General features: G+C 37.0%; 1 protein-coding gene and 1 long non-coding RNA gene across 4 annotated transcripts; both read right to left on the bottom strand.

Moving 5' to 3' along the window:
- Nucleotides 1-14,322: 14,322 nt before the first annotated feature.
- On the bottom strand, nt 14,323-18,195 carry LOC131275444 (uncharacterized). The gene is made up of 2 exons (XR_009182876.2): nt 15,209-18,195; nt 14,323-14,500 (listed from the first exon to the last, which is right to left on the bottom strand). It is a non-coding gene; the product is annotated as an uncharacterized lncRNA (long non-coding RNA).
- Nucleotides 18,196-21,160: 2,965 nt separating this feature from the next.
- On the bottom strand, nt 21,161-47,146 carry LOC105744599 (putative zinc finger protein 705G). 3 transcript variants are annotated; one of them, XM_071211119.1, is made up of 8 exons: nt 46,946-47,129; nt 45,127-45,199; nt 42,372-42,546; nt 35,901-35,986; nt 33,743-33,829; nt 32,905-32,994; nt 32,302-32,393; nt 21,161-29,815 (listed from the first exon to the last, which is right to left on the bottom strand). In XM_071211119.1, exons 5-8 carry the CDS (start codon nt 33,774-33,776, stop codon nt 29,783-29,785), a joined length of 249 nt encoding a protein of 82 aa, XP_071067220.1. In that variant the 5' UTR covers nt 33,777-33,829; nt 35,901-35,986; nt 42,372-42,546; nt 45,127-45,199; nt 46,946-47,129; the 3' UTR covers nt 21,161-29,782. The 3 variants fall into 3 exon arrangements, 2 of the variants coding, with proteins under 2 accessions (XP_071067220.1, XP_071067221.1); XR_009182875.2 differs by lacking the exon at nt 32,302-32,393 and having other exon boundaries at nt 21,161-21,339; XM_071211120.1 differs by lacking the exon at nt 45,127-45,199 and having other exon boundaries at nt 46,946-47,146.
- Between the last annotated feature and the right edge of the window lie 24,943 nt (nt 47,147-72,089).

Here is a 72,089-nt window from a genome sequence, read left to right as displayed (position 1 = left end):
TCCTCTAGGTTCTTGGCTATTTTGCATAAATGAGTTTAGGAACACACCAGTTTAGTTAGGCCAGTAAAAAGAATTTATTGGGGAATGGGGAAAAGAACAAAGCTTGCTAATAAGTGGGAGAGAAAGATGGAAATATAAACCAATATTTGGTTCAGGCTTATCTAGGCAAAGATGCTTATGCTGTTTTAATTACAGTGAATTTCTAATAAGTTTTTTAAAGATTTATTTATTTATCCCCCTTTATGTCTGCTTTCTGTGTCCATTCACTCTGTGTTCTACTGTGCCTGCTTGTCTTCACTATAAGTAGTGCCAAGAACTGATCCTGGGACATTCTGGAGAAGGTCTTGTGTCAACTCAGCTTCCTGGTCTGCTGCATCTCTTATTGTGTCTCCTCTGTGTCTCTTTTTATTGCATCATCTTGCTTGCCAGCTCTCCACTCTGGCAACTTGTTGCATGGGCCAGCTCTCTGCATGGGCCAGCATTCCACATGGGTCAGCTCTCCATGTGAGCTAGCTTGCCTTCACCAGGAGCCACCAGGAATCAAACCCTGTACCTCCCATGTGTTAGACAGGAGCTGAATTTCTTGAGCCACATCCACTTCCCTCTAATAAGTTTTAAGATTGGGAAATGTGACTCCTCCAACTGCATTGATCTATTTCAAGATGGCCTTGCCTATTTGGAAACCCTTATCCTTCCATATAAATTTTTGATTGGCTCTTCCATTTTTTAAAAGAAGGTTGTTGGTGTTGATTGGGAATATGTTATTCTATAAATTGCTCTGGGCAGGATTAACAAAAATATTTTGTCTTCCAATGTATAAACACAGAAAGTCCTTCCATTTATTTAGGTCTTTGATTTCTTTTAGCAATGTTTAACATTTTTCTGTATACAAATCCTTTAATCTTTGGTTAGATTTATTCCTAGGTATTTCCTCAGTGAATAAAAGTCAGTCTGTTCATGATGAGAGGGATTTTTCATGTGTTTTCTGAGAAGATTTTTCTTAGACAGGGAGCACAAAACATTTCATTTTCTGGACTGTCCCTATGGGATTAATTCTTTACTTTCTCATTGAATACTTTAGCAAGACTTACACAAGTTTCCAATCAAAGCATTCTGCAGTATCTTTTACTGATTCAGGCTTGTTTTTATGTAAAATTCTTACTGATTCAAAGAGAGTTGGAAAGCGTATGCAATTGTGACTCAAATATACAAATCACTGGGATCTTTCAGTAAGGTATGTTGGGGACGTACTGATGCCAGGTGAGCCACATTGGAGCCCAAGGAGAAAGGGAACATGGGTGCCCCTGATTACATGTTTTTTTTTAAAAAGATAGGTTTTATTTATTTATTCCCCCCCTTGCTATTTTGCACTCATTCTCTGCTTGTGTTCATTTTTTAAAGGAGGCACCAGGAGCTGAACCAGGGACCTCTCAGGTGAGAATGAGGTGCTCAATTGCTTGAACCACTTCTGTTCCCTGCTTGTGTCTTTCATTGTGTTTCCTTGTTGCATTATCTTTTTGCAACATCATCTTGTTCTGTTGACATCTTGTTGATTGTCATCTTGTTGCATTGTCAGCTCACCATGCCAGCCCATCAGTTCAGTTTGCCGTCTTGCTTGCTTGTCTTCTTTAGGAAGCACTGGGAACCAAACCCAGGACCTCCCATGTGGTAGGTGGGCACCCAAGGGCTTGAGTCACATCTGGTTCCCTAGATGGCCTTATTAAGTTTTAATGTGCAAAAATTCCTGGAACATTAAAGTAGTGAAAACTATTTAAAATTGAGAAGTATATGGAATTTTAAGAAAACAATATTTTAAGTGTAAAATTTTATATAATATATTTTAATGTTTATTTCTTGAATTTAGTAAAAATGAATCTTTTAAAAATATTTTCATATTTACTATGAGGCTCATTTCATTTTCAAATGGCATGATTCCAATGTATAACAATTTCTTATGAACCAGTAATGGTGTTAAATAAATTTTTTTTTTTACTTCTAACACATATGTATTAATAAGTTTTTGTTAGTGTTACTTTCCTAAATTGTGTTTTCCTGCCTCCTCTTTAATGTATTTCATAAAGGGTTTGTAGTTTTCAAGTTATAAATCTTCCACCTCTTTAGTTGAATTTCTTCCTATTTTTTTTGATGCTGTTGTAAAATAAATAGCTTTTAAAATTTCCTTTTTATATTATTTGTTGCTATTGCACAGAAATATGATTTTTGTGCAACTTTACTGATAATGTTTATTAGCTCTGAAAGTATTTTTGTGAATGCTACAGGATTTTTAATATATAAATCATGTCATCTTCAAGTAGCAGTACTTTTATTTCTTCCTTCCTCATTTGGATGTCTATTCTATTTTCCTAGATTAATTCCTCTGTCTGGTTTATCCAGGACAATGATGAAAAGCAGTGATGAAATGTGTCATCTTTGGTTTGTTTCTAATCCTATTAGGAAAGCTTTCAGTCTTTCCCAACTAAAATGCTAAATATGTATTCCTACTTTGGTTTGCTTTTTATTTGTTTTTAATCATGAATGGTTATTTGATTTTGTCAAAAAGGTTTTATGTGGCAAGCAATGTGAGCCAATTTTTTTCTTTATTGAATTAATGGTATGTTATTTTGTATTTTTAATAAAACTTTAAAAATTATTTTATTAGAGAAGTTTTAATTTACAGACAAATCACACATAAGTTACAGAATTCCCATTAACAGATTTTCCTATTGACACTGCATTAATGTGGCAATTTCATTTAATTTGATGAAATCCTCTTATGAGAATTATATGGTTAACTGTAGTCTATAGTTTGTTAGGATTCACTGTTTCTGTTGTATAATTCTATGATTCTTCTAGTAGCATATATATAACCTAAAATGTTAATTTTAACCACTCCAATATAAATTCATTTTTGTTATTTACATTCACAATATTGTCACTAGCATCAACCACCCAAATTTTTCCAGCACCCCAAATAGAAACTGTATACCAATTTAAAATTAGCCCTATTCCCTATACTCACCCTGACCCAGGTATCCTAGATTCTCGTTTCTCACAATAAAATTTATTTTTCAGAGCCATTTTAGTTCTATGGAAAAAGCATTTAGAAAGTATAATTACTTCTGATATCCTCCCTCTAAACTCTCTGCCCACAGTTATCTTTTTATCAACATCTTGCATTAATGTGATAGACTTTTACCATTGATGAATCAATATTGATGCATTTTTATCAGTGAAAGCCCATAGGTTATACTAGCAATTACTCTTTGTGTTGTATTGTTCTATGGGTTTTGAAAAATTTGTAAGGTTTTGTGTCCATTACAGTAACTTACAGAATAGTTTCACTCACTTAAAAATGCCAGTGCTCCACCAATTCACCCTTTCTTCCCTCCCCGTGAAACCCTGGCAACCTTGAATTTTCTATTGATGCTGTAGTATTGTCTTTTCCAGAATATCATAGATGATATGTAGGCTTTTCTAACTTTTTTCACATATTCATATGAATTTAAGATTTCTCTATGCTTTTTCATGACTTGATAGCTAATATTTTTTGGTCAATGCAAAACACTCCATTCTATCGATGTATCACACACTGTTTATCCATGCATCTATTGAAGGGTGTATTGATTACTTCCAATTTTTGGCAATTTTGAATATGTTGTTATAAACAATTTGTGCAGGTTTTTGTGTGGATATACCTTTTCAACTAATTTGTGTAAATAAGCCATATTCATGCTGGATTTTGTGACAAGACTATATTTAGCTTTTTAAAAAACTAGCAATCTCTCTTTCAAAATTATTGTACTATTTAGCTTTCCCACAAGCAATGAATGATTTTGTCCTCAGCGACTTAACCAGCATTTGAAGTTGTCAGCTTTTAGGGTTCCAATCCTTCAAACAGCTGTGTAGTGGTATCTCAGTTTTAAAATTTTGTATTTCCCTAATGACATGGTGTTGCAAATCCTTTCATATGCTTCTATGTATTCTGTATATCTTGTTTTAATATTTATTTTATTTGTTTATTTATTTATTTATTTATTTCTCACTCCACCCTAGTTGTCTGTTCTCTGTGTCTATTTACTGCATGTTCTTCATCCACTGCTATTGTTGTCAGCGGCATGGGAATCTGTGTTCCTTTTTGTTGCGTCATCTTGTTCTGTGAGCTCTCCCTGTGTGCAGCACCATTCTTGGGCAGGCTGCACTTTCTTTCACACTGGGCAGCTCTCCTTACACAGTGCACTCCTTGCACATGTGGCTTCTCTATGCGGGGACACTCCTGTGTGTGGCAGGGCACTCCTTGCGTGTATCAGCACTGTGTGTGGGTCAGCTCCACACAGGTAAAAGAGGCCTGGGGTTTAAATGGCGGACCTCCCATGTGGTAGATGGACGTCCTAGCCACTGGGTGAAGTACGCTTCCCTGTATATCTTTTTTGCGAGGTGTCTGTGCAGACTTTTTCTCCATTTTTTATTGGATTGTTTGTTTTCTTATTGTTGACTTTTAAATATTCCTTGTATATATATTTTTTTTTAGCAAACTTTACCCTCATAGGTATTTTTTTTTATTGACTTTGTAATAATATTACATTAAAAATATATATGTGAGGTCCCATTCAACCCCACCCCCCCACCCCCCCTCTGCCCCCCAACAACACTCGTTCCCATCATCATGACACATCCATTGGATTTGGTAAGTACATCTTTGGGCACCTCTGTACCTCATAGACAATGGTCCTCCTTGTATATTTTGGATATTTTTTTTTATCAGATATGTGGTTTGCTTATATTTTCTCCCAGTCTTTAGTTTATCTTCTCATTTTCTTAATAGTGACTTTTGCAGAATACAGTTTTTAAAAATTTTAATGAAATCCAATATATCATATTTTCTTTCAATATATAATGCTTTTGATATTGTGCATAAAGTCATTGCTTAGCGCAATGCCACCTAGGTTTTCACCAATATTTAATATTATAAAATTGTATATTTAAAATTTTTATTTTAGATGTATGCTGCATTTTAAGTTTGTTTTAAAGAAATGTATATAGTGTTTGTCTATATTCTTTCTGCATTTGGTTTTCCAATTTTTCTAGCAAAATATGTGGCAAAGACTGTCCTCATATCTTGGTATTGCCTTTGCTCCTTTATCATAGATTAGTTGACTCTTAACTATATACATATGGACATACTTCTTTTCTTTTTATTTTTTCCAATTATCTTCTTCTCCATTTTTTCACCATTAGCACAGTTTTAATCACAATAGCTTTATAATAGGTTTTTTTTTTTTTTTTGGAAAGCCATGTATTTTTTTTAAGTCACTCATAACTTTATTTATTTATTTTTTTGTCTTTTTTAAATATTACATTAAAAAATATGAGGTCCCCATATACCCCCCCACCCCCCTACACACACTCCTCCTCCAATAACAACAATCTCCTCCATCATCAATAGACATTCATTGCATTTGGTGAATACATCACTGAACACCGCTGCACCTCATGGTCAATGGTCCACATCATAACCCACACTCTCCCACAATCCACCCAGTGGACCATGGGAGGACATTCAATGTCTGGTAACTGTCCCTGCGGCACCACCCAGGAAAACTCAAGTCCCAAGAACACTGCCACATCTCATCTCTTCCTCCCACTCCCTACACCCAGGAGCCACAGTGGCCACTTTCACCACACCAATGCCACATTATTTTTTGAATGTGAATCACAATAGTTCATGAATAGAATATCAGTAAGTCCATTCTAATCCATACTCTATTCCTCCATCCTGTGAACCTTGGGATGCTTGTGTCCACTCCACATCCATATCAAGAGGGGGCTTAGATTCCACATGCTGGATGCAATTCTCCTTTCAGTTGTAGGCACTCTTGGCTCCCTGGTGTGGTGGTTGACATTCTTCACCTCCATGTTAGCTGAGTGGGTAAGTCCAATAAACCAGAGTGTAGTAGCTGAAGTCTGTTAAAGGTCAGGGCCAGAGATTCACATGGTCAGTCCAGAGATTCAGGTCCCCTAGGTATACATTAAACCACAGCACCAACTACAGTTCTGGTAAAAGTAACAGGAGAGACTTGTGAACAAAGATCACATCTGAGTCCAGCTCCATCACACAGAAACATAAACTCCAAAGTAGGGCTTACTGACATGGCACTGAACTCCATCTGCCATAACCATAGAACCTGTGGGTCTCTGTAGCCCTCAGAAAACCAATACCTGTGGTTGTATCTACTTTATCTGTCTCTGGGACTCTGCTCAGTTGTGCAAAAGGGCAACCCCTCTGATAACCTCCTGGCTCTTCTTGGAGACTCATAGCCATATAAACTCATTTGTCCTTTCCATTTCCCCCTTTTCTTCAGGTCAAAAAGCATTTTTATCTCCTGGTATTATATGTAGATTGAGATATTTTGCTGGTCCGAGTTGACCTTTAATTCAAGGTCATTTTCTAGTTTCATCATCAGCTGGTACTTGGTAGTAATCCCTTGGTGCCAGGGAGGCTCATACCCAGGAGTCATGTCCCATGCTGGGGGGAAGGCAACACACTTACATGCTGAGTTTGGTTTCAAGTCTGGCCACATATAAGCAACACAGAAGCTCTCAGGAGGTAAAGCTTAGGCAACTTGCAGCTCTAGGCCTTGTTCTTATTTCAGGTGCATAGGCTCACAAGCATAGTCATTAGTATCAAGGGCTCATGGTTGGACCTTCCTTCTTCTTTGGTCTTTGTCATTGCACTTGGGGGATTGTTGCTGTTCCTTTAGGGACTGTGATAGAGCTCCCCTTGCTAGGAACTCAGCACTCCCTCAGTAGTTGTTTTTAATTGTAGCCATTATGAAAATATCCAACCATTTTTATGTACCCTGGATATATGTCCTGTAGAATTCTATGCCAACCATGTGTCCCCTGTCAATAATATCCCACACCAGTATCCCTACACTGCCATTTTTGAACCTCTCTGATCCAAAACTTCTTCAAAAATGAAGCCCAATATATTGCCAGGTTCCATTAATAGTAAAATGGAATATAGTGACGAGTTTAAAGGTTAGATAGAGAATACATATTAATTTAGAAAAATTAAGGTAAAGATAAATTGGGGTATCAAATAATTAAAAAATACAAAAGCTTTGTTTTTGATATTTTGCCTTCCATCACTGGAAAAAGTGTTGCCCTGTATGCAAATTGGCAAGGCACCTACTTCCATATTTTCCTCAGTGTCTACGTCCTTTTTTTTTTTTCTAATTATTAAGCTTATCTACACAAAAGTTTTAGATCACAGTAATTCATATATACAATATACAGTACTCTCACATATCCAATATAAAACCCTTTTCCCTTCCATAGCAATAATCTTTTTACATATTCATACTGTATTTACTGAAACTGATGTACAGATATTGAAACAATAGCTTTCAAACAAGGTAACATTTGTGTTTACATTGTTTTATGTTTTAGACTATACAGTTTTCTAAATTTTTAGTTATCTTATGTTTTACATTATAATTTACATTTTAGCCTATCAGCCCCTGTAAATTTTTGGTGTAATTTTACATGTCTTATATCCATCCTTGCATACTCTTGTGGAACACTTCTATTGCCCACACAGTTACATTGGTTCCATCTACTCAATACCTCTTTCCCCCTCCCCTTAGAGCCCACAGTGACAGTCAATCTTCATTGCTTGAAGGGCCATGTTCAGAGATACTTGCAACGGTGTTGAGGGCTTGACATGCTCAACTGCCCTAATGTCCTGGGAGTCACCATTTCTCTTGAGAGATACAATTCACTCTATTTGAAAACAGCAGTCCTCCCCAGATGTGGGTATACCTTCACTCTCATTATATGGGTCTCTATCCAATGTTATAACCCACTATGGCAAAATGAGCACTCACACATTCCCTAGGAGCCTGTTCTGCATTGAATTATCCCTTTAAGCATCTTAAATAGATATCCTTCCTTATTATATTTTTGAAAAGGAGTTCTCAGCATTATACTCTCAACCAAATACCTGACAATCTCCTATGTTCATATGTTGCCCCACCCTCCCCAAATTTCTTGGGCAATATTACCCATCCTCCCATCCCTAGCCCCCCTCAAACCCACAAAGCCCCACACAAAGGTAACCCTATGCCCCCATGTTATCACTTCCTTGTACAAATACTTACCTCCTGCTTATCATAGATTTCACTCATGTAGGTGTCAGCTTACATCCTACCTCTAACCCCCAATTTCCTTTAAGCCTATCATCCAGTCTCTACCTCTCTGAGGCAGCCTGGGTTACTTATTTCATATCATCATGGTCATGCAGTATTTGTCCTTCAATGCCTGGGTTGCTTCACTCAACATAAGGTTCTCAAGATTAATCCATGTTATCATGTGTTTTGGTAATGTGCTCATTCTTAAAGCTGAGCAGTATTCCATTGTATGTATATACCACATTTTATTTATCCACTCATCTGTTGATGGGCATTTGGGTTGATTCCAACTTTTGGCAATAGTGAACAATGCTGCTATGAACATTGTTCATATCGGTTTGTTCCTTGTTTTCAGTTCTACTGGGTACATAACAGCAGTGGAATTGCTAGGGAATATGGCAAATCTATGGCTAGTTTTTTGAGAAACCACCAAACTGTTCTCCAGAATGGCTAGATCCTTCTGCATTCCCACCAGCAGTGGATGAGTGTTCCCATTCCTCCACATTCTCTACAGCATTGTAGTCTTCTGTTTTTTTCATAGGTGCCAATTTCATGGAAGTAAGATGGTATCTGATTGTAGTTTTGATTTGCATTTCCTTGATAGCTAGAAATTTCAAGCATTTTTTCATGTGCTTTTTAGGCATTTGTATTTCTTCTTTGGAGAAGTGTCTGTTTAAATCTTTTCCCCATTTTTTAAAAGGATTGTTTGTCTTTTTATTTTCAAGATATAGGAGTTCTTTATATATGCAGGTTATAAGTCTCCTATCAGATATATGGTTACCAAATATTTTCTCCCATTGTGTAGGCTCTCTTTTCACTTTCTTGACAAATTCCTTTGAGGTGCAGAAGCCTTTATCTATATGTTCTTTTGCTTCTAGTGCTTTTGGTGTGAAGTTCATAAAGACATTTCCTATTACAAGGTCCTGTAGATGCTTCCCTACACTGCTTTCCAAAATCTTTATGGTCTTCCCTCTTATATTTAGGTCTTTCATCCATCTTGAGTTGATTTTTGTATAAGGTGTGAGATAGTAATCCTCTTTCATTCTTTTACGTATGGATATCCAGTTCTCCAGGTATGATTTTTTGAATAGGCCATTCTCTCCCACTTGAGAGGGTTTCGTGAATTTATCAAATATTATATGACTATATATATGAGGATCTATATCAGAACTCTCAATTTGGTTCCATTGGTCTGTGTGTCACTCCTTGTGCCAACACCATGCTGTTTTCACTACCATAACTTTGTAGTATGTATTGAAGTCAGGTAGTGTGATTCCTTCAATTTCGTTTTTCTTTTTCAATATGTCTTTGGGTATTCGAGGCCTCTTTCCTTTCCAAATAAATTTCATAGCTAGTTTTTTTAGTTCCTTAAAGAATGCTGTATTGATTTTTATTGGTATTGCAATGAATGTGTAGATCAGTTTTGGTAGGATAGACATCTTAATAAAATTTAGTCTTCCTAGCCATGAACAGGGAATATACTTCCATTTATTTAGGTCTTCTTTGATTTCCTTGAACAGTCTTGTATTGTTCTCGGTGTATAAGTTTTTGACATCTTTAAATTTATTCCTATGTATTTGGTTGTTTTTTTTTTTTTTTACTATTATAAATGGTATTTGTTTCTTGATTTCCTCCTGAGCTTGCTCATTGTTGGTGTACAGAAATGTTACCGATTTTTCGCATTGATCTTATAACCTGCAACTTTACTAAACTTATTTGAGTTTTGGAAGCTTTGTTGTAGACCTCTCAGTGTTTTCTATGTATTGGATCATGTATTAGCAAATAATGAAATTTTGACCAATTCCTTTTCAATTTGAATGCCTTTTATATCTAATTCTTGCCTCAGTGCTCGAGCATGTACTTCTAAGACAATGTTAAATAGAAGAGGTGATAGTGGGCAACCTTGTCTTGTTCCTGATCTGAGAGGGAAGGATTTTAAGATTTCACCATTGTAAACAATGTTGGCTGTGGGTTTTTCATATATACTCTTTATTATGTTCAGAAAATTTCCTTGTATTCAGATCTTTTGCAGTGTTTTGATGAAGAAAATGTGTTGTATTTTGTCAAATGCTTTTTCTGTGTCTATAGATAGAATCATGTGATTTTTTTTCTTCAATCTGTTTATATGGTGTATTACATTGATTGATTTTTCTTATGTTGAACCATCCTTGCATACCCGGAATAAATCCCACTTACTCATGGTGTAAAATTCATTTAATGTGTTGTTGAATATGGTTAGGAAGTATTTTGTTGAGGATTTTTGCATCTAGGTTCATTAGAGAAATTGGTCTGTTATTTTCCTTTCTTGTCATGTCTTTGTTTGGCTTTGGTACTAGGGTAATGTTGGCATGATGGAATGAGTTAGGTAATGTTTCTTCTGTTTCGATTTTTTGGAAGAGTTTCAGCAGGATTGGTGTTAGTTCTTTCTGGAATGTTTTGTGTAATTCACCTGTGAAGCCATCTGGCCCTGGGCGCTTTTTGTTGGGAGGTTTTTAATGACTGATTCTATCCCTTTACTTGTGATTGGTTTGTTGAGATCATCAATTTCTTCTTTTGTCAATATAGCCTGCTTATGTGTTTGTAGGAATTTTTCAATTTCCTCTGAATTGTCATTTTTGTTGGAATATAGTTTTTCAAGGTATTCTTTTATGATAGACTTTATTCTGTGGGATCAGTGGTGATATCTCCTTTCTCATTTCTTATTTTATGTATTTGCATCTTCTCTGTTTTTTTCGTTAGTCTAGTTAAGGGTTTGTCAATTTTATTGATCTTCTCAAAGAATCAGCTCTTGGTTTTGTTTATCTTTTCAAGTGATTTCTTATTTTCTATTTCATTTAGTTCTGCTCTTATCTTTATATTCCTTTCTTTCTTCTTCCTGTGGTGTTACTTTCTTGTTTTTTTTTTTTTTTTGCTAATTCCTCCAATGTGCAGTTAGTTTTTCATTTTTTGCTCTTTCTTCTTTTTTGATGTATGAATTTATGGCTATACATTTCCCTCTCAGTACTGCTTTTGCTGCATCCCATAAGTTTTGGTATGTTGTGTTATCATTTTCATTCGTTTCAAGGTAGTTATTAATTTCTTTTGAGATTTCCTCTTTGACCCACTGGTTTTCTAAGAGTGTGCTGTTTAATTTGCATATCTTGGTGTGAAATCTGGCCCTCTGACCCTTGCAGATTTCCAGTTTCACTCCACTGTGATCAGACATATTATTTTGTATGATTTCAATCTTTCTGAATTCATTGAGCCTTTCTTTGTGGCCTAGAATATGGTCTATCGGGAGAATGATCCATGTGCACTTGAGAAAAATGTATATCCTGCTGTATTCATGTGTGATGATCTGTATATGTCTATTAGATCCAACTCCTCTAATATACTGTTCAAACTTTTTCTTTATTGATTCTCTTTTGAGATGGTCTGTCCAAAAGTGATAGTGGTATATTAAAGTCTCCCACAATAATTGTAGAGGAATCTATTCTTTCACTTAGTTTTTCCAGTGTTTGCCTCACGTATTTGGAGGCACCCTTGTTAGGAACATAAATATTTATGATTGTTGGTTCTTCTTGAAAGATTACCCCTTTCACTACTGTGTAATATCCTGCTTTGTCTCTCACAATTGTTTTGCATTTTACGTCTACTTTGTCTGATATTAACACAGCTACTGCTGCCTTTTTTTGGTTATGGTTTGCTTGTAAGATTGTTTTCCAGCCATTCCCATTCAACCTCTATGAATCCCTGGGTCTAAGATGTGTTTCTTGTAGACAGCCTATAGATTGGTCATATTACCTTATCCAATCTTCCACTCTGAATCTTTTGACAGATGAGTTTAATCCATTGACATTCAGTGTTATTACTTTCCAGGAATTATTTATGTTAGCCATATTTTGTTTGGACTTTTGTTTGTCATATTTTGCTTGTTTCTTTCCTTCTCTTTTTGTCTTTTTTGTTGCTCTCTCCTCCATCTCTGCCTCTCCTGTTTATTTCTTTCTTCGTGCAGAACTCCCTTTATTGTTTCTTGGAGGGAAGGGTTCTTGTTGGCATACTCCTTAATTTCTGTTTATCTGTGAATATTTTGAAATCTCCGTCATTTCTGAATGCTAGCTTAGCTGGATAGAGTATTCTTGGCTGGCAATTTTTTCTTTTAGTACCTTCACTATATCATACCACTGCCTTCTGGCCTCCATGGTTTCAGATAAGAAATCAGCACTTAATCTTATGGAGCCTCCCTTGTATGTGATGGTTCTCATTTCTCTTGCTGCTTTTAGAATTTTCCCTTTGTCTTGAGCATTGGATAATTTGACAAGAATATTTCTTGGGGTGGACCTATTGGGATTGATGGTGTTAGTGGTGTGCTGTGCTTCCTGGACATGTACATCCATCTCTCTCAGTAGATTTGGGAAGTTTTCAGCCATTATTTCCTTCTGTCCCCTTTCCCTTCTCTTCTCCTTCTGGGATGCCTAAATATGTATGTTTGTGCATTTTGCATTGTCATTGAGGTCCTTAAGTCCCAGCTGCATTTTTTCTATCTTTTTATTGATCAGTTCTACTATCTGTTTGATTTCAGATGTACTGCCTTCCACGTCACTAATTTTCTCCTCTGCCGCTTCTAATTTGCTTCTATTTCCTGAGAGTGTAGTTTTGATTTCTTGAACTGTGTTGTTCATCACCATCATATCTGTTACCTTTTTGCATTTGTCTGCAATTTCCTCTCAAGTGTTTTCTTCATATAGTTAATCTATTCCTTTACTTTATTAAGTTGGTCTCTAATATATGTTTTGAGATCTTTAATTACTTGTCCAATGTTCTGCTCCTCTTTCTGGTTTTTACTTTGTTCACTGGATTCAGCCATGTTTTCCTGATTATTGGTTTGGTTTATAGTTTTTTCTTGCTGTCTGGTCATCATTTTATCTTGATGGGTTTAATCAGTTCCTTAGCTTCTTTGCCTAGTCTTGGGGATTAATTAGCTGTTGTTCATTTGTAAGTGTTATGTCTTCTTTTTGTCACTTTGTTCTTACTCTATTTTCTTTTTGCTCACTAAGTTCACTTTCACAGAAAATATTAGGGCCAGGGAAAGCAAAATAAGAAGGAAAAGAAATTGTATAAAGTAGTATTGGTAATAAATGTTAACAGAACACCAATGTGAGGTCTAGAAAAATGGATATTTGACTCATGTAAGTTGTTTAGAGTTATTGCAGTAAGTAGAGTACTGATAATGAGATAGTCAACTGAATATGGGGAGGAATACAGTATGAATTAAAAGGCCATTGTTTTCATGAGAGAGGGAAAGAGAAAAGAAAGACAATAATATCAAGAGTGAATAAGAGACAGAAAACAGAACAAAGGTATTAGAAATAAAAAGACAGGGGCCAAAGAAAGGGAGGTAGAATGTAAGAGAAACAGCAGATGATGGAGGATAGAAAGATGTAGGGGAAAGGGGTAGAGTAGGTGGCCAAAATCAATACACACAGAAAAGAGGAAATGGAGGATGAGAAAACACAGCAAGTGTGAAGTGGTCCCTGCAAGACCTATTATACAAAGAACATAAAATTAATAAAAGAAAGAGAGAAAAGAAAAAATAGAGAAGAGAAAAGGGGGGCAAAGAAAAAGGAGGGGAAAAAAGCAAGAAAAAGAAGAAGAGAAAAAAACTAAGTAAATGATAAAGGACTTTGGGGGATACAATGGGAGACAACACCAGGAGACAATGCAATATTAGCAACCATGCCAAAAAAAAAACCAAACAAACAAAAAACCAACGTTTCAAGCTAGGAATCCTCTTTGCACTTAAATAATATACTTAGGGATATGACCTTCCCCCTTTCACCTTTCCTCACTTCTCTCTCTCCCAGGGCAGCAGGAAATCTGACTGACAGGTCCTGTAGGAGATTCAAGTAGGTCCTTGTTGATCTAACTCAACATAGAAAACTATGACTCTTTATTTCCAGCGTGAGAGCACCTACACCTCACCAGAAACCCCAAATTTGTTACTGGAAGCTTGGATAGCACCTCCTATAGTCCCTCCCCCTTAGGTGTGCTAGGAGAGGTCTGATTTGCCTGAGCCAGCAGGGGTGAGTCCAGGGACCTGTGGGAAGAAGTGGGGTGGGGCAGGAGTAGAGAGAAGAATGGAGGCAAGACAAGGTTCTGATCAAGCCTCATTTATTGGGGGTAAAACGCGGGGATATATAGAGGGAAGGGAACGTGTACATAGGTGATAGGCTGGTCTTGTGGATGGCAGATGTCCAAGGAGGGGATTGGCCGACAGTTCACACCGGGTCTGTGGAGTTTCATGCCTTGCACATATGTATTGCTGTGGTCATCTGAGTAGTGGCGGGAGGGGGAGAACAAAGAAGCAGGGAGGAGAAGAATAAGGAAATGACAGGGCAGATTTGTGAACTCTGCCATGTAGTTGGAGGCTGTAAACGGACCTCACAGTGCGTGGCTCCCCAAAGGTCCCCCTTCTCTGTTTAATATGTTATGAACTGAAGAAAAGAACAGCTGGCAATGGCTCATGTTAGGGCAGGGCTTATGCCCAATGGTGACGTGTGGCTGCAAGGTGCTCCTGTACTGAGGGGCCTGTCTTAGGTCGGGGCTGCACCCGTTAAGTGACCTAGTCTTACCCGTCATTGGGAAGCATGGCAGCGAAAGGCCACATCCCTGTCTTAGGTTGACTGCTGGGTCAGCCCAGTTGCCTGTCATTGGCTAACCAGTCCAGCGCCTTAGCAACAGATGGCTTGCAATTACAGCAAGCTATAATGGGGAGCCCTCATAGACCGTGTATGACAAGCATGATGAACTGAGATTAGTGGGTGAGGTCACACCCGCCCTGGTCTTGTTTGGCCAGGGCACCCGCTGCTCGTATGAGCCACTAAACTCCTCACAGAAGCTGTATTCCTTGCTGAAGCTGTTCAGCGATATTAAACAGAGAAGGGTTAGCTGTGATGTTGTGACTGTGGACAGAGAGGACAGGCAAGAAATCGCCGTTAGGGTACAGGTTGGCTATGAGGCAACAAAAGAGATTTGCATACTTAAAGGTTGGTTGTTTGTTCTTCAGTCGGGACAGGCTGGTATTGATGAATAGCAGCAAGATACATCACGTGGGCCAAGATTTGCTTCATCCTTTCTTGGAGAAATTTAAGGAGGCAAGGTGCAAATGCACAGATTAATAGGAGAGCAATTAGGGGGCTGAGGAGGGGACCTAGCCAGGTCACGAGAGGGGAAGTGAGCCAGGTAGATAAGGAGGAGGTAGATTGGGAGGGCAGTATCCCTTCCCGCAATTCTCGTAGAATCTTACCCATTTTGCTCAACAATACCAGATTCATTTATATAGTAGCAGCATTCCTCTTTCAGGCAGGTTCCCCCTTTTTAGTTCTAAGTTTAAGGGCCTACGGTTTTGTAAGGCTACTTGAGTGAGGGATGTTAGTTGCTGCTGCAGAGTCAAGAGACTGCGCACTGGATTCTAGGCTAATTTGTCATTGTTTAAAGTATTGCAAGTGATGAGGCCATGACCAAGAGCACCACGTGCTGTGGCAGCTGCAGCGACTGAACCTGGCTAATTTTTTACCAATATAGGGAGGAAGGCGCCTCTTTTTGACACAGATGGGGATAGTAAAATTTTTAGTTTGCCTTCTCCATAGTATGTTAGTTGCAGGGTAATGGCTACTAGGATGCAAGGCCTCATTTTTATAGAATAGAGCATTTTTGGGTTATAGTTAATTTTCCAACCACAAACATATAAGGATCTCTTACACATGCCTGAAGATGATGAATTTGATTTAAATGCAGATATTGACCATTCTTACTATTATTCCCAATCCATTCTATAGTAGGAGCTATTCCTAGAAAAACTTTTTGCAAATTCTTATGTTTATGTATAGATGTAATATTACACCATGGAGAAGGGATCCATTTCCCTTTCTGTTTCCAAACATAATTTTTAGTAAAAATTATTTCTTGTTGCTCTTTACTATTTAGACTATGCCAAATAAATCTGTCATTATATTCAATGGGACTCCCCATAGGGGCACTTTCCCACACTATTCCATAGGAATCATTAAAAAATGACAGATCCTCTTCCTATATGGCACTCTTGCCATCCTTCTTTATCCCTACTGTCTTTTTGCGGACAATCATAAGTAGGATTTTTGGTCATGAATAAATTGGAAGAGGGAAATAAAGTCACAATAAACATTATTACTATTTTTGAAGATAATTATGGCCCAATTTTAAACCTACATACAGGAAGGATGGTTACTAATGCATAAGGGTTGATAATCAAATGGTAATATGAGATTATCGATTCTTTGTCTTTCTTCATAGAGTTTAACTGGCAATCAATCATCAATTGGTCCAGGGAATATATGGGTTTTATTCAGATATATATGAAAGAATGAATCTTTCCAGGTTAACACTCTAAGTAATGGGGGATTAGGTATATAGGCCTAATAAGTGTAATTACTGGCAGCTTCCTTATTACTTATGATCACCATCATCAGAAGTTGTAGAAGACTCCATCTCTTCATTCTGGAGTTTAATCTTTTTCGCAGATAACTAAATTTGTTCTCCATTTTCTGAAATGATAAGAGCATAGCCTCACCCTCTTACTTTAATCTTGCCTTTTTCCATTCATTGCTTAAAATATCTTTCTAGAATATTGGTTGATTTTCATTCTTTGCATCCACTGTAGATGTTTGACATTTTTCAAAGTGACATTCCACAGGTGTTAATAAATTATAAACATTAAGAAAATGTAAAGTAAATAAAGCTTTTGCTAATTAATCTTTTGGTGTTATAATACCATCATCTCCCCCTTTTTGTTTTAAAAGCATAGTTTTTAGGGTATGATGGCTGCATTCAACTATGGCTTGACCTGTAGGATTATAAGGAATGCTGGTAACATGTTCAATACCATATTTTAAACAGAAAGATTCAAAGGATTTACTAATGTAAGAAGGTCCATTATCAGTTTTAATTTTCAGAGGGCATCTCCTTACAGCAAAAGCAGACCAGAGGTGTGAGTGAACATGATGAAACCATTCCCCACCTTGAGCAGTAGCCCACAAAAAATGAGAATAAGTGTCAATACAAACATGAACATATTGTAATTTATCAAAGGATGGTATGTGAGTAACGTCCATCTGTCATAACTGATTAGGAGCCAGGCCTCTGGGATTAGTCCTAGCCTGAAAAGGCACTGTAGTTAAGGGTCCACTGGTGGGACAGGTACAAATAATTTCTTGAGCTTGATGTTTTGTTAATTGAGAAAATTTATGTCTAAGTCCCTTAGTATTAATATGAGTTAATGTATGATATTTAATGGCATCCTGCAAACATCCTACTAATAAATCAGCCCTTGCATTATTTGCTGTCATAGGACCAGGCAAAGAGGTATGAGAGCGTATATGAGTAATGTAAATAGGATGCTGTTTTAACCTAATAAGATGTTGCAAGTCAGCGAAAAGTTGAGATAACTCATCAGTAGCAAAGATATGAGCTGTTTCAATATTCTTGACAGTAAGACATACATATTCAGAGTCAGAGACAATGTTCAAGGGCTCTCAAAACATTTGTAAAATCTTAATGATGGCTGAAATCTCTGTGCATTGAGCAGATGAATAAGGAGTTGGCTAAACCTGTTCTTTTTGAGAAGTAATGTATGCTGCTTTTTTATCACTATTACTATCAGTAAATACTGTACAAGATGATTGGGCTATGCACATAGCCTTGAAAAGCACTGCAAAAGTTTATTGTTGGGTTTTTTACAGATAGAGGAATACAGCTGGCTTGATTTGTCTAAGAAGACACTAAAGAAAGTCTTAGCAAGCTTTAAAACAAAGTGATAGCAATACAGCTGGACTTTAACTTTTTGCAACAAACTAGCAGTGTTTGGGATTGCTGCATACTAGTGTTGTTACCTTAATCTATGATAAGAGGTTGTTTCTGTGACACATACTCTTCTATAATAATTAAAATAATAAATAACCACATTGTACTTCTCTTTAATATTATGCTGAAATATTGATAACTTTATACACTTTTAAGCATTTAGAGAAACCTTTTACTCATAAGACTTTAATTAATAGAGGGCTTAAGGGAAAAAAACTTGTTAATTTTATAACACTGTAAAACACCTTTATTTAACTTATATTAAATGAACTCAATTATTTTATTTAATTTTCCCTTTAAGGTAAAAGAAAAAATCTCTTATAATTAGTTTGGAATAAAAAGCCACTGTTCAGGATTAGGTTTTGAGAAAGCAGTTTTGAACATTATGTTCCTTTAAAAGAGATAAAAGTTTCCTTCTTGGAACACCAAGGAAACAATAAGCACAAGAAGCACAAGAAGCTATTTTGATAAGACAGACTTTCTTTGTATACTGATTATTGAGGATAAGAACTTTTACCAAAACAAATTAATGATGAGAGGCCTTGAGAAAGAATAAAAATTTTTAACTTTGCATCAGCATACTACTTAATACTAAGGCCTTTAAAATTTTATAGACAGACCCATTAAATTTTATTTAACTTTAACTGTAAAATTCCTTTTCCACCAACCTTCTGCACCCTCAGTACTCACCCAGGCCTTGTCCCACATTCTACTGTTTCCAACAATCAATCATTTTATCTCAGGACAAAATCATCCTCTGTTTCCGTAACAATAAAAACACATTCCATATAGTCCACATACAAAGTTATCAAGCAAAACTTTTATAACATAATACCGTGAACACTAAACAAGCTTGTTAAAATAATGAACTTTTCTTTAAATACTTAGTAGCATGCAATATCAGAAACAGTTTTCTAGAAGCAAGTTGTGAAGGGAGGCTGGCTGCTGTCAATCTTTCCTGTTATAAAATTACCTTTTATTATTGTTATTATTATTAATTCAGGTTTGTTTAACAATGACCTTTTGGAATTAGCCACTTAAACACTTTAATGTAAACAATGCTTCATAAGACGTTTTATAATTATTTATAACCATATAGACTATAATTATATCATTTTAAGACAAATTTTATCTTTACAGAACACATTCCCTTACTTAAAGTTATCACAATACCTCTACAACTTGCCACATGCAAATTGAGTTTCAAGAGTTTATGAAAAATTAGCCATCCTACTTTAGGACAAAATATGCCTTTTTGCAAAACTTATTAAATATCAGTTAGCATTGTCACAAACTTTTAACCAAATATTCATTTAAGTTTTACATTCTTCATATTATCCTGTGAAGAAAAATAAGTTATTCATTTTAATCTAGGCAAGAACAACCTTTTATAAAAAGACTTATAGTAATTTTGTTAATCAAGAGTTATGATTTTTATCATTGTAGAGATTTTATTAACATTTAAACTTAAGTATTAATATAAGCGCTTATTTAATTTTTGGCCATTTGAATAGAGCTCTTTTATAAATTTATATGAATTTATATTACTATCCGGACGTATCAAAGTATACACTGACATTGAACGAGCAGACAAACACAGAACAAATCACAACACAGTAACAGAAACATACAGTTTACAATTAACTCATAATTCTTACTTTCTTGGAATAGCTGCTTTTAAGTTCTCCATTATATGACATTTTAAATATTTACAATTAACTCATAATTCTTACTTTCTTGGTATAGCTGCTTTTAAGTTCTCCATTATATGACATTTTAAATATAACTTCTTAAGATTTCTTCCGGAATTCATGTTGCCTGTAATGTGCAAGCTTGTGCTTGGAAACATTGTTATTAGTGTAGTTATGGTTAAACATTGTTCAAAGTGGGGGGGGGGGGGCAGCTAGCCTGAACTTTTGGAAGGGTTTATTGCTCCTCACCTTTTAAAGCACTTGGAGGAATGACTGTTATTCCGTTAGTAATGTTGTGGGTACCTACACTTTTGGCTTTATTATAATAGAGAGCTTTCTAGGTATAAAATGTTCAGGGGTTAAAATAGGAAGGGCTAGATTTTTCTAATCAGTAGGTGTATTGTGAGCAGGAGAAATGCTGTTTAATAACACATGAGCACAGGGGCTATTAAGACTATATTTTTGAACGGCTTTAGGAAGGTGAGCTTTATGATGCCAAGGAGCCTAAAAGGGAAGAGAATCTCATTGTGGTAATTTACTGGAAAGAAGTGAAGAGGAGTGAATGGGTGGTGTAGAAGGCACGGCAGTGAAAGAGTTAATAAGCGGAGCTGAAAAGGGAGGTGTAGTAGGCGTGGCAGTAAGAGAGTTAGGCTCCGGCGGTTTTAGCCAGTGTCTAGCAGGGGATAATGAGTTATTTGATTGTCTAAAGGAGCCGGAGTTTGGGAAGCAGGGGGAGTACTTTTTGAGGGTGTAGTCTTAGGTTTTGGACATAAGTTTGAGCTATATTCTTCGTTGTCAGAAGGGGAACTTTCGGAGCGGCTAGAAGGTCTTGCAGCCTGAGGAAAAGGGGGTGAGGGCTGAGGGCAGAGGGCTTCATTATCTTGTATAGGAGGGGAAAGAGAAAGCGGCAGAATAAGAACCTTCTTGGGGGAACCAGGGACAAATTTCTTCAAGGAAAGCAAAAAATTTAGAAAGTTCTTTAACATGAACCTTTACTCCTCTCGTCTTAAGCACGGCCTGTAGGCCAGATAGGAAAAGGGAACTATTACTAGAGGAGCCCTGCCCCATTGTAGCCGATCACTTACTGAGACGTCTTCTAGGGAATAGGCAGTCCCCTGAAGGTCTCCTCCGCCCAAGCTGAAAGCTCAGGTCTTCTGCCCAGGCCGACGGCCGAGGTCTTCCGCCCAAGCTGAAGGCTCAGGTCTTCCGCCCAAGAATTCTCAGGTCTTCCTTATTTACAAAAACCACCTGCACAGGTTTTCCTGTGTATCGGCTTGCTTCTTCCCCCAGGTCCCGCCTACAATGGTGGGTGCCACTTGCCCAAGCCAGCGGGGGTGAATCCAGGGACCTGTGGGAAGAAGCGGGGTGGGGCAGGAGTCGAGAGAAGAATGGAGGCAAGACAGGTTCTGATCAAGCCTCGTTTATTGGGGGTAAAACACGGGATATACAGAGAGGGAAGGGAACGTGTACATAGGTGATAGGCTGGTCTTGTGGGTGGCAGACGTCCAAGGAGGGGATTGGCCGACAGTTCACACCGGATCTGCGGAGTTTCGTGCCTTGCGCATGTGTATTGCTGTGGTCATCTGAGTTGTGGTGGGAGGGGGAGAACAAAGAAGCAGGGAGGAGAATAATAAGGAAATGACAGGGCAGATTTGTGAACTCTGCCATGTAGTTGGAGGCTGTAAACAGACCTCACAGCGGGTGGCTCCCCACACTGATTGATTTTCTGACTCCACTTTCTCCCAGACCAAGTTTCCTATCCCAGGATGTTTAGGTAAATTGGGCTTTCTCTGCAGGTTCGCCTCTCCTTTCTTCCTAGACTCTCCCCAGGACAGCTGGTACATTCCTCCAAGTTCAAGGAGAGAGAGAGAAAAAAAAAAAAAACCCACAAGTGCCCAGGGCTAGGGTAATCAATGACCTCAGATGGATCTCAGGACACAGTGGATTCAGGGGTGGGAAGTCTGTGATATTGCAGACTCAAGGTATGTGAGTCTCTGGAGCATGGGCCACCAGGGTTTAGGGGACACAGACCCGGGAACCATGAATCCGGTTACCAGGGGGCCTGGGAGCACCACAGCACAACACAGCCTTCAGGGATCCCCACAGCTGGGCGCCAGCCCTTTGGGGAGGGGTCCCACCCAATACCTCTGACCTCTGTGTCAGAAACCCAAAATTCCACCTCTCAAAAGAATCTATTCTGTCACTGTCTCACCAAATCAACATCCAGACACCTCCTGCCCTGCAAGCCCCCAAAAGAGCCTGCTCAGTGTTTGGGAGTGCTGCAGCACAACTTAGATTTCAGGGACCACTGTGGACCAGCTGCCAACCCTAGGGGGAGGGGTTCCACCTACAACTTCTGACATCTGTGTCAGAAACTGAAAGTTACACCTCTTGCAAGAATCTCTTCTGTCACTGTCTCACCAAAGCAACATTCAGACCCTTCCTGCCCTGCAAGCCCCCGAAACAACCCTCTCAGTTTTGGGGAACACCCCATGCAACAAAGATTTCAGGGACCACTGCAGACTGGCTGCCAGCCCTAGGGAGAGGGGCTCCATCCAGAACCTCTGACCTCTGTGTCAGAAACCCAAAATTCCACCTCTTGCAAGAATCTGCTCCATCATTGTCTCACCAAATTGACTTCCTGATACCTCCCACCCTGCAAGTCCCCAAAACAGCCTGCTCAGGGCCTGGGAACTCCCCAGCACAGTAAAGCCTTCAGAAATTGCCACTGCAAGGCCACCAGCCCCAGGGGGAAGGGCCCCACTCACAACATTGACCTCTGTGAAAGAGACCCAAAATTCTACGTCTTGCAAGAATCTCCTCTGTCAATGTCCCACTAAATCGACGTCCAGACACCTCCTGCACTGCAAGCACCCTTAACAACCCAGTCCAGCAGGACTACAAACCTACTCAGCTGCTTCTTTGCAGGAGAGATTATCAGGTGCACTCACTCAGATGCCATCTTGCCCCATGTCTGACAAATCATTTTAACTACGATACATGCTTTACAAGAAAACTTAAAGGAAGTGCTGCAGACTGAAAAAAACTTACTCCATTGGGAAGCAATGAAGAGCACAAGAAATGATAAATATGTGGGTTAATATAAAAGCTTCTATAGGTATACATTTTCTTATTTCTTGTTTTAATTTATGAGAAGGAAAATTGTATAAATCAATAATTATTACATGGAGCAGTTGTAACATAAAAAATATATATCATAACAACCTAAAGAAAAGGGAAAAGAAATAGAGGTACATTGGAGAAAAGTGTCTGTATTTCTGAATTAATCTGAAGTAGAATGTATAAAATAAGCTGTATTGCAATCTTTCAATAAGAATCTGAAAGGAATAACTAAAGGAAATGTTAAAAGTAAACAAATCAATTTAAAGGGTACACTAAATAATAACTTATACAAAACAGAAGAACAAACAAGAAAGAAGACATAGAAAATAAAGACTAATATTGATTTATAATTCCAGAAATGCCAACAACCCATTGAATGTGAATTGCCTAAACAGCCCAATGTTAGAGATCATCAAACTGGATGAATTTACAAGCTCTAACTATGTACTATCTACAAGAGACCCATCTTAGATTAAAGACACAAATAGAGTGAAAATAAAATGATGGGAAAGGACATATCATTCAAGCAGAAACCAATAGAGAACTGGAGTAATTATATTAGTATCAGACAAAATAGACTACAAGAAACATTACTAGAGACAATGATGGCTATTTCATAACAAAAGAATGAATACATGAAGAAAATATAACTTTAAATATATGCATACTTAATATCTATGTCCCAAAATACCTAAAATAAAACCCTGACACCTACCTCAGAGATAGTAGAAGAAGGATGGGGCAAGGTTACTGTCTCATGATCTTCCCCAATTCAGTTCCTCATACTTTATACTGCCAAGTTCATAACATTCAGCCTGATTTTTTAAAGCACGTTTTCTAATTTGGCTTATGTAGACCATTTTCTCCCTCTGAATGTCCAACCTATACTAGTTTTAGTATATACAGTTGATGTACAATGAATGTTTTTGCACTAAAAAAGTAAATGAATGAATGGATGGTATCCCACACAGAGATGGAGAAGCAAGGGAGCACAGCATATGCTAGGACCTGTTATAAGTTGTTCCAAATGCCTTCAGTAGCATTTTCTAAACTGAACTCCTAAGGATGTTAATAGGTTTTCAATGAAAAACTGGAGTTCAGTACTCAAAACTTATATTCTATTCTTTTCCTGGCTATTCTTAATGCCCATTACTGTGTTTAAAATAATTTCCCCACTTTCACAAATTAAAATTATTTGTTCAGAATTTTATTAATAACTTGTGAATTTCTACTCAGAACCTTTTTAGAATATCCTGACCTCTAGTGTAGCATAACTCTGATGAGATGGTAGGGATGAGCCTGGAGAGATGAGATTTTTGGTATGAAATGTTGAGGAATTTGGACTTTACTGTGGAGACTACATAAACCAGTGAAAGATTTTTAATAGGGTTGTTTTATTTTTAATAGCATCAATATAGAGGATGAATTGGAGAACGTTCCATCAAGAGGCAGAGGAACTGGCAGAAATCTTGTGATAGAGAGCCAGGATACAAGTAATGAGCACTTGGGATAGTCTATAGCAGGAAAAACAGGGAAGAGGAGGGAAATTAAGAAAATGTATTTAGGGAGTAGAGTTGACACATCATCCCTAAGTGCATTAATGAATTAGAGAGCAGGATATGCCAAGGAAATCTTCTATCTTCTGGCTTAGAGCATTGGTGGTGACTGCACCCTGACAGGGAAGAGGGGGAAGAACATTGTATGATGAGCTTTAGTTTGAGGTGTCTATGAGAGTTCAACTGGAAATTCAGATGTTGGGCTGAGTAGACAGTTCTCACTAGATGTGAAGAGTTGGGTTCACTTGTATTTTGATTCAGTTGAATCCATACTTTGGAAGTGGTCACTCCAAATTGTATTAGAGTGAGGGGTATATGGGCAGGAGTTTGAAACTTTGGGCATCAACAGGAAAGGGATAAATGGTGAAAGACTACACTGAGAAGGAAGAAACCAAAGGGTAGGAAGGAAGTTGAAAAGGATGATATGGGTAGGCCAAGGTGGGTGTAGGGAAAAATATAATCAAACCTATAAATAATGATGAGAGAAATCAGGAAGACATGATCAAGAAGATAAAGAGGAATGTGTCCATTACAATTGAGAACATCAATGTAAATAGTCCTTAGAAGAGCAGTTTCAGTGGAGTAGTTGGCTGAAGTGTGACAAGATCACAGCTAGTTGAATTGGAAATGAGGAAGTAGTGTCAAGTAATGACAGACTCATCTAAGAACCTTAGCTCTGAGAGATTGAAGGAGCAGTACTTATAGTGGTGAAGGCCTTCAGCAAAGCAGATATTTCAGTTTTGGATGAGACATAAAGAGAGGGGAGAGCATGCTTATGTGCCAAGGGAAAGCCAGAGAGAGGGAGGGGAGATATCTGAAGGGATTGAGCAAGGTTGTTGGGGCAAGATGACAAGCAACATAGTCAAGGCCAACTGAAATAGGCCTATTAATATTTGCGTATTCAAGTACATTGTTCATCTATTGGCATATTTTGGATAGATTCACTAAGTTAGGCAGAAACATCTTCTTACCCATTTGACTATTCCTTACCTTAGTAGGTTAGAACAAATAAGGGTTAACTTGGGATGTGGACTTGGCCCAGTGGTTAGGGCATCTGTCTACCATATGGGAGGTATGCAGTTCAAACCCCAGGCCTCCTTGACCCATGTGGAGCTGGCCCATGTGCAATGCTGATGCACACAAGGAGTGCCCTGCCACACAGGGGTGTCCCATGAGTAGGGGAGCCCCACATGCAGGGAGTGTGCCCTGTAAGGAGAGCTGCCCAGTGTGAAAGTAAAGTTCAGCCTGCCCAGGACTGGCACCACAAACACGGAGAGCTGACACAAGATGATGCAACAAAAAGAAACACAGATTCCCATGCTGCTGACAACAACAGAAGCAGACAAAGAAGACACAGCAAATAGACACAGAGAACAGACAATCGGAGTGGGGAGGGGGAAGGGGAGAGAAATAAATAAGTAAAATCTTAAAAAAAAGAAGGGTTAACTTGCCCAGAAACATCCCATGTTCCTCCTGTTGCTTCTACCCTGCTCCCACCACTCTCCATACAGATTCCAATGTCACATGTGATCTGCTTTCTTTTCAGCTCTCCAATTGCATTCCCAACCAATTTTCCCCACTCTCTCTTCTGTTCCTTGAACTGGGGAACTTCTTTCCCCAAATAAAGCATTTGCCTTTCCTGTGACTGCTGCCATGAAACTCTTGCCTTAGCACTTTGATTGGCTGCCTCCTTCAAATTCATAACTAAGCCTGAAGCTCACTTCATATCCTCACATGAAAGGATATCTCAGTAACCACCTATACTTTATTAGTGACCATAGTAGTCTTTCTTTTTTTCTTTAGTGTGATTATGTTTTAACTTTATATTTAGAGATATTTAGATTCATATTTACAGAAAAATTACAAAAACAATTTAGGGAAATCCCATACAACATCCTGGCACCCACGCATGGTTACCACTACTGACACTGCAGGTTAGTGTGGTCCATTTGTTAAAACTGATCAACCATTATTGAAGCATTGCTATTAATGTAAGTCTATACATGATAATACTTTTTAATTCCTTCAAATCATTGCATGAAACAATGGCTATATTTTCTGGCATTTAATTAGGCCTGCTGTGAATAAAGCACCATCAGGGTGACAGTGATTTACCATAATGCCAGTTTTTCAGTGTATATAAGTGCACAACATTCCAAATTGTGAAATAAGATCAAATGTGTTAAGATTTATTGTCATCTTCCCTCTGAGTGTATAAATACTCAACACTGAAACAGTACAGAGTCACTCTCTCCTAGTGGAGCATGTAGAGCAGGCATCTACCAACTCTGGCCTGAGTAGCAGGCCTGCCTGGGAGACTGGCCATGATTGTATCTTTTTGTCTCCTGTTTTGGCCATTTATGCTAATCAACTGTTCATTTACTACAAGATTTTTTGTGCCTGAGCCTATGGTCCCAAGATGCACTATAAAGCAACTTGTTCCACTGATTTAGGGGGCTGCAAGCAGAGTACCTTGTGAATTATGGAATGGAATTGGTTGACTTTTTGGCCATTATTTTAAACTTTCTTTCATATCTTTTGTATGGTGGTGTCTTGAGCAATACAGGACCAAAGCATTTGCATAGTAAACTGTCTACAGCTGATCAATGATCATAGTTTTTGATTACTGAATTCAGATCACTGAGTAATGGCTCTGGGGGAAGTTATTATTTCAACCTGCTCTGCACAAAGATGGTGGCAACCAATGTTTCAACCTTGTCTACAATCCTGGGTAGAGGTAAAACCCCACATTTCAGGTACGTATGGCATGATATGATGTCTACATCCTCTTGAGGAACAGTATGAATAAATGGGACTATAAGAACCCCCATGAATACCAGGGAGCTGTCTAACTGGTTTAATCCTAAGATCAATGAGGTTGGGCTACCAGTGCCTGGCTCATGGTTTCTTATATCTCTTTTCATTCTGGAACCAGGATTACCATCAGACTTCCAAGAATAATATTGTTTTGAGTGTGAGGCCATTCATTGTTTAGGAGATTATGAGAATTGAAGATGGAGACCTGCAGGTGAAATCAAATTATGAGGCATTAGAAAAATAACAAAGTAGGGAGTTCCAGTACTCAATCCTCCCACAACAAGACAGGCAGGAAACATCTGAAACACCTATTTCAAATGTCCAAGTCCAGTATACAGTATAACACTGTACAACATCCATGGAAGAGCAGGAGGAAAAGGCCAATAAACTATCATAAAAAACTGTAATTACAGTCTCTGAGTGGCAGCTACTGGTGCCCATCATACAACTGCACAAAAGGCCACCCCCATGGGGTACAGACCCTGGCTAGCAGCCACTGGCAGAAAGGTATTTAAAAATCCTATTCGCCAAGAACAGGAGAGGCACACTTGATCATTGACCACAGCTTTTTATTATTGAGTTAAGATCACTGGGTAATGGCCCTGGAGGATGTTATTGTTTCAAACTGCTCTGCACAAACAGGGTGGCATCTACCAACCTTTCCTGAACAGAGGCAGAGGTAGTGGTGATTTAAAGCAGTAGTTCCCCAGGGTTGTTGGGGAGAGTAAGCTGAAGTGCTGCATTTGTTGCCAGGCTGGAAAAGCTCAGCTTTGGGAAGGCATTCAAGTTTTGCTGTCCTTACTCTCCATCTCCACAGGACACATTGGAGCAAGCCTACAACTCTTAATTAGTCCCTGGCTCTGTTATAACTAGGAAAGAACAACTTGGGAAATTCATCTCTGGGGTGACCTTCCTACCAGAATTTATACTCTACACAAAAGCAGCATGAGACAATGAAATGAGTGTAAAAGATTATAAAGGGGACAGTCTGAGACAAAGGCCTACAGCTTCAAATACTCAGGAAAGGGCAGTCTATATACTAGGAAAAGAGCAGAAAACCAAACTCCTGTAAACAGTGAAACTCCAAAACAACTAACAAACAAAGCCACAGAACAAGATGGAGGCCCAGAAAGACAAGGAAAACCCTGCACAGTACATTTGCCTTGACAAGCCTTCCTGATAAGAGGGCTGAATTCCAAGGAAATGTTTGTCTTCTCACCAGCTGTTTACAAAGTGAAAAAATCCATCCTGGGCATAAATACGAGAATTAACATTTAAAATATTAGAATAGAATCTTGCATAGAATGTGCAAGAAAAAAACAAAATACAAATGGAAAAACACGAAATGATGGTCCATCCAAAGGAAGCAGATAAAAATACAGAAAATTCTAATGAAGATGAGAATGTGGACATAATGAACAAAGTATTTGAAAGAGAGGTCTTAACTCTAAAGAGGGTTAATGAAAGAACTAAAGTTTATCAAAAAAACAATAAATGAGCAATATAAAAGTTTAAGTAAAGAGAAAAATGTAAACAATTTAAGTAAAAGTAACAAAACAATAGTACCAGAGTTGAATACCACAGTAAATGGTAATGAGAAATTTTCAGGAGGGTTTCAAGAGTAGATTGGGGTTGGCAGTGATCTTGAATAAAAACATTTGATGTGAGTTAGGCTGAGGAGGACAAAGAGAAAAGAAATATTGAAAGTGAAAATAGCCTAAAACGCCTATTGCATAATAATATATCTGGCTCTGCCAGATGGAGAAGATAAAAAGGGCCAGAAGGATATTGAAAAAAAAAACATTCACAAACTTTTAAGAAGGTGTGAATATGCAAATCCAAGAAGCTTGGTGATCACCAAATGCGATAACCATGAAAAAATATACTCCATTATATATTGATTACACTACCAAATGCAAAGGACAATGAGAGTTCTGAAAGCTGCAAGAGAAAAGCAACATTTTTACATACAAGGAGTCCCAATTAGATTGAGAAGTGACTGATTTCTCACCAGAACTCAGTGGAGACAAGAGGGCAGAGGGTTGAAATACTAAAAGTTCTGAAGGAAAACAAATGCCTGACAAAAATTTATACAGCGAGTTGCTCTTTCAAAAATGAGGGAGAGGGAAGCAGATGTGGCTCAAGTGATTGGGCTTCCATCTAACAAACAGGAGGACCCAGGTTTGATCCTTGGGGCCTCCTGATAAAGACATGCCCATGTGGTGAGCCAGGCCCATGTGGCAAGGCAGTGACTGTGCAGTGACCCACATGGTGTGTCAGTGCCTGTGTGGCAACCAATGCTTTGAGCCAGTTCCTGCAGAGTAAGCCAGTGCCTGCATAGTGAGCCAGTGCCTATGTGGGAACCCATGTGGTAGGCCAGTGCCCACGTGGTGAGCAAGTGCCCACACAGTGAGCCATGCAGTAAGATAATGATGCAAAAAAAAAGAGAGATGAAGGGGAGAGTCAAGGTGAGACAACAACAGAAACCAGGAACTGAGGTGGCACAAGTGACAGGGAAACTCTCTCCACATCAGAGGTCACCAGGATCAAATCCCAGTGTATCCTAGAGGAAAAAATGAGAAGTAAAAATCAAAAAAGAGAAAGAGGCACAGAAGATCATACAGCAAAGAGACACAGACAGGAAAGAAAGCAGGGTGGAGGGGAGAGAGGAGGGAAAAATATGAGGGAGAAATTAAGACATTCTCCGTAAAACAAAAGCTGAGGGAATTCATCACTACTTGACCTGCCTCACAAGCAATGCTAATGGGAGTTTTTCAGACTGAAATGAAAATACACTAGATAGTACTTCAAAACAGCCTAAAGAAACAATGATCTGCAGTACAGGTAACCATTTGGGTATTTGTAAATACCAGTATTGTATTGTATTGTATTGTTTGGTGTGTAACTCCACATCTTGCTTCCTACAAGTGCATAAATGCAAATGTAAAAAAGGTAGTGATAAACAAAGCCTTTACTACACTCAATACACAAATATATAAATGATAATAAGTAAAAAATGGTCAGGATTCAGGGGCTTAAAGTATACATGCAAGCTAATAAAGTAGTATGGATGACTACAGGAACAGATTAAAAACACCGTTTATTCACTATGTGAGTTCTTTGGTATGTTTAAAGGTTAAATCTGTGGCTGAAGTCCCTTTCATACCCAAAACTATTATACTGTGAGTTTTTACATTTAAAGAATATTGGCTGATGGCTTTCTCAAATTTTTGGCATTCATAGGGATTCTCTCCAGTTTAAGTAATCTCCTTTGTCCAAGGTTAGAATAATTAATATTTCCTCATACATATATTATGATTTCTGTCCAGCACGAATTCTCTAATGTTTCCTGAGGGCAGAACTAAAAGTGAAAGTTTTCCCACATAGACAACATTCATAGGGTTTCTCTCCAGTGTGAATTCTCAAATGTTTTTGAAGAGTAGTATATTGACTGAAGGTTTTCCCATGAAGATGACATCCATGAGGTTTCTCTCCAGTGTGAGATCTCTCATGTTGAAGAGAGTAATGTTGACTGAAAGCTTTCCCACACAAATGACATTCATGGGGTTTCTCTCCAGTGTGAGTTCTTTCATGTCATTTTAGGTTAGATAGTTGAATGAAGGCTTTCCCACAAAGAGGACATTTATGGGGCTTCTCTCCAGTGTGATTTCTTTCATGTTGTTTTAGATTAGATAGTTGAATGAAGGCTTTCCCACAAAGATGACATTCAAGGGGTTTCTCTCTAGTGTGAGCTTTTTCATGTCATTTTAGGTTACATAGTTGAATGAAGGCTTTCCCACAAAGATGACATTCAAGGGGTTTCTCTCCAGTGTGAGCTTTTTCATGTCATTTTAGGTTACATAGTTGAATGAAGGCTTTCCCACAAAGATGACATTCATGGTGTTTTTCTCCAGGTCGACTTCTCTCATGATATTTAAAGGAATTATAATGACTAGAGGTTTTCCCACACACATGACATTCTAGTGGTTTTCCCCCAGTGTGACATCTCTCATTTTGTTTAAGGGAAGATAATGTAGTAAAGCCTTTCCCACAGAGATGGCATTCATGAGTTTTCCCTCCAGTGTGAGTTCTCTCATGTTGTTGAAGATGAGAATGTTGACTGAAAGCTTTCTTGCATAGATGACATTCTTGGGGTTTCTCTCCAGTGAGTTCTTTCATGTTTTTTTTGAGGGAAGATCATTGAATGAGGGCTTTCCCACAAAGATGACATTCTTCTCATTTTTCTCCAGTGTGACATCTCTCATATAGTTTAAGAGAAGAGGATGTAGTGAAGGCTTTCACACCTAGGTGACATTCATGGGTTTTCTCTCCAATGGGAGTTACACTGTATTGCATGAGTTCAGAGCATTGGATACAATTTTTATCATTTTGGTAGCATTCATATGATTTGCTTGTATGGTGAAGATGCTTATGATGTTTAAAATATGCATAGTCACTGAGGACTGGTGGAGGTGGTTTCCTGAAATAGGATTTCTTTGTTAAGTGAATCAATGCATATTGATTCACTATGGATGTGAGAGAAGAATCTTCTTGCAAAGAAATACATTTAAAGGAATTCTTCTGGGTGTGAGATCTGTGCTGTGGGGAATTAGATGAGAGACTGTAGAACTTTTGTCCATTTAAATGAATTCCTGCATTTCCCTATATATGAAACCTAGGCTAATCCACTAGTGGTAGTCTACAATTAAAATATCTGCCATGTTGGTTTCATATAAAAAGTATTTTAATCCATACACATAGATTTTCTCTATTATAAAAATCTAATTGCAGAGTTATCTGATCAATTTTGAGCTTCATGATGTTTTAAAGATTACATTCATGAAACCTGCTTATGCAATTTGATTTTTATGTGAACTCAAGTTAGAGTTTGTGTTTAGGTTTTTACCAAAAATTTAAACTATCACAAATTTTTGCTGGATTAGCACTTAATTCTAACACTAATTTTAATTTCATGATTTACTGAATTCCTAATTTATTCCATCCTTTGGTATCTATTTAGAACACCAGGGTTTAAAAAATTGAACTTACCAATGACATGACTTTAGAAGTGTCTTTCCTACAGGTAGGTTTATTGAATACCATTTCTATCATTTCCCATGTTTTAAAGGCACATTTCCTCCCTGCAGTGATTTGCAAAAAGCAGAATAAGTTGTTAGAATAGTATTAGGGGAAGAAAAATTTTAAAAGTTCCAAATATCCCTTTCTATGTTTGCCACATTCACAATTAACTGGGAAAGTATATCAAGTTCATAAATAAGATAATTCTAGGACATCACAGTCAGAAAGGATTTTGAGACATGGAATGTGAGAAAAAAGCTGGGATGTCAGTGAGGTAAAAAAGAAGAAAAAAATCTCCCAAGAATAGGAACAGGAAAAGGATTATTTTGGGACAGTTTAATCACAATATCCCTTTCTCAATGCCAATGACACTCAATAAAGCTTGAGAAATTTATGGAACAAACACATGTCACTAAAATTTCCCCATATCTTGAGGTACATTTTAGAAATCATAACTCATACAAAGAAAACTGAAGAAATCATTACACACTTAAGGAATCCTGAAGTTAAAATATACAAGCACATACCTTATCATGAGACCCCTCTTCTAATGCAGAGGTCTTTACAGCTCACCTGGATTCTGGTATTGAGGAAAAACTACTTCTCTTGACACTTCTTCCTGTTCCAACTGGGAAAGTACATTTCTTTTGCAGACTTGATATCCTGTTTGTATGGAAAAAAGTTACCTGGATTTTGAGTTATGACAGTAACAGGGCATGATCATGATGTACATCACAAGTTACCAAAGAACAGGGTAAGCACTGAAGGTCAGCAATGCAACATTAACTTGAACTTAGATCATTGACAATATTTCAACAGAAATTGTAACTCTTGACCTTTTGCCCATTTCCATGAGGACCACTGTTTGTTGTTACCCATGTACTAGTAAAAAGAGGGACTGCAGAATTGTCTATATTCTAAATGGTGAGAAGTCTATGTTTTCAAAGTGATAGAATATTATGTTCAAAAATAATCCAAATAACATAAATTCCCAAAAAATGATCTAAATTCTATATGGAAAAGGATATATGTAATGTTTCTACTACTGTGTTCTGAAGCCTCAGCATAGCACTTGGAGGAGAATACTTATATCAGCACAGCCCTGATTGTTGGAAATTGAATTTCAAGAAAGACATTAAATTGTTGTCAAGAAGATTAAATTCTATTGGGGTGAGCTAGATGTAATAAAAAATGAGAAACAAATTCATTTAGGGCTAGTTAGCACAATATAAATGTATTAAAATTATAAAATATAAAAATATAGTGTAAGGAAGATTATACAATTTGGAGAAGCTGATTTAGATATCTGAATTACAAAATGAAAAATGATTTATGATGATATATAGGTAGATTAGATAGATGTTAGATAAAAGATAGATATAGGTGGTAGATAAAATTTTGAGAGTCTCACCTACTGAGACCAGTTTACTGATATTCTCCAGCATCACTTCTCTTCCTTGGTGATGTCTACAGCCACATCCTTGAAGGTCACTAACTCCTAAAAAAATCACAGAAATTAGTGTTCTCACAGGGCTATCCTTACCAATGTCTTGAGTGAGATGTATGAAATAACAGCTCTAAAGAAGCAGAAACTGTATATATAAAACTCAAAAGGTGTTGGGGTTCCAGAAACATCATTATCAATGGTAAACTTCCATTTGCCTTTCAGATGTACTCACAGGCACAGACACATTCTGAACCCACAATACACCATTGTAAAAGAAAATCACATTACATAGGGTGTGATATGCACCTGGAAATATCCCAATAAATTTGTAATTATGCCTCTTTCTGCTAATTATTCAGTTTTCCTTTGAGCATTATTAACTAAATCAATATTTGTCAACAATTTTAAGTAAATTTATATATATTATAAGGCAAGCAATATCAATTATATGTATTATTTTAAAAAATGGATATGGTGAGGTTACTCCCCTATATAGATGAGCTCACTTTCCTCTCATTTATAAAATCATGTAAGAATATGTTATGCATTTTGGCAAATGCAAGTTAATGTATCAATTGCTTTCTATCTAAATTCAATTCACAGGGCTATTATTCATTAAAATGGCAGGGATGCTTGAAAACATAACCAGAATTCTGCAAAACGAAATAGGTTTCAAATCAGTAAGTCCTGATTTCCTCAGTGCTACATAGCTCAGGTATTCATTGTAATGTATAAATACAGATGGTTCAGTGTCACAAGCCAGGGACACCTGAGAGAGTTGTACTGATACATGGACTTAGACTGACCATTCCTGTGGTAGGAGACCTCTCAATCTCAACTTTTTCTGGGGTGTACAAAGACCAGTTTCATTGTCTCACTTTTATCTTCATGTCATCTAAGATTAAAACAATTCTGTTCATTGCCTCTGGCCTTTACTAATCTTTAAAAATTTTCACTGAGACATAAATTGTATTCTATTATACAGCTTCTGAAACCACAGCCACAATGAAGGAAAAAAAATAATTCTGTATATGGCACCCATTTATAAAATTTGAATAAATTTAATTTAGAAAATTGAAGTTGGGAAATTTGAGCAAGAGTGGTAAGGAGAATTGTAGTTTTTAAAAAATTATTTCAAGGAAAGTGTATGTGTCTCAAATAGTTGGGTTCCTGCCTACAACATGGGAGGCCCTGTGTTTTGTTCCTGCTGTCCCCCTAAAGAAGATGAGCAAGAGGGCAAGCTGTCATTATGGGCTGGCAGAGTTTGCTGACACAACAAGATTATGCAATGAAGAGAGAATGATATGATGGCCTGGCATGGCAATCTGATGCAACAAGATGATGAAATGAAGAGACACAAATAGGAAACACAGTGAGAAATACAACTAGCAGGAGAAGAGGTGGCTCAATTCATTGGATGCCCCCCTCCCACATGGGAGGTCCTAGATTCAGTTTCTGGTTCCTTTTAAATAGAAGATGAGCATGCAATGAAAATACACAGGGAGCAGACAGTGAGTGTGAACAATGAGGGGGATTCAATAAATCTTTTTTGAAAATATTTCAAAATGTACAAATATATTCCATCAAAAGTTTAAGAAAACTGAAATTGGAGGAAACAAATACATTATTTCTAATTTCATTTAATTTACAAAACTTCTCATGAGCTTCTGACAAATATATCTACCCTTACACCCCAGTATCTGTAATTTTGGATTGACTGAATGCACAGCTGAAAATTCAGCATCTCTTCTGACGGTAAACACCTCTTCTTACTCAACTCTGTCACCACTATTCATCATATGGCCAGGCCAATCTCCTGCACTAACATGATACATGACTTCATTATTTATTCAATGAGGCCATGGATGAGTGAGAAAAAGAAAACTTCTGTAATCTTCTCAGAGAATAAACAGCCTTAATGGTAGCTTTAACCAACTCTTGTAATTACCTTGGAAGATTACTCATAGATCCATACCTAACTTACCATAATTATTAAAGAGTCATATATAAACTTAAGATAAGATCCCTAAATGACTCCTGAATACACTTGGAATATTCACACCAGTAGGAGAAATATTCCCATGTGCTGGCAACAGAGGTACAAAAAGAATTACCTACTCACATGTGATTGCATTGCCAAAACCTTAGCTGGCATCTATCTTCCTCTGGATTTTCACTCTCAGCCAGATAAGCAGAAGGAAAACAAAGCTGAGAATGGAGAAAGAAGTCTTAAGATTCAAGTCTTGACCACAATTTTCTAGGTCCCCCCATCATGAATGCCAAAACTTTGACCTAGGAGTATCCCCTGCCCCAACAAAATGTAACATAAGGTATGCTCAAGAGAAATAAGGAAGGACTCTCCTTTCCCAGGGTCAAGATGTTGGAGATTTTGTCTTCTCTGGCTAATAAGGATATGATCATTTTCATATTATAGATAAAAAGATGAAAATCCATGAATTGCATGTATTAATTAGCCCATGATGTTCAGAGACCTTTTTTTGAAAATATAATGCCAGTTTTACTCCTTTTTTGTTTGTAACAGCTTTTTATAAAGATACTTAGATCACATAAAATAATGCAGTAAAAATATGAGGTTTCCAAATACTCCCACTCCCCACTACCCCCATTCCACCATCAACAACCTTTTTTATCAGTGTGACACATTCATTGCATTTGATGAATATACTTTGGAACACTGCTACACAGCATGGGTTAGAGCTTAATTATAGTTTATACTCTCTCCCAGTCCATTCAGTGGGTTATGGTAGGATATATAACGCCTTGCACCTGTCCTTGCAATATCATTCAGGACAATTCCAAGTCCTGAAAATGCCCCCTTATCACACCTCTTCTTTCCTCTCCCTGCCCTTACCAACTCCCATAGCTACTGTTGCCACATTAGTGATAGTTTCTTTCATTGCTAGAGTCACAATTCTGTAGTAGAATACCAGGAAGTACACTCTAATCCATATTTTATTCCTCCATCCTGAGGACCCTGGGATGGAGATGTCCACTCTATCTCTAAATCAAGAGGGTGCTTAGACCCCACATGGTTGTTGGAAGAGATTCTCCAGCTTGTAGTTGTAAACACTCTCAGTTCCCTGGTGTGCTGGCTGACCATTCTCATCTCCCTGGTAGCTGACCTGGGTAAGTCCAATGAACCTGAGAGCAGGTGTTACAATTTTGCTGAGGCCAAACTCAGCATGTAAATGCATTACCTCCCCCCTACACCCCCTCCCTTGCATGGGACATGACTCCCAGGGATGGGCCTCCCTGATGCCAAGTGATTATTACCAAACACCAGCTGGTGATGCAAGTAGAAAAAGACTTGATTAAAAGAGGGAAATGGTGAAGACAAATGAGTTTATATGGTTAAGGGACTTTGAAATGAGTCAGAAGGTCATCAGGGGGGTCACACTTATGCACATCTCAGCAGGATCTCAGAGAAAGCCAAAGTAGATACAACCCCAAATAGTGGTGCTCCTGAGAGCCACAGAGACACCCAGGTTCTACAGTCATGACAGATCATGTTCAGTGCCTTGTCAGTGGGCCCTACTTTGGAACTTGTGCTCTTGAATGTGATGGAGTTGGGCTCAGATATGGCCTCTCTACACATGCCTCTTCTGTTACTTACTGAACCTGTGGTAGGTGCTGGGGTTGGTGTATGTTCAGGGGACTTGAATCTCTGGACTGTACATGTGCCAGCTGGGCCCTGAGCCTCAACAGAATTGCAACACATGCTGTCTGGTTCATTGGAGACTTTTAATTCATTGTTGATTCCAAAACATAGTATCCCTTACCAAAATCACATCTGGAATTGGGTCCTCACTATAAGAGGAAGCAGATTGGAATCTCTCATTATAAAAATTACTGTTTTTTTGTGATAGCATTGGTTCTCTCACATGCATTTCTGATTTCTGGATTCTCCTTCCTGCTCTACCATGAACCTGACCTTCTGGATACGTTTGTCCTAAAACATTTATTCTTCCATGTGTATAATGCAGTCCATTCAACACTGAGTTCTACATCCCACCCAAATATATTTGGAAATCAACTAAGAAACTTAAGAATATATATTATTAAAATAAAAGAAAAAAGAAAAAATACATATATAATTATTATGAGGATGATCAGAACCAAGATTAACTTAATCATTCGTACCTCAATTCCAGGAAGAAAATGATTATATTCACCATGTTTGGATAATTACACATTTTATTAAAAATTTAGTCTTCTCAGTAACCCAACTTATAAAGACTAATATACTTCTTTAACAAATGTCCTACATTAAGGTTCAGAGAGGTGAAGTAAAATGACAAATTTATATGACCACTGAAAGACAAAGCTAGAGTTTGAATTTTTTCTTCCTGTATCCCAATTTTGAGTATCTTAAGGATTACATAACCTAGGTACTACATGGAATGTCACCTCTCACTTCAGTATTCAGATCCTCACTGTTGTCAAAACTTCCTCTTCATAGAGTTTGTTAGTTACATACATGAACAGCAAACCTGTTCAAGGAAATCTCCTTTCCATTGAACCTGTTGTCAGATTTTCTCTATGTTCTTGGCTAAGCTATAAGAAATTAATTTCAAGAGCAAACTGGGTTAGTTAGGCCAGTAACTTATTAGGGAATGGTCAGAAGAGAAATGGGAGAAAATAACACATCATGGGGCCCAAGTAAAGAGGAAGGGGCTGAAGAGTGATAAAGAGGGTTGACAGACTACAATTCCCCATTACAGATTATAAATCCCCAGGTTTACTAGTGTATTGATCTAGTTGAGGGGTGAAGAAGGCTAGAACAGTGGGCAGAAGTCAGGAACAGGGGTCAAAAGGCAAGAGAGGGTCAGTTGGCCTTTGCACTTGCATTTAGAAACATTATCACACCCTTCTGCTAATGACAGGGGGTTGTCCCAGCTGTTTGCTGTTTTGATTGACTCTGCCACCAGTCAATCCCCCAGGAGGGAGCAGTGATAAGGCCCCTGGAGAATATCCAGGGATTCTCCTGACGTCAGAGGAAATCTCATTCAGAATGGGATTCTTGCAAGTTTCTCCAGCAGCCATCTTGGTAGTAACACTTCCACATATTCAATGGTGGTGGTTTTTCTGCCAGGTTCCAGATCTGTCTATTGATTCCTTAACTTGACTGCTTCAAACCTACTTCCCAAACATTACCTCCCAACTTATGTAATATTTACTGCCAGATGTACTCCAAGCATGCATATTTCAGCATATGTTTCATGAGAATATTTTTTTTATTTTTTAATTTTTAATTTTTAAAAGATACTTAGATCATATAAATGTTACATAAAAAATGTAAGAGAGGGAAGCATATTTGGCTCAACTGATAGAGCATTCGCCTACCACATGGCAGGTCCAGGGTTCAAACCCAGGGCCTCCTGTCCCATGTGGTGAGCTGGCCCGCACGCAGTGCTAATGTGTGCAAGGAGTGCCATGCCATGCAGGGGTGTCCCATGTGAAGGGGAGCCTCATGCACAAGGAGTGCACCCTGTAAGGAGAGCCATGCCACGTGAAAAAAAGTGCAGCCTGCCCAGGAGTGGCACCGCACACACAGAGCTGACACAGCAAGATGATGCAACAAAAAAGAGACAGATTCCTGGTGCCACTGACAAGAATACAAGCAGACACAGAAGAACCCACAGCAAATGGACACAGAGAGCAGACAACTGGGATGGGGGAAGGGAAGAGAAATAAAATTAAAAATAAACCTTAAAAAAAATGTAGGAGATTCCCATATGCTCCACTCCCTCCCTTCCCACAATTTCTCACATTAACAGCATCCTTCATTAGTGTGGTACGTTTGTTACAATTGATGAACACATATTGGAGCATTGTCACTAAGTGTGGATTATAGTTTACATTATAGTTTAAACTTTTTCCCATGCATTTTTTAAGTTATCACAGATATATAATGGCCTGTAACCATCACTGCAACATCATTTAGGACAATTTCAATGTCCCCAAAATGCCACTATATTGCACTTATTTTTTTTTAAGATATTTTGATTACATAAACATTACATAAAAAAATATAGACAATTCCCATATGCCCTAATCCCACACATCCCACATCTTCCCACATTAACAAGTCCTTCATTAATGTGGTACATCCATTGAAATTGAGGAACACAATTTGTAGCATTGCCAATAAGCATGAATTAAAGTTTACATTGCAGTTTATTTACACTCTCACCCACACAATTCTGTAGGTTATGGCAAGATATATACTAGCTTGTTCTGTCACTACTAATGCCATTCAGGACAATTCCCAAGTTCCAAAAATACCCCTTTATTACACCTGTTTTTCCTCTCCCATTCTTCAGAATCTCCACTGCCTCCACATCAATGATATAATTTCTTCCACTGCTAGGATCACAATAGGTCTAAGCAGAAAACCAATAAGTCCACTTTAGTCCATAATTCATTCCCAATCCTGAGGATTCTAGGATGGTGATGTCCATTCCACTTCAAATTAAGAGAGGGCTGTGATCCATTAGGGCTGATGAATGGAAATCTCTTGCTTGCAGCTGTAAACTTTCTTTGTTCTTTGGTATGGAAATTGTCCATTCTCACCTCTTGTTAGTTGTCCTAGGTGGGACCAATGAACTGGAGAGTAAGTGTTGCAACTCCATGGAGATTCAGGGCCCACCTGGCACAAGTACAGCCTGAAGATTTAAGTCTATTGGATGTACACCTACCAACTCTAATATTAATTATAGGTTCAAATTCAAGAAGAGAAGAGCCATGTGTAAGGAAATGACAACTGAGTCCGACTCTATCACCTTGGGGAGCATAAATTCCAAATTAGGGCAAATTGGTAAGGCAACAAACTCCTGAACTATCTGACCTGACTATAGTGTCTGGATGTCTTCAGAGACCTCAGGAGCCCTGCTTTTTGGAAAAGTATCTACTTTGGCAGTAAATGAGATCCTACTGAGACATGCATAATTATAACCTCTGAAATGACCTCCCAACCCACTTTGAAGTCTCTTGGCCATATAAACTCATTTGTCTTTTATATTTTCCCCCTTTTGGTCAAGGACTTTTTCCAAGAATATTTCTGATGTCATTGTATTTATGCAGTGTGTCAATAGATAACTTACTATTTTCCATATCTGCCCACGTAGGAAGTGCTTTAATTTTCTGTCATGTTTATTACTGCATGTGACACAGCACATTACTAAGCTCTCACTTTATGACTAATACATAGTGCTTTCAAATATATCTGGGAAAAAGACTATATCTTGATAACAGAGTCATTCTTCCATCTCCCATAATCACTTCAAGTCCCATAGCTTGAATCCATATATTCTCACATTTCATATTACTTTTACCAGAGGAGATTAACCCCATAATAACTAGGTGAATGATGTTATTTTAAAAAATCACCTCAACTTAGCACCACAATGTCTAGTTATTCCTGTATTCATACCCATTAGTTACTCCTTCTCTCTCATTGAAGAGCTGTGTCACCTGTTTTAAGTTGAATATCTCTAACTGAATTACAGGCTTCCCTGTTCCTTTTTGAAGTCATTAGTAGCAACTGCTCTCTTATCACACTCAACCACCTCATCAATTAACCTTATTGTTTCTCTTCTTTTATGAACCAAAATGCCCCTTGTGTCTATTTCATCTCTTGTGCCTGATCTCCTGTTCCTTCTTTCATAGTCAATCTACATAAGCACTTTTATGCTTTACTCACACACCTTAAAGAATGAGTTAGTAGCATGGCAGGCTTCTTCTTAAGTAGCCCCCTTTCTCTCCCACTTCTGTACACTATCATGACAATCACATACCTATTCAATTGCTTCAATTTACTCCACATTGGCTCAAAACTGAGTGTACATCTCTATTTTCATAGGTAAAGGCAAAAAATCCAACATAACTCAAGACAATGCTACCATCATGAACCCACAAATCTAAAATAAATTCTCTTTTCCTAGAGCTAACTCTCTGATTAACCTTGATGTTACCCAAGATAAATATAATCAAGAATATGCCACTTTAACAAAATATTTCCTTCAAATCAAGTTAGGACTTCTCCAGGCCTCCAAGGATTGAATAAGAACTCATTTCTCAGAAACACTCAAACACATTCATATTAGCTATTGTTTCAGCACTGAACAGTATAACCACCCTTCATTTCCATGGAAATCCCCTCAAAAAAATTCCCACATCATCCTCATGTTCTTTTAGTCTTAGTTTTGTCATTTCCTGAGAGATCTCTCCACTGAACACCAACCAAAAGTATCCTTTGCCCTTCCTATAGCCTATATTAAAATTCTACTATTCCTTTAGATCACTCATACAGTTTTTCATTGTAGTATTATTTATTTGTTCATATTTTGGTCTCTCCCCTGGTCTAAATGCATAAAATCCTTCCTTGAGTGATAATATATTAAAAGAGTCTCCCTTTGGAAGTGAGAAAATAATGATAAATCCAGAAATATTACATATACACAATAACTCTACCTGACCTCAGATGCCTTTATCCAACAGCCTGTAGTCAAATTAAATAACACATTCTGATTAAAAAGTAAATCATTTACAAAATTAATGAGTACTCTCCCACCTGGTTAAAATTCTCTCCCTTATTCATGAGAATCCAAATGGACTGAGAATGTAGGCAGCCCAAGTCTTAATGAGGCTGCTTTCATCGCAAGTGTAGTTCAGAGCCTCTTTCTCTGTAGAAAAACCAGCACTTTGATAGCAAACTCTCTTATAATGTAGTCGTAACAGCATCAGACCTATAATTCAAAAGACAAAATTAGATTAACACAGATGTTAGTTAAGATAAATCTACTCAAGGCACACTTTGTGTCATTCACTTCCTTCTAAAACTCTCCAAATCAACCTTTCCGCTTTTTCAAAGATATGTCACACTTTATGGATTTTGGTTGTCCTGGGCAAGTAGTCTAAAGCACCTATAGCAAAAAGTTTCTTGTTAATCTGTATATCTAAGAGGAATGGAAATCTACCAATATTTTCTGAGTCACCAATGTGACTATATTTGTGCTAAAGAAACAAGGAAAATTTTTATTGTTCTAGAGTGTGTATACTTTACTAAGAAGCACACACTGATTGCATAAGGCAGCCATCCACAATTTTCTTCCACCAAAAAGGATGAACTCTGTACCCTTACCCAACCCTGCTTTCTATCAGAAGGAAATTCAGTGGACAGTTATAACAGAGGTTCTTAACCATTTTTTTCCCAAGGACCCCTTTGCCAGTCAGGTGAACACCATGGACCCCTACTCAGAATGTAGCAGCACATAATTTTATGACACTCAACATCAGCATGTCTTTAAATTAAAATTTTCAATTCCAATCACAGACCCCCTGAAAACCTGCCACTGAAATCTCCACAGACCCTGGTTTAGAGCCCCTGATCTACAGTGATTTCATCATGCTCTGGAAGCAAAGAGGGTTTCTGACATCTGGTATGCCAGTTGAAAATTGTGGACAAGTAAGTTATCTCCTTTCTCCCATTTTATTCCCATATACAGTTACTATTATTAAGATAAAGGTTTACACAAAAAGAACTGAGCGTGAATATATTTAAAAAATGCACTTGCATATTTTCATGCAAAAACAGCCACTAGTAAAACAGATATAATTATAAACTTAAATTAGTACTGTCTAAATTAACTGAAGAACCTAGCCTTTACAGGCCCCAAATTTTACCTTAGGCCCTCTGTTTATTCATAGCATTTATTTTAGGAAATTCAAATTCTCCCCATATGAAATTTTTCCTGGCAGACCTATCTCTGAGAATAAATTGAGAACATTGTCACACAATGACATGATCCAGTTTGCAAATTCTTAATGCATTATGCCAAAGATTACCTTCAACAAGTAAAGAACACTTTTCCTGTCTTACATGACAGATACTCCATTAATCATAATCTGACACCAGGATAATGGATCTACTGGAAATGACACATACAAATACAGATCCTGACCCTGCCAAGTACTCCTAACTTCTGGAAATGCAAATTAATTACAGGGTATTGAGCCATGGGTCCACATTACTCAACAAAAAAATGTTCTATCAGACTCCTGGACTAATTATGCAGAGTTAAAAATCCAACTAGCCAGGAAGGGAAGTAGGCAATGTCACAAAGTAGACTACTATTCCCAAGGTGACACATCAAATCCTAGCATAGATGCTACCTTACTAATATTCATAACGCATAAAATCTTTATATTTCATTAGGCTTTTCCCTTGCACTGGCTTAGAAAGACAATGTCATTGTCTGTTTCTGCAAGGACTTTTCAAAGGAATGTAACCTTATAGACTGAATTGTCACCATGAACCCTGATATATGCACATTGCAAGGGACCCCTTAGTTCTACCAATAACAAATTTCTTTTTTATCCAAATGGTTCAGTCTCTTCAGATCAAACTGCACCATTTCTTCATATCAGATATGAATACTAGACCCAAGTCTTCTTTATTCTGCTTTAAAATTTCTTGGACCTGGAACCTTGTAATCAAAAGAATTAAGAATTAGCTTAAGTTTATGATTACTGAATTATTATACAGATGTTTTTTCCCTTATTTTTTCACTATATTATAGAATAGTCCAAAGCTAATACCTGAAATTACTGAAACTGACTAGGTCAACCTCGCCTTTCTTTATGGTTATTTCAAATTAAGCACAACCTTGTGTACACATACTATTGTGATGGTTATTACAGTCTGATCTTACTTTTGTTTATGGTTATTTGAAAACTAGGCCTGTGTACATTTACTACTGTGATTGTAAACACTCCACCCTCCCCTGTTTGAAACCATAAAAACCCCAACCTCCTCAAAATCAAGGAGGCAGATTTTTGGGCCCTTGCTAGACCAATGATCTCTTTGCTTGTCTAGCAAATAAACTTTCTCACTTGGAAACCCAGTGTCTCAGGAATTGGTCTTTAAAGTGCATTGGAAGGAAAGTACCTGATTTTCTCAGTATGTAAACCACACAATAGACACAACTGAATATAAAGATATCACAGAAGAGTTTGGAAAACTTGTCATACATACCTCCACAAACTAGAAGTTACATTAACAATGTGTGTCTACTTTCAGGTTTAGGTTACTGGAACTGCAAAATATTCACAATACAAATAATTTTTGGAAAGCTTTTCATTTATAGTCTCAATAAGACAGACCCTTGGATAGTAAGGACAAATGATAGTATTCCTACTAATAAATCTGTAAACAACATCACATTGGCTGTATTTACATTGTTCTGCCAGGCAATAATTTTTTAAAAATTTTTCTAAGTTTTATTTTATCTATTTATTTCCCCTCCACCCCATTGCCTTGCACTTACTGTCTGCTCTCTGTGTGTTCTTCTATGTCTGCTTGTCTTCTCTTTAGGCGGCACTGGGAATTGATCCTGGGACCTTCCAGAGTAGGAGAGATGTGTTCAAACTCTTGTGCAACCTCAGCTCCCTGGTCTGCTGCATCTCTTACTGTCTCTCCTCTGTGCCTCTTTCTGTTGCATCACCTTGCTGTGTCAGCTCTGCATGGGCCAGTTCTCAGCACTCCACTCAGGCCAGCTCACCATTATGGCCAGCTTGCCTTTCAACAGGCAGCCCTGGGAATCAAACCCTGGACCTCCTATAAGGTAGGAGGGAGCACAATCACTTGAGCCATATCCATTTCCCCAGGCAATATTTTTGTTTTGGAAATGTTATCAGATACTTGACTGGGTTGTAAATTACCTTTACAGTTGATAAAATGCCTGGGCAATGTGCATTTGGTCACCTCACAGTCCTTTAGGAATTAATAATGAATCTAAAACTTCTCACTGGACTACTCCCCTCAAGCTACAGTCTCAGGGGAAAGAGAATTCACCCAAGGAGGTAATGATTCTGGGTTTGGGTCTTTGGGCAGATTGCTGCTACCTTGGCTTGGGGTTAACACAAATGACAACAGGATTAGAATCATGATAGGAGAAATTACTGAATCTACTGCTAAAACTACAGCTGTACAACAACTCATTAGATTTATTAGCTTAACTTGTTACTTATTAGCTGAACAAGGAGGCATTTTTGTCATTGCCAACACCACCTGTTGTATTTGGGTACACACTTCTGTGGAAGTTAAGGTAAAATTAAATGAAATAATTAAATGCACTACATGACTTAAACAGGTAAGGCCTTTCTTTTGATCACTTTGATTTCATTTGGGTCAAAGCATGGAAACTGGGCTTAGGCATATACTATGAGGTGGGCATTTGGACCATTTATCACTCATAATATTCATTATAATCTCCCTGGTGGACTGTCTGTCCCAAAGATTTGAATGTGTGTCACCAACCAATTTTGACCCAGGAAATTATTTCTTTATGTCTGGAATGACCTAAAAATTATGATTATGTTAAAACTGACATCATGATCATCTATGAGCCCAACATGAAAACAACTAGCAAATATTACCCCAAGTTCCTAGGCAGTAAATGATCACCAGTTAAACACCTTAAATTTTTATCACAACTCTCAATGGCTGACAGCCAGATCAAACTGGGGTAAGTTAAATAAATTAAGTAGACCCTAGATGCAGACCTTTAAGCTAGGCCCTACATCAGCAAACTAAAGCTTAACTTAGTTCCTATCTCTTACAAGTCCTCCTTTCCCCAGTACAAGAAACATAACAGCCTGCCATAATTTGCCAGTTTTTCTTCTCTTCCTTCTTCAGGAATCTTGATCTATTTTTTTGTTTGTTTCTGTATAGAATTTTGTCCCCTGCTCCTAAGATTTGTTTAATCTTTCTCACTCAGTCCCTCATTTTCCTTACACTTTTCATTTCTGTAACTCTCCAGTCCAGCAGGAGTTCAGTTTAATCCTCCCTCTCCATTTTCCTCTGTGAGGCTTTTCTGCCTGAAGTTTCTTCCCTGCTAGGTTAACCTGCCTCGGAGAGTCATTGCAGAAAGGTGAGACCCTCGGAAAGGTCCATTCTGCATTTAGGGAATTCAACCGGCAGAAACTGGATGTAATGAGTGCACCGCTCAGCCACAGCCAATCTGCTGGATTTTATTCCCTACCCCCCGCCCCCAGAATGGGGGCCCTTTTGCTTCCAGCACCCCGCAGCAAATTGTTTTCAGCACTGGGTCTCTGTGCCTGGATATGCACGGGGTCCCAACTCACCGCTATGAGTTCCTCGAAAATCTCTTTCCCAGGTGAGAGGGGTCCAGGCTGCTTGCTGCAGATCCCAGAAGCTTTGCAAGCCCCCCGCCCTGATACTTTTCTCTTTCTTCAATTCAGCATTTTTGGAGCCCCTCTCCAGTCCCTACCATCCTCTGGAGTATCTGCGGAAGTGTTTTCAGGGTATGGCTCCCGGCTCTGGTTGATGACGTCACCCCGCCACCACTGTTTTTTTTTTTTTTTTCAAGAGTTACCAGAGATTGAACTCAGGACCTCTTACTTGGGAAGCAAGAATGTCCCATGATGATGGAGGAGGTTGTTATGGGCGGAGTGGGGTGAGGAGGTGGGGGATATATGGGGACCTTATAGTTTTTGAATGTAACATTAAAAAAAATAAAGATAAAAAAAAACCTCACCCATTGAGCTACATCCACTCTCCAATGAGAGTTGGTTTATTTCACTTTTTTATTTTGTTTTTAGAAGGACCAGGGATTGAATCCAGGGCCTCATGCATGGGAAGCAGGAAATTAACCACTTGAGCTACATCTACTACCTCATTGTGTAAGGGTAAGGCCACACTGGGAAAATAAGAATAGAACTACATTGGGAGGTGGGAATTGCAAATGCCTTCAGATAGATAAATGACTTAAAACAGCCTCCAAGGAGAGTACCAGTAAATCAGAACTGCCCACAAGAAAAGTGCCAATAAATAACATGGGGCTTTTAAAAAAATAGATACGCTATCTTCAGCTAACCGCAGTGTTCCACTTCTGTGCCTGCTTGCTTGCTCACTTATTAGCAGACAACCCCCTTCCTGAAAAGCTATAAAACCACCCCTTCCCTGAGACTCGGGTCTGCTCCCTCCTCTGCATAGGACGGGACAGTCACCGTGTGGCTAATAAAGCTCTCAAGTGGAACTATATTCAAAGTCTGAGTCTGGTCAATATCGCTGGTCTACAACATTTGGAGGCCCCAGCGAGATTGACCAATGAGATCCCCCACTCCAGCAGGGTTGATCTCCTCAGACTCAGGGAGACAAGTACATTCCAGGGATGGACCAGCGGTCTAGGGGAAGGCCTTGGAGCGACGTGTCTGTGCCCCAAATGCCGCCAGGCCCTGGAACTTGTCTCCACCTAAATTCTAAATTCTATCTGGAGAGCATCAGGAGTTCCTGGGCCCAGAATCAGCAAACGGGACATCCCTCGGTGAGTCTGTTTTCTGAAAAACCGCTGCAGAGTCTGTGAAACGTGGGTAAGGGGATCTGCTGAACGCAGCAAATAGATCCCACCCACCGGTCAGAGCGAGAAGTCGCTCTTGACTTCGGTTCAGGTTATCTGGTTTGTCTTTTCATCTGTCTTAATTGTTTGTTTTTTTGTATTTCTGTTCTGTGTAATTTGTGAAAAATTATGAGTCAATTGTAAACTGTATGTTTCTGCTAATGTGTTGTAATTGTTTTGTGTTTGCCTGTTCAATGTCAGTGTATATTTTGATACCTCTGGATGGTGATATAAATTAATGAATAAAATTTAAAAAAAAGAGCTCTATTCAAATAGCCAAATATAAAATTAGCGCTTATATTAATACATAAGTTTAAATGTTCATGGGATTTCTACAGTAACAAAAATTGTAAGTCTTAACAAAATTCCTATGTCTTTTCATTAAAAAATAATTCTTGTCTAAATTAAAATGAATATTTTTCTTCACAGGATAAAATGGAGGATGTAAAACTTAAATAAATATTAAACAAGTTAAAAGTTTATGGAAATGCTGACTGAAATTTAATGAGTTTTTCTGGAAAGATGTGTTTTATCCTAAAATAAGATGGCTGATTTTCATGAACTCTTGGAACTCTGATGCATGTGGCAAGTTGTAAAAGGTATTGTAGTAACTTTAAGTAAGGGAATGTGTTCTGTGAAGATAAAATTTGTCTTAATATTATAAATAATTATAAAAAGTTTAATAAAGTATTGTTTAAATTAATGTATTTAAATGACTAATTCCAAAAAGTCTTTATTAAACAAAACCTGAATTGATAATACTACTAATAAAAGGCAATTTTATAACAGGTAAACTTGGTGGCCAGCCTCCCCTGCGAACTTGCTTATAAAAGACTGTTTCTGGTATTGCATGCTACTAAGTATTTAAAGTGAAAGAAGGTTCATTGTTTTAACAAGCTCGTTTAGTGTTTGATGGCAATTATATGTTGTAAAAAGTTTGCCTGGTAACTTGGTATGTGGGATATATGGAATGTGTTTTTATTGTTAAGGAAACAGGAAATGATTTTGTCCTAAGATAAAAATGATTGATTGTTAAGAAAGAGTAGAGTGTGGGACAAAACCTGAATGAATACTGAAAGTGTAGAAGGTTTGAGAAAGAGAAATTTTATGATTAAAATTGAGTAACATTTGATGGGTCTGTCTATAAAGTTTTAAAAGGTTTAGTATCAAGTAGTATACTGATGCAAAGTTAAAAATTTTGTTCTTTCTCAAGGTCTCTTAAGTCATTAGTTTGTCTTGGTAAAAATTTCCTGAATAATCAGTACAAAGAAAGTCTGTTTTATCAAATTAGCTTCTTGTGCTTTAATCTCATCATTTCCTCAGTGTTTAAAGAAGAGTCTTATCTCTTTTAAAAGAACATAATGTTCTAAAAGTCAAATCCTAAAAAGTAGCTTTTTGTTTCAAACTAACTGCAAGAAATTTGTTCCTTTACCCTAAAGGAAAAATTAAAGTAATAGTTAAGTTCATTTAATATATTATAAGTTGAATGAAAGGTATTTAAAAGTGTTATGAAATTAACAGGTTTAAAAAATTAATAAAAATATAACTAAGAGTTAAATGACCACTAGAATTTTATTATCTCCAAGGACTGGGGGGAATAAAAAAGTCTCCTGCTTTAACTGTCAGTATTTCTAAGAGTGGCAATTCATGAGAAAAACCAATCTGTCTCCCTGAAGTTTCAAATAGCCTTGGTAAATATACATAAAATTAGTCTTGTTGCTTACCCAAAATTCTGCTAAGTTCAAAGTAAAATATAAAGTTCTGAAACAAAAAATGGTGCTAAAGCATTGAAAACATTTTGGTTACAATCCATTAATTAAAAAGAAAAATTCTTGTGTAAAACTGCATGGTCATAGTGTAAAACTGCACAGTCATAGTGCAAATTAGAAAAAGTTTCAAGAGTCTTTAAATGTTTAGCAGTCACACTTTTTTTGTAAAAAATGAAAGTTTTAAAGTAACTAAAGTTATGTTTTTGTAACAAACTATTCATGCCTGTCTATCTGCTCAGGTTATTGGGGTTAAATAGGCAATTATATAAGTAATAACTATTTCTAAAACCTAAATTAAGCTAAACAGTATATAAAATAATGCAAATTATAGGTAATATCAATGAATTGTATTTCTGTATCTAACTCTATTTGTGTCTGCCCGTTTGCTTGGTGTATGTCTTCATACATCAAGATAATAGTATCAAATTAACAAGTAAGAATTCTTAAAAGCTCTTTTCAAATTATTAATAATTAAATATACAGTTATATATATAAATAAATATTCTTGGAGTCCAAATTAAACTGAGCAAGATGAAAAGAGTCTTGTAAAAATCTAATTATAAAAGAACTATTTAAAAAAGCCTCCTCTCTGCAAGAGTTTTAAGGGCAGGACTAAGTGTGGCATATTAAACCTATCTATTAAACTAAAAAATTAAAAATCAGTTTGCCCTGTAATTTCCCAGTTTAAACCTTTTAACAGCCATAAAATAAAAGTAATTAATATTTCTGTTAACAAATTTCACTAAGTAAATGTTAGAGATTTGGACCTGAAGGGTATCAGGAATGTAAAAAAGAAAAAGGGGGGGGGGGTAAGAAACAAAAAAACTAATGAGCTGGGATCAAGGAATCTGTGAGTAATAACTCCTCAAACAACTTTATTTTCTACATGTAGCATTATATATACTCAAACTATAGAGATAACAAACAGTGTAACTACACATTAACAAGACTCATAAATTAAAGAACTTATCTCAAAGTACAAACATTCAGTATTCCTTTCAAACTACACAGTGTGTTTACTCGTATTTCTCCCTGCCCAGGACAGCTCTATCCTGTTAACTTGAAAAGCTTAATTGCTGCATTCCTATGTTAAAAGGGTAGCCATAAAAACAGCACATCTCCCTTTGTGAAACCACCATGCCTCAGTTTCCAACAAGTAAAAAAGTGCATAAAAACTATGGAAAAATCTTTCTGAGATTATAATTAAACAAATTAAGCCATTATATAATGTGTTTTAAGACCTGGTAATCTGTATGCTTTTGAAAAGTATTCATTTTCATAACTTAAAAAAGTTTTAGCTTCCTAAAAAAAAAACAAAAAACATTCCTTGCATAAACTATAGTGGTTTCAATTTTGTTTAGCTTGAGTGTAATCTCCCTCGGTCTATGAAGTGCCCATTAAATAAATTAACATTGTATGTACAGAGTCTTGAGTAATAAAAATTATGTTTATATTAATAAAATTAAGTTAAAGAAAAAACCTGTAAATGTGCTCTCTTAAGTAAGATAAATTTCTTTAGTTAATAATTATAATTTAATAAGTTTATTGAAACATAAGGTAACTGGTCAGTATAGTTATAATCAATTATAAAAAGTTTGTAGAACATCTTCCAAGCTGAAAATGTTTAAATAGTTATAGTTCTAAAAGTCATTGTTAACTAAAACTTGGATTAATATTAGTTGCAAAGAATAATTTTGTAATAATAAAACCTGTCTGAAAGCCATGCAAGGTGCATATTTAAATAAATAGTAATAAAAAATTATCTCTATTTCTACTGAGAATCTTCTGTTTTCATTTTAACAATGAAAAATAGTTTTTCCCTCTATTACTAAAGTAAAATACCTACTATTACCTTCATAGTAAAATTATATAGGTAAACAGTCATTTAATATATAATGTGTTGCATTAAAGTATTTAAAAATATATAAAAACAAGGAATAAACTTTAACATTGTCAAACTTCTGTGCATTCAAAGCAGGCCTTGAATACATTACGGTTGTCTCTCCATATGAGTTATTGTCTAGGCTGGTCACTGACCCCTCAATTAGAAAAATTTACTTTATCAGCCTCTGATTTTGCTCCTGAAGTTGATGAAAACTACATTGCAGTTTCAAGCTCCTGCAGCAACCAATGATGACTTAGTACAGCCAAGTGTACAATAAATATTGCCTCCAGAGTGGCACTGTTCCATAGTGCCAGAGAGCACTATGCACCAGGCTAGTAAAATACTGGAAACTCTCTCTAGGATCAACGATGCTGCAACTTGCTCACTGTGTGAAAAACATGCAAAGTGGAGCCATAATACCAGAAAACTGTAAGTAAAACTTAAACACAATTGACATTATGGCCTGCTTCCATGGAGAAATAACATGTAAAGTATTACAAACCTGAAACTTAAAAGTATTAATTGCAACTCTGAATCCTTTGCATTAAGTAATACATTAATTAATATTAAAGTGCTATACTTTTATCCTGTACTAAATATATGCCTAATAATTATAACGTTATCTTTTCTATTTTGGATCAAGTGCAAAGGTATATTAGACATGTTAAATTCCTAGTAAACTCATTTTCTAAACAGTTAATAAACATGTCTATAAAATAAAGTAGCAGTCCCAGCCAGGCTCAGTCAACTTACTATATTCTACTGTACTCTACTGTATAGCAAAAATGAAGCTTGCTTGCTAATAATAAGTCACCTATTGAACAAGTTAAAATTACTAGAAATTGTACAATTAAAACCAAAATGTAAAAACCTCTATTCTGTAGTTCTAGTCACTCCTACAGCTAAAAACTAAGAAAATTTCCAACTTGGTGTACTAATCCTGAGTAAAACCAATTGCCCAAAGGGTGCCAGTTCACCAGAATCATCTGACAGAGCACATGGAGTGCCAGTCATTAAACAGCTTGAAATGTGTCTTCAAACAAAGTTAAGTATCTATTGCAATTTCTCCCTGAAAATGAATAATTAAAATATATATATATATATATATACTGTTTCCACCAGCTTAAAAAAAGGTGCCATCTATAAGCACCTAACCTTGTCTACCTCTGTAATCCAATGTCCTCTTTTAAAAATGAGTATTCTAAATTTTTAATTAAGTTTGTTTCTTTCAGAGTAAACATCTTATTAACCATATGAAAACTTCATCCAACTTCATACAGAATGCCAGATCCATCTTCCTCCAGTTAAAATAAGAGTTTTACACCTTGTTAAGCAATAACTACAGTCCATGGCCAGCAGGAAGCAGTTATGGAAAAGAAATCATCACCCTTCAGCATCCCTTTAAAATTAAAAGTGTAAAGTCTTTAAAGGTAAATCAAAATTAATGGATGGATCTAGAGCCTGACTGGAAATCCACATGAGCGCCAGTGGCCCCAAGATAACTGCAAGAGGCCCTGCCCCAAAATTCTGCTGTCCAGAATAAAAACTTCTAAACTTGTGCTGATTCCTGTAAACACCGTGCAACTACAAACCAGACAAATTCAAACAAATCCTGGGTACTGATTGCCCCTCCTCCAAGAACTTGATTTGCCTGCATCTCGAGTCTAACCCCTTGTAGTCTCCCTGACTCCAACAATATCTGTGTACTAATGAATATAATCCCCCACGTTTATAACTATCTGGGGCTTAGGAGCAGGGAGTTCTTCGACCTGTTAAAAGTACCAGAACCAGGTCGCCGAATATAAAATGCCCCTGTTTATCCTCCTTGTACTGCTTACCTGTAGCCCATATATAATCAGTAAAAAAATTGCAAACTGTTAAACTTATAATTTCAAATGCCCCGTACCAGTTAGTGCCTACCCATGAAAAAATTCAAAGATTTGAATTACCATAAAGAAAAGGGAGAGATGTAAGGGTAAGGCCACATTGGGAAAATAAGAATAGAACTACATTGGGAGGTGGGAATTGCAAATGCCTTCAGATAGATAAGTGACTTAAAACAGCCTCCAAGGAGAGTGCCAGTAAATTACTTAAAACAGCATCCAAGGAGAGTGCCAATAAATCAGAACTGCCCACAAGAAAAGTGCCAATAAATAACATGGGGCTTTTTAGAAAATAGATATGCTATCTTCAGCTAACCACAGTGTTCCACTTCTGTGCCTGCTTGCTTGCTCACTTATTAGTAAACAGCCCCCTTCCTAAAGCTATAAAACCACCCCTTCCCTGAGACTCGGGGCTGCTCTCTCCTCTGCAGAGGAATGAGACAGTCGCCGCATGGCTAATAAAGCTCTCAGTTGGAACTATACTCAAAGTCTGAGTCTGGTCAATATTGCTGGTCTATAACAATTGATTTTTTTCTAACTTTATCTCAACTTCAAAAAATAAAATAATATACAAAAGGTTGCTTAACAAATTATGAAAGCATTAATCTAAAAATTTCTGTCCGGTCACATTTATCATATTTAATCCTAAAAGCAAACTCAATTATTTCTCCAGTGTTCAGAAAGATACATAAATGAGCAGAGATTGGTTAAATGACATGACCTACATCTCCTTCTTAATGAAGGAAATGAAGAAAAAAATGTTTACTCATATTCACCTCTCATAAAACTAAACTCATTTTTTTTTACCTTTAGCATTGATATAGTACCTCCTTTGCCTTTCCTACAAAAATATTGCAATATTGTTGGTAAAAATAGTCTATATTAGTTGTATTTTTCTTATTTATCAACAAATTCTTAATATCTTGTAGTTGAACATTCTTGCATTTATATTATTAAACAGAATCCTCATCTACCACCAAAATCACTATGTAGATTATCCTATAGCTGTCTTTCAATTAACATTAACCTCCCTTGACTACATCTTTCAACTACAATCACGAGTTATAAATAAGCAGTGTATGTAATAGCCGTTATAATGTGCTACTTTTAACTCTCTCCATTGCAACATATTTACAACTGACTTTATTAAACATTTTACATACATTCCATATACCTCCCCCTTCTTAGCCAGCATTTTATCTCCTGCTAACCTGTACTCTATAGTGTAATTACATAGGCTTACTAATAGTATTTAGTCCATGTCAGTGAGAACATACAATATTCATCCTTTCCTTTCTGCCTTCTTTCTTTCACTCAACATAGTATTCTCAAAGTTAATCCTTGCCACATGCATCCTGATTTCATTTCTTCTTATATGTGAAGAGTATTATCATGCAAGTTTATGCCACATTTTGCTTATCCATTCATTGTTTGATGGGCATTTAAGCTGTTTCCATCTTTTAGCAATTGTGAGTAATGCCACTAGGAACATGGATGTGCTAATATATGTTAGCATTCTTTCTTTCAGTCCTTCTGTATATATTCCTAGTTGTAGGATTCCTGGATCATAGAGTAGTTCTATATTTAGTTTCCTGAGGGACCATTAAATCATCCTTGACAGAGGTAACACCATTTACATTCCCATCAACAGTGAGGATTGTTCATATTTCTCCACATCCTCTCAAACACTTGTAATCCTCTATCTTTTTAATAATGGCCATTCTGTATGGCATGAAACATTATCACATCGCAGTTTTGATCATTTCCCTAATAGCTAGTGATGCTGAACATCTTTTCATGTGCTCTTTTGGCCATCTGTATTTTCTCTTTGGAAAAAATGTCTATTCAATTCTTTTGCCCATTTTTAAATTTGGTTGTTTTATGGTCATTGACTTCTGTGATCTATTTATAAAACATGGAAATAAAAACCTTGTTGGTTTTTCTCCCATTGAATATGCTGCATTTTACCCTTCTTGAAAAATTGTTTGAAACACAAAAATGTTTAATTTTGAGGAAGTCATAAGTCCTTTTAATCTATTTTTTATTTCATTGCTTGTGTTTTGGGTGTAAGGGCCAAGAAACCACCACTTAACACAAGATCTATAAGTTGTTTCCCTACATTTTCTTCTAGGAGTTTTGTGGTTCTAGTTTTACATTTAGGTCCTTGACCTATTTTGAGTTAATTTTTGTATTAGGTGTGAGATAGGGATCCTTTCCTTTCTTTGAGATATGAGTATCCATTTTCCCAGCTCCATTTGTTGAACAGGCTGTTCTGATTCAGCTGGGTTTGTTTCAGTCTTGTCAAAAATCACTTGACCATAGATATGAGGGTCTATTTTGGAACTCTTGATTTGATCCCATCAATCTATCTTTATACTAGTACAGACCGTTTTTTACCACTTTAGGTAAATAATATGCTTTAGAGTCAGAAAGTGAGAGTCCTTCAACTTCATTCTTCTAGTTTAAGATAGTTTTGGCTATTCATGGTCCCATATCCTTCCAGATAAATTTGATAACTGACCTTTCCAATTTTACAAAAAAGGCTTTTGAACTTGTATCAGCATTACATTAAATCTATAGTTCAGTTGATGTAAAATTGAACTCTTAGTGATATTTAGTCTTCCAACACATGAACACAGAATGTTCTTCAATTTATTAAAGACTTCCTTGGTTTCTTTTGAAAATGTTTTGTAGTTCTTTGAATACTGGCCCTTTATGTCTTTGGTTGGTTATTCCTTGAACATTTGATTCTTTTAGTCACTCTTGTAAATGGAATTTTTTTCCTACCTTCCTCCTCAGTTTGCTCTTTAGTAATGTATAGAACCTGTATTGACTTTTTGCATATTAATATTTATTCTGCAATTTGCTGAAAATGTCTATTAGTTCTATTAATTTTCTGATTGATTTTTCAGGATATTCTAATATAGGACCATATCATTGGGGAATAGTGAACATTTTACTTCTTCCTTTCCTGTTTGCATGCCTTTTGAATGTTTTCTTGCATAATTGCTCTAGTTAGAAAATCTAGCACAATACTGATTAACAGGAGAAATAGTGGACATCCTTGTTTTTTTCTAATGAGATTGGGAAAAAATTAACTTTTACCATTCAATACCATGTTTGTCTTGGGTTTTTTAACATATGGCCTTTATCCTGTTGATAAAGATTCCTTCTACTGCTGTGTTTCAGAGAATTTTTATCAAGAAGTCATGTGTTTTGTGAAAAGTCTTTTCAACTCAATTTTGATAACCAAGTGCTTTTTATCTTCAGTTTATTAATGAGGTGTAATACATGGATTTTCTTACATTGAACCATCCTTGCATACCTGCCATAAAACCCATATGATCAGGGAGTAGATGTTGGTCAAATGGTTGAGCCTCTGCTTCCCATATGTTTAGTTCCAAGTACCTCCTAAAATTAATACAAACAAGCAAACAAATGAAAAAAACTAATTCGGGGGAGCCAATGTGACTCAGTAGTTAAGTAAGTGCTGGTTTCCCACATACAGGGTCCTACATTCAATCACTGGCACCAGTACCTCACACACACAAGAAACAACAGATGGTCATGATGCATAATTTTAATGTGCTTTTTAAGTTGGTGAGGAAGTATTTTTTTTGGAAGATTTTTGCATCTATATTCATTACAGATATTTGTCTATAATTTTTTTTTCATAATATCTCTATCTGGCTTTAGTATTGAGGTGATGGCTTCAGTGACAGAGTTTGGTAGTGTTCTTTCCTGCTCAACTTTTGGAAGAGGTTGAGAAAGATCAGTATTAGATCATCTTTGAATGATTAGCAGAATTCACTGTGAAGTCAACTGGCCTTGGGCCTTTCATTTTGGGAGGGTTTCTGATGACTGTTACTTTTGTTTTACTTGTGATTGGCTTGTTGAAGTCTTTGATTTCTCCTAGGGTCAGTGTGGGTTGTTCATGGATTTCTAGGAATTCATCCATTTCATGAACATTTGTCAGGTTTGTTTGCATACAGTTAATATTATCTTTTTTTGATATTTTAATTTCTGCTCAGGTAGCATTAATGCCCCATCTCATTTCTAATTTTATTTATTTACATCATCTCTCTTTTTCCTTTGTTTAAACTAGCTAATCTTCTCGAAGAACTATCTTTTGGTTTTGATTCTCTCTTTTGTCTATTTTTATTAGCCATTTTATTTAGTCATGCTCTAATCTTATTGTTTCTTTTCTTCTACTTGTTTTTGGGTTGGTTTGCAGCTCTTTTTCTAGTTCCTCCAAATGTACAGTTATGTCTTTAATTTTAGCTCTTTCTTCTTTTTTAAAGTAAACATTGAAGGATATAAATTTCATTGTGAGCACTGCCATAATTGTGTTAGGAGGTACAGGGGATTGAACTCAGGGCCTCATACATGGGAAGCAGATACTCAAACAATTGGGCTGTGTCTACTCCCCTATTATAAGGTTTTCTAAGATTTACTTTATTTATGTATTTCTCCCCACCCCCTTGTTGTTTATCACTTACTGTGCCTGTTCATCATCCTTGATTCTATAGGAGGCACTGGGAACCAAACCCCGGACCTCTGCTGTGGGGGGCAGGTGCTTAATTGCTAGAGCCACCTCTGCTCCCTGCTTTGTTGTGTCTCTTATTCTGCTTTTCCTCCCCACATTTCATGTTGCATCAGCTCACCATGCCTTCCCATCACATCAGCTCACTGGCTTCTTTAGGAAGCACCAGGAACCTCTGTCACACTTTTATGGATTTTGGTTGTCCTGGGCAAGTAGTCTAAAGCACCTATAGCAAAAAGTTTCTTATTAATCTGTATATCTAAGAGGAATGGAAATCTACCAATATTTCCTGAGTCACCCATGTGACTATATTTGTGCTGAAGAAACAAGGAAAATTTTTATTGTTCTAGAGTGTGTATACTTTACTAAGAAGCACACACTGATTGCATAAGGCAGCCATCCACAATTTTCTTCCACCAAAAAGGATGAACTCTGTACCCTTACCCAACCCTGCTTTCCATCAGAAGGAAATTCAGTGAACAGTTATAACAGAGGTTCTTAACCAATTTTTTCCCAAGAACCCCTTTGCCAGTCAGGTGAAAATCATGGACCCCTACTCAGAATGTAGCAGCACATAATTTTATGACACTCAACATCAGCATGTCTTTAAATTAAAATTTTCAATTCCAATTCACAGACCCCCTGAAATCCTGCCCCTGAAATCTCCACAGACCCTGGTTTAGAGCCCCTGATCTACAGTGATTTCATCATGCTCTGGAAGCAAAGAGGGTTCCTCATATCTGGTATGCCAGTTGAAAATTGTGGACAAGTAAGTTATCTCCTTTCTCCCATTTTATTCCCATATACAGTTACTATTATTAAGATAAAGGTTTACACAAAAAGAACTGAGCGTGAATATTTAAAAGATGCACTTGCATATTTTCATGCAAAAACAGCCACTAGTAAAACAGATATAATTATAAACTTAAATTAGTACTGTCTAAATTAACTGAACAACCTAGCCTTTACAGGCCCCAAATTTTACCTTAGGCCCTCTGTTTATTCATAGCCTTTATTTTAGGAAATTCAAATTCTCCCCATAAGAAATTTTTCCTGGCAGACCTATCTCTGGGAATAAATTGAGAACATTGTCACACAATGTCATGACCCAATTTGCAAATCATTAATCCATTATGTCAAAGATTACCTTCAACAAATAAAGGACACTTTTCCTATCACACATGACAGACACTCCATTAATCATAATCTGACACCAGGATAATGGATCTACTGGAAATGACATGTACAAATACAGCCCTAGATCCTGATTAAAAGGAACCCTGCCAAGTATTTCTAACTTCTGGTAATGCAAATTTATTACAGGGTGTTAAGCCATGGGTCCACATTACTCAACTAAAAAATGTTCTCTCAGACTCCTGGACTAATTATGGGGAGTTAAAAATCCAACTAGCCAGGAAGGGAAGTAGACAATGTCACAAAGTAAACTATTAATTCCCAAGGTAACAGATCAAATGCTAGCATAAACAAGTCCTCACATAGACTCTACCTTACTAATACTAATAATGTATAAAATCTTTATATTTCATTAGGCTTTGCCCTTGCACTGACTTAGAAAGACAATGTCATTGTTGTTTCTACAAGGACTTTTCAAAGGAATGTAACCTTATAGACTGTTGGAATTGTCACCATAAACTCTGATATATGCACATTGTGAGGGACCCCATAGTTCTACCCATAACACATTTCTTTTTTATCCCAAATGGTTCAGTCTCTTCAGATCAAACTGCACACTTTGTTTCATATCAGATATGAATACTAGACCCAAGCCTTATTTATTATGCTTTAAAATTTCTTGGACCTGGAACCTTGTAACCAAAAATTAAGAATTAGCTTAAGTTTATGATTACTGAATCATTATACAGATGGTTTTTCCCCTTATTTTTTCACTATATTATAGAATAGTCCAAAGCTAATACCTGAAATTACTGAAACTGGCTAGGTCAACCTCACCTTTCTTTTGGTTATTTCAAATGGGGCACACCTTTGTGTACACATACTATTGTGATGGTTATTACAGTCTGATCTTACTTTGGTTTATGGTTATTTGAAAGCTAGGTTTGTGTATATTTACTACTGTGATTATAACCACTCCATCCTCCCCTGTTTGAAACCATAAAAACCCTAAACTCCTCAAAATCAAGGAGGCAGATTTTTGGACCTTGCTAGACCAATGATCTCTTTGCTTGCCTAGCAAATAAACTCTCTCACTTGGACACCCAGTGTCTCAGGAACTGGTCTTTAAAGTGTATTGGAAGGAAAGTACCTGTTTTTTCTCAGTGTAAACCACATAATAGACATAACTGATTGAGAGAATTATAAAGATATCATAGAAGAGTTTGGAAAACTTGCCATACTAGTCCACATATTTCCACAAACTACAAGTTACGTTAACAATGCTTGTCCACTTTCAGATTTAGGTTACTGGCTCTGCAAAATATTCACAATACAAATAAATTTTGGTAAGCTTTTCATTTATAGTCTCAATAAGACAGACCTTTGGATACTAAGGACAAATGACAGTATTCTTACTAATAAATCTACAAACAACATCACATTGACTGTATTTACATTGTTCTGCCAGGCAATAATTTTTTAAAAATTTTTCTAAGATTTATTTTTCCCCCACCCCATTACCTTGCACTCACTGTCTGCTCTCTGTGTGTTCTTCTATGTCTGCTTGTCTTCTCTTTAGTGGCACTGGGAATTGATCCTGGGACCTTCCAGATAGGAGAGATGTGCTCAAACTCTTATGCAACCTCAGCTCCCTGGTCTGCTGCATCTCTTACTGTCTCTCCTCTGTGCCTCTTTCTGTTGTATCACCTTGCCGTGCCAGCTCTCTGTATGGGCCAGCTCTCAGCACTCCACTCAGGCCAGCTCACCATTATGGCCAGCTTGCCTTTCAACAGGCAGACCTGGGAATCAAACCCTGGACCTCCTATATGGTAGATGGGAGCCTGATCACTTCAGCCACATCCATTTCCCCAGGCAATATTTTTATTTTGGAAATGTTATCAGATATTTGACTGGGTTGTAAATTTATAGTTGATAAAATGCCTGGGCAATGTGCATTTGGTCACCTCACAGTCCTTTAGGAATTTATAATAAATCTGAAACTTCTCTTTGGACTACTCCCCTCAAGCTACAATCTCAGGGGAAAGAGAATTTACCCAAGGAGGTAATGATTCTGGTTTGGTTCTTTGGGCAGATTGCTGCTATCTTGGCTTAGGGCTAACAGAAATGAGAACAGTATTAGACTCACAATAGGAGAAATTACTGAATCTACTGCTAAAGCTATAGTTGCATAACAAGTCATTAGATTTGTTACTTATTAATTGTTATTTATTCACTGCACAAGGAGGCATTTTTGTCATTGCCAACACTACCTGTTGTATTTGGGTACATACTTCTGTGGACGTTAGGGTAAAATAGAATGAAATAATTAAATGCACTACATTATTTAAACAGGTAAGGCCTTCCTTTTGATCACTTTGATTTCATTTGGGTCAAAACATGGGAACTTGGCTTAGGCATATACTATGAGGTGGGCATTTGGAACTTTTATCACTCATAGTATTCCATATAATCTCCCTGGTGGACTGTTTTTCCCAAAGATTTGAATGTGTATCACCAACTACTTGTGACACAGCAAATGATTTCTTTATGTCTGGGATGACCTAAAAATTATGATCCTGTTAAAACTGACATAATGACCATCTATGAGCCCAACATGAAAACAACTAGCAAATATTGCCCCAAGGCCTTAGGCAGTAAATGAAAATGGGTTCAACACTTTAAATTTTTATCACAACTCTCAGTGGATGACAGCCAGATCAAACTGAGGTAAATTAAATAAATTAAGCAGACCCTACATGGAGACATTTATGCTAAGCCCTACATCAGCGAACTGAAGCTTAACTTAATTCCTATCTCTTATAAGCGCTCCTTTCCCCAATACAAGAAAAATAACAGCCTGCCATAACTTGCCAGGTTTTCCTCTCTTCCTCCTTCAGGAATCTTTAGTGCACCACTCAGCCACGGCCAATCTGCTGAGATTTTATTCCCCAACCCCCCAAAATGGGGTCTCTTTTGCTTCCTGCACCCTGCAGCAAATGGTTTTCAGCACTGGGTCTCTGTGCCTGAAGACGCACAGGGTTCCAACTTACTGCTGTTAGTTCCTCTAAAACCTGTTTCCCCAGTGAGAGGGGTCCAGGCCGCTTGCTGCAGAACCCAGAAGTTTTGCAGGGCCCCCATTGAGAGGGAAGCGAAGAGGACCAGTTGGTCCTGGATAGAAGTTTTCTACCTGATACTTTTCTTGCTTCAATTTGGCATTTGTGGAGCCTCTCTGCAGTCTCTACCATCCTCCAGACTATCTGCGGAGGTGTTTTCAGGATATGACTTCCGTTGCTGGTTGATGATGTCACCCCTCCACCACTGATTTTTTTTTTCAAGTGTTACCAGTGATTGAACTCAGGACCTCTTACAGGGGAAGCAAGACCTCACCCACTGAGTTACATGCACTCTCCAATGAGAGTTGGTTTATTTCATTTTTTTAAATTTTGCTTTTAGAAGGTACCAGGGATTGAATTCAGGGCCTCATACATGGGAAGCAGGAAACCAGCCACTTGAGCTATATCTACTCCCTCACTGATTTTTTCTAACTTTATCTCAACTTCAAAAAATAAAATAATATTCAAAGTCAGCCTGACAAATTATGGAAGCATTAATCTAAAAATTTCTGTCCAGTCACATTTATCATATTTAATTGTAAAAGCAAACTCAATTATTTCTTCAGTGTTCAGAAGGATACATAAATGAGCAGAGATTGGTTAAATGACATGACCTACATCTCCTTCTTAATGCAGGAGATGAAGAAAAAACTGTTTAATCATATTCACCTCTCATAAAACTAAACTCTTTTTTTTACCTTTAACATTAATATAGTACCTTCTTCGCCTTTCCTACAAAAACATTACAATATTGTTCATAATTATAGTCTATATTAGTTTTATTTTTCTTATTTATCACCAAATTCTTAATATCTTGTTGTTGAAGAACATTCTTGTATTTATATTATTAAACAGAATCCTCATCTACCACCAAAATGACCGCATAGACTATCCTATAGCTGTCTTTCAATTAACATTAACCTCTGTAGACTACATCTTTCATCTACAATCACAGGTTATAAATAAGCAGTGTATGTAATAGTCATTATAGTGTGCTACTTTCAGCTCTCTCCATTGCAACATATTTACAACTGACTTTATTAAACTTTTTACATACATTCCATATCATCTACCCCTTCTTAGCTAGACCTGTACTCTATAGTGTAATTACATAAACTTACTAACAGTATTTAGTCCATATCAGTGAGAACATACAATATTCATCCTTTTGTTTCTGCCTTATTTCACTCAACATAGTATTCTCAAGGTTAATCCTTTTTGTCACATGCATCCTGATTTCATTTCTTCTTACAAGTAAAGAGTATTATCTTGCAAGTTTATGCCATGTTTTATCCATTCATTGTTTGATGGGCATTTAAGCTGTTTCCATCTTTTAGCAATTGTGAGTAATGCCACTGTGAACACGGATGTGCAAATATCTGTTAGCATTCTTTCTTTAAGTTCTTCTGTATATATTCCTACTTGGATTGCTGGATCATAGAGTACTTCTATATTTAGCTTCCTGAGTGACCACCAAATCATACTTCACAGAGCCAACACCATTTACATTCCCATTAACAGTGAAAGAGTGTTCATATTTCTCCATGTCCTCTCACACACTTGTAATTCTCTATCTTTTTAAATAATGGCTATTCTGTATGGCATGAAACATTATCACATTGCAGTTTTGATCATTTCCCTAATAGCTAGTGGTGCTTTTCATGTGCTCTTTTGGTCATCTGTATTTCCTCTTTGGAAAAAATGTCTATTTAATTCTTTTGCCCATTTTTAAATTTGGTTGTTTTTTGGTCATTGACTTATGTGTTCTATTTATAAAACATGGAAATAAAACCCTTGTTGGTTTTTCTCCCATTGAATATGCTGCCTTTTAACCTTCTTGAAAAATTGTTTGAAATGCAAAAATGTTTAATTTTGAGGAAGTCTTTAAGTCCTTTTAATCTGCTCATTATTTCATTGTGTTTTGTGTGGAAGGGCCAAAAAACCACCACTTAACACAAGGTCTAAAAGTTGTTTCCCTACATTTTCTTCTAGGAGATTTATGGTTCTAGTTTTTAGTTTGACCTATTTTGAGCTATTTTTGTATAAGGTGTAAGATAGGGATCCTTTCCTTTCTTTGAGATATAAGCATCCAGTTTTCCCAGTCCCATTTGTTGAATAGGCTGTTCTGATTCATCTGGGTTTGTTTCACAGCCTTGTCAAAAATCACTTGACCATAGATATTAGGGTCTATTCTGGAACTCTTGATTTGATCCTATCAATCTATCTTTAAACCAGTACATGCAGTTTTTTTTTGTTGTTGTTTTTTTTTTAACCACTGGAGGTAAATAATAGGCTTTACAGTCAGTAAGTGAGAGTCCTTCAACTTCATTGTTTTAGTTTAAGAGAGTTTTGGTTATTCAGGGGCCCATGTCCTTCCAGATAAATTTGATAATTGGCTTTTCCAATTAAACTAAAAAGGTTTTCTTTTTTTTAGGACACTGTTTTTTTTTTTTTTTTATTTCTCTCTCCTCCCCCTTCCCAAGTTGTCTGTTCTCTGCATCTATTTTGCTGCGTGTTCTTCTTTGTCTGCTTTTGTTGTTGTCAGCAGCATGGGAAACTGTGTTTCTCTTTGTTGTGTCATCTTGTTGTTGTGTCAGCTCTCTGTGTGTGTGGAACCATTGCTGGGCAGGCTGAACTCTCTTTTGCACTGGGTAACTCTCCTTATGGAGTGCACTCCTTGTGCATGGCACTCCCCTACACAGGGACAACCCTGCGTCACACAGCACTCTTTGCACGCATCAGCACTGTGCATGGGCCAACTCCACACTGGTCAAGAAGGTTTGGGGTTTGAACTGCAGACCTCCCATGTGGTAGATGGATGCCCTAAACACTGGGCCAAATCTGCTTTCCTAAAAAGGTTTTTGAACTTGTATCAGCATTGCATTAAATCTATTGTTAAGTTGGTATAAAATTGACATCTAAGTGATGTTTAGTCTTACGACACGTGAACATGGAATGTTCTTAAATTTATTGAAGACTTCCTTGGTTTCTTTTAAAAATGTTTTGTAGTTCTTTGAATACAGGCCCTTTATGTCTTTGGTTGGTTATTCCTAAATGTTTGATTCTTTTAGTCATTCTTGTAAATGGAATTTTTTTCCTACCTTCCTCCTCAGTTTGCTCTTTAGTAGTGTAGAAACTGTATTGACTTTTTGCATATTAATATTTATTCTGCAACTTTGCTAAAAATGTCTATTAGTTCTAGTAATTTGGTGGTTGATTTTTCAGGATATTCTAAGATAGGACCATATCATCAGGGAATAGTGAACATTTTACTTCTTCCTTTCCTATTTGGGTGTCTTTTGTATGTTTACTTGCATAATTGCTCTAGTTAGAACATCTAGCACAATACTGATTAACAGGAGAAATAGTGAACATCCTTGTTTTTTTCCCAATGAGATTGGGAAAAAATCATCTTTCACCATTCACTACCATGTTTGTCTTGGGTTTTTTAACATATGGCATTTAACCTATTGATAAAGATTCCTTCTACTGCTATGTTTCAGAGAGTTTTTATCAAGAAGTTATGTGTTTTGTGAAAAGTCTTTTTGGCTCAATTGCCATAATCAAGTGCTTTTTATCTTCGATTTATTAATGAGGTGTAATACACTGATTTTCTTACATTGAACCATCCTTGCATACCTGCTATAAAACCCATATGATCAGGGGGTGGATGTTGAATGGTTGAGCCTATGCTTCCCACATGTTTAGTTCCCAGTACCTCCTAAAATTAATATAAACAAACAAACAAATGAAAAAAGCTAACTCAGGGGAGCCATTGCGACTCAGTGGCTAAGTACTGGTTTCCTACATACAGGGTCCTACATTCAATCCCTGGCTCCAGTACCTCACACACAAAAAAACAACATATAATCATGATGCATAATTTTAGCATGCTTTTTAACTTGGTCAGGAAGTATTTTTTAAAAGATTTTTGCATCTATATTCATTCGAGATATTTGTCTATAATTTTTTTCATAATATCTCTATCTGGCTTTAGTATTGAGGTGATGGCTTCAGTGACAGAGTTTGGTAGTGTTCCTTCCTGCTCAAGTTTTGGAAGAGGTTGAGAAAGATCAGTATTAGATCATCTTTGAGTGATTAGCAGAATTCACTGTGAAGCCAACTGGCCTTGGGTCTTTCACTTTCGGGGGGTTTCTGATGACTGTTACATTTATTTTACTTGTGATTAACTTGTTGAGGTCTTTGATTTCTTCTAGGGTCAGTGTGGGTTGTTCATGGATTTCTAGGAATTCATCCATTTCATGAACATTTGTCAGGTTTGTTTGCATATAGTTAATATCTTTTTATGATATTTTAATTTCTGCTCAGGTAGCATTAGTGGCCCATCTCATTTCTAATTTTATTTATTTATATCATCTCTCTTTTTCTTTTGTTTAAACTATCTAATCTTCCTCAAGAACTGTCCTTAGGTTCTGTTGATTCTCTTTTTTGTCTATTTTTATTAGCCATTTTATTTAGTTATGCTCTAATCTTACTGTTTCTTTTCTTCTACTTGTTTTTGGGTTGGTTTGTACATTTTTTCTAGTTCCTCCAAATGTACAGTTATGTCTTTAATTTTAGCTCTTTCTTCTTTTTAAAAGTAAACATTGAAGGATATAAATTTCATTGTGAACACTGCCATAATTGTTTTAGAATGTACAGGGGATTGAACTTAGGGCCTCATACATGGGAAGCAGATACTCAAACAATTGGGCTGCTGCTCCCCTATTATAAGCTTTTAAAAATTTCCTTTATTTATGTATTTCTCCCCACCCCCTTGTTGTTTTTCACTTACTGTGCCTGTTCATCATACTTGATTCTATGGGAGGCACTGGGAGCCAAATCCCAGACCTCTGATGTGGGAAGGAGGTGCTTCATTGCTAGACCCACCTCTGCTCCCTGCTTTGTTGTGCCTCTTATTCTGCTTTTCCTCCCCACATTTCGTGTTACATCGTCTTGTTGCATCAGCTCACCATGCCGTCCCATCACATCAGCTCACTGTCTTCTTTAGAAGGCACCAGGAACCTCTGCTCACGCTTTTTTGTGTCTCTCAACATGTTTTTTCTTCTTGTGTCTCTTGTTATGTCAGCTTGCCATGCCCACCTATCATGCCAGGTAGCTGTCTTCTTTAGGAAGCATGGGGATCTGAAACAATGACCTACCATGTGGTAGGCAGGAGCCCAGTGGTGTGAGCCATATCTGCTTCCCTGCCATAAATTTTTATATGCTATGTCTCTGTTTTAACTCATCTTGAGATATTTACTGACTTCGCTTGCAATTTCTTCTTTGAATCACTGATTATTTAAGAGTGTACTGTTTAATCTAAATGTATTAGTGAATTTTCCTTTTTTTAACTTGTTATTAATTTCCAACTTAATTCCATTATGATCAGAGACAGTCCTTTCTTTAATTTCAATCTTTTAAAATTTATTCAGATCTGATTCATGTCCCAAAATAAAGTCTGTCCTGGAGAAAAGTTAATGAGCACTTGAGAAGAATATATATCATATTGCTTCGGGGTGTAATGTTCTATAAATGCATGTTAGATCTATTACATTTATCAAATTATTCAAGCTCTCTTTTTTCTTATTTCTTCTCTATCCAGGTGTTTTATTCAATTCTGAAAGTATAAACATCAATTTCTCCCTCCAGGTTTGCCAGTATTTGCCTCATGTACTTTGGAGAACTAAGTTAGGTGCATAAATATTTATTATTGTTATTTCTTCTTGTTTACTTTCCCCATTTATTAATATATAGTTACCTTCTCCTTCCATTGTAACAGTTTTGCATTTAGAATACATTTTGTCTGATATTAATGTCATTACCCCAGATCTTTTTTGATTACTACTTGCATGGAATAGCTCCTTCCAAACTTTCACTTCCAGGCTGATTGTGTCCTTGCATCTAAAGTGAGTCTTTGAGGGAGTGGGTGTAGCTCAGTAGTGAGTGCCTGTTTCACATGTATGAGGTTTGGGGTTGAATCCCCAGTACTTCCTTAAAAAACTAAAAAAGTAATAATAAAGTGAGCTCTTTGTAGTCAAAAAACAGATGGCTCATATTTTTAATCCATTCTGTCATTCTATGTCTTTTGATTGAGAAGTTCAATACATTAACATTAAATATTGCTATCAAGATTTACTTATCTTGTCCATTTTATCCCTTGGATTTTTGTTGTCATATCTTATTATTTTCTGTCTTTTAACACTTCCAGTAACCCTTATTCACTATCTTCATTACCAAACACTTCTCCAAGTCTCTCACCCTTATTGTTTCCTTTCAGCCTATAACATACACTGTAGTATGTTTTGTAGAACCAGTCTCTTGGTGACATAATCTCAGATTTTCTTTGTTTGTGAAGGCTTTAAATATTTCTTAAAGATAGTTTTGCTGGAGACAGAATTCTTGGCTGGAATGTTTTTCTTTCAGTACCTTAAAAATATTGTGCCACTGTTTCCTTACCTCCATTGTTTCTGAGGAGACATCAGCCCTTAGACTTAATGAGGCTCCCATGTAAGTGATAAATTGCTTTTCTCTTGCTGCTCTATGAAATCTCCTTATTTCTTAAATTTTAAATTATAAATAGAATATGTCGCAGATTAAATATATTCAGATTTATTCTGTTTAAGATATGTTGTAATTCTGGAATATTGATATTCATGTCTTGCATAAGATTTGGAAAATTTTCAGCCATTATTTCCATAAAAATTCTTTCTGCCCATTTTCTGTTCTCTTCTTCTTGGAATCCTATAATGTGTTTGTTTGTATGTTTCATGCTAGTATACAATTCCTGGAAACCCTGTTAAATCTTTTCCATTCTTTTCACTTTCTGTTCTTCTGTCTTTTTAAGTTCAGATGCTCTGTCATCTACTTCACTAATTCTGTCCTCAACAAATCAAATCTGCTATTATATGTCATTAATGTATTTTTAATCTATTCTATTTTGTCTTTCATTTCTATATGTTATGTACTTTTCTTTATAGGCTTTCAAATTGTTCTTTATGCTCATACAGTATCATCTTTTTGTTTTTTTTGGTTCAAAATTCTTTTCTTTTTTATTGTCTTTTTAAAAAAGATACACATATCACACAAAATGCTACATTAAAATATGAGTTTTCCATATAGCTGACTCCCCACCCCCCACTCCTCCCATATCAACAACCTCTTTCATCAGTGTGCCACATTCTTTGCATTTGATGAATACATTTTGGAGCACTGATACACCACATGGATTATAGTTTGCACTGTAATTCACACTCTCCCCAATCCATTCATTGGGTTATGGGATGATATATAATGTCCTGCATCTGATCCTGCAATATCATTCAAGACAACTCCAAGTCCCCAAAATCCCTCATATCACACCTTGTCTTCCCTCTCCCTTCCCCCAGCAACTCCCATGGCCACTGTCTTCACATCAGTGATGCAATTTTTTTCATTGTTAGGGTCACAATAGTTCTGTACTAGAATATCAGAAAGTCCACTCTAATCCATATTTTCTTCCTCCATCCTGAGGACCCTTGGATGGTGATGTCCACTCTACCTATAAATCAAGAGGGGACTTAGGTCCCATATGGTTGATGAATGTGGTTCTCTTGCTTGGAGTTGTGGGCACTCTCATTTCCCTGGTGTAGTGGTTGACTATCCTGACCTCACTATCAGCAGACCAGAGTAAGTCCATTGAATAACAGAGTAGGTGTTGAAACTCTGCTGAGCCTCAGGACCCAGCTGGCACATGCGCAGTCCAGAGATTCAAGTCTCCTGAGTATACACCAACTCCAGTGACAACCACAAGTTCAGTAAATGTGACAGAAGAAGCATGTGTAGACAAGTCTCATTTGAGTCCAACTCCTTCACACAAATTCCAAAGTAGGGCCCACTGGCAAGGCACTAAACTCCAGAGTCATCTGACATGACTGTAGAATTGGTGTGTCTCTGTAGCCCTCAAAAGCAGCACTACCTTGGATTGTATTTACTTTGGCTGTATCTGGGATCCTGCTGAGACATAAATGTGACTCCTCTGGTTACCTCCTGACTCATTTTGAAGTCTCTTGGCCAAATCAACTCATTTGTCTTTACCATTTACCTCTCTTACTCAAGGTCTTTTTCTCATTGCATTACCAGCTGGGATTGGTAGTAATCTCTCGGTGCCAGGGAGGTTCATCCCTGGGATTCATATCACATGCAGGTGGGAAGGTAATATATTTATATGCTGAGTTTGGCTTAGAAAGTGGTCACATTTGAGCTACAAAGAGGCTCTCAGGAGGTAACTCATAAGCACACAGCAATTCTAGGCCACATAGAAATTTTAAGTACACAGGCTCATAATGATAGGCTCATCAGTATCAAGGGACCATCATTGGACATTCCTTTTTTACTTCACTTTACCCTTGTACTTGGGCAAATCTTGCTCTTCCATTGGGGAATGCAAAAGAGTTCCCCAGGATGGGAATTCAACACTCCCTTAATTTTCTTTGTGTACTAATTTTGGCTACCAACACTATCTCCTCTCCTTTACATCTTTCTATCTTCCATCTTCTGTTGCTGCTCTTACATTCCACCTCTCTTTGTTTAGCCACCAAAATTTCTGGCATTTTATTTCTAACTCCTCTACTCTGTTTTCTATCTTTTATTCACTCTTTATGTTATTGTCCTTTCTTTTTTCTTTACCTCTCTCCTGATCACACTGGTCTTTTAATTCACACTGTATTCTTCTCCATATTCAGTTTCCATTCTCATTGTAGGAACTCCACTTTTTATTACTGTAACTCTATAGAGCTTACATGAGTTTATTTTTTTATATTAAAAATATGAGGTTTCTTTATTAAAACTGCATTAGTACCTGTGTTTCAATTGATGAAAATAATTATACTATTAGCCATAGTCCATAGTTTACATTAGGGTTCACTCTTTGTGTTGTATATGAGTTTAATATTCATTCACTTAGGTCTTATATGGTTCTTCTGCTAGCATTTACTATCAATACTATTATTATACTATTTCTTTTCTTACCTCTTTTGCTTTCCCTCACCCTAATCTTTTTCCTTCGGTCTAAGGAACTTAGACAATAAGGAAATAGAGAATAAAGTACAAAGTATTGAAAGGAAGACTTAACACATGCGCAGAAACAGCACCTAAATAAAACCTGAGACTAGACAGAGAAGATAATCAAATGAACAAACCATTAACATAAAATGATGACCAGATAGCAACCAAAAAACACAAACCATACTAATAATCAGGAAGACATGGCCTAATATAATGACCAAGCTAAACACCAGGAAGAGGAGCAAAACATCAAACAACTGATCAAAGCTCTCCAAACAAATATCATGGTCCAACTTAATGAAGTGAAGGAAGAGATTAGGATAGAAAAAAACAAAACAAAACAAACAACACTTGGAAAGCATACTAAAGAAATTCTAAACATATGCAAAAAGATAATGGATATGATGGTGATGAATGGCACAATTAAAGAAATAAAAAATACACTCCCAGCAAATAACATCAGATTTGAAGAGGCAGAGAAAAGAATTAGTGATGTGG

The sequence above is a fragment of the Dasypus novemcinctus genome, chromosome 23, assembly GCF_030445035.2.
Source record: "Dasypus novemcinctus isolate mDasNov1 chromosome 23, mDasNov1.1.hap2, whole genome shotgun sequence".
Classification (NCBI taxonomy): Eukaryota; Metazoa; Chordata; class Mammalia; order Cingulata; family Dasypodidae; genus Dasypus; species Dasypus novemcinctus.
Note: the sequence above shows the minus strand (reverse complement) of the source record. Positions and strands in the feature narration are given on the sequence as shown.

Coding starts and splice junctions, on each gene's coding strand:
- LOC105744599 (XM_071211120.1), bottom strand. CDS start 33,776: ATGCTGGAGAATATCAGTAAACTGGTCTCAGTAG. Junction 32,995..33,742: donor CAGTAAACTGGTCTCAGTAG/GTGAGACTCTCA, acceptor CCATACAAACAG/GATATCAAGTCTGCAAAAGA. Junction 29,816..32,301: donor CTTCTAAAGTCATGTCATTG/GTAAGTTCAATT, acceptor TTTTTCCTCTAG/GATACACTGGGATTTGATCC.